This window comes from Hyperolius riggenbachi, chromosome 9 (assembly GCF_040937935.1).
Source record: "Hyperolius riggenbachi isolate aHypRig1 chromosome 9, aHypRig1.pri, whole genome shotgun sequence".
Classification (NCBI taxonomy): Eukaryota; Metazoa; Chordata; class Amphibia; order Anura; family Hyperoliidae; genus Hyperolius; species Hyperolius riggenbachi.
In genome coordinates, this window is record NC_090654.1 from 98,870,629 (window position 1) to 98,942,717 (window position 72,089).

The following is a 72,089-nucleotide window of genomic DNA, read 5'->3' on the forward strand; positions in this document are numbered from 1 at the left end:
CAGCTGCGGTCGGGTTCTTGTCATGAGGAACCTGGCAACTACTGGTGCTGCTGCCACTAGCTTCAAGTTCCTCAGAATGGTTAGAGGGTTCCTGATCGAAATATTCAACAACTCTGTTCGCCTGCTGCTCTGTCAAAATTTTCCTGCGTGCGAACACAGGGAAGACATCTCTGTTCAGGGCGGAATGCTTCCTGCTGCTGCTGCCACCCTCAACCTGATCAGGTACTTGACGTGATCCACCAACACCACTATCACTCCATTTTCTTTTAGGAGTGGCAGGAAGTTGCTGCTGCTCTCGTTCCATTGTTTTGTGGCAAAAAAAAGTTTATTGGGGAAGGGGTATGACAGAACCAAAGTAAAATAAATCCACGTAACTTGAACTAAAAAACAGATAAGAAAATAAGGGGGTGAAATAAAGAAAATAAATAAAAAACAAAATAAAGAAAACAAAAAACAAAACAAAAATAATGAACTTAGAAAACCAAAAAAAAAAAAAAACTTTCACTACACTCAACTAATCAATCACCTAAGCCTGCGGCCTGGCTGGCTCTCTCTAACCCTCTCCACACAGCAACTACTAGTACACTACACTACAATCTATCACTCAAACTAACAATCTACTGTCACTCTCTCACAAATACACCTACTACTGCTAATAGCTCACACTCAGTTTAATTCTCTCTCACAGTCTTTAAAAGGACTTTTGTTTTATATACAGTCTTTAAAAAGACTATTGTTTTATGTTGAAACAACTAATATGGATCTGTCTCTCCTCTCTCCAAAACACCAGACTGAAACCCACAAGCTTCGTGACTGTCACACCTCTCTTATATACAAAATGGGTGGGATAGCTGATGATAGGTAGCTAGGAGCTGGTTGCTAACGTAGGATTGGTTGGTTTTTGTTAAGACTCTAATTGGTGCTGAAATTCCTATTTTAATGCAGAAATCAGTGTGTTTTAAGCTTCTGTGATGGGTCTATCCCTTCGGATCCTTCTGATTGGCTTAAAAATTCTGCCTAACAGTAAATGCAGCTTTTACACGCTTCAAATTGGCTTTTTATTTCCGATGGCTCTAAATTCCAACGAAATTCCGCATAGAAATTCCGCTATTTACCGATTACCGCTATAGATGTTCCGATCCGGCTCACCGGAACGGAACTGTCAATTTCCGTCCAGAATCGTGTAAATCTCAATTCCGCGGAATCCGACGAGAAACCCTACACATCAGCTACGTGGAACCGCCCAGCTCTGGAGGCAGTCATGTGGTAGGACTGTTACCAGGCAGTAACTACCTTTTGGGTGGCTGATTAACTGCTTGGCCCCTAGGTAGGTAGAATTGAAGGATAAGTGAAAACATATTTATTGAAATTTGCCAGAGAAAATGGGGTTTATGTTTGGGTGGTGATGGGATGAGAGAGGCGTTTAAACAGCTTTCCCTCCAGTAAAAATACACCTCAAAAGAAAATGAAGATATAGGACTCATCCAGCTAGGTTATTGCAATAAATACAGACTTGCGAAGCTAAGCACGTCATTGCATGAAGTTTCTCATTATGGTTCTTGTGGCTTGATTCACTAAGACAAATAGCATTCCTTATCAGAGTTAACATGCCTTATCAGAGTTAACATGCCTTATCAAAGTTAACATGCCTTATAAGAGTAGCATAGTGAGCGCTATGAACTCATGCCTGCTAATTGGCAATGACGATAGCTCCACTCGTCCTGCCCTGAGCCCATGCGGGTCCAATCACTTTAAAGGACATTATCCCCGCACTTTGACTGGCCCAATAGACTGCCTGTCAAGTTTCCTGTTAAGTGATAGGCAGCCTATTGGGCCAATCAAAGTGCGGGGATAATGTCCTTTAAAGGGCAGGATGAGTGGAGCTGTCGTCATTGCCAATTAGCAGGCATAAGTTCATAGCGCTAGCTATGCTACTCTGATAAGGTGTGTTAACTCTCATAAGGCGTGTTAACTCTAAGCATGCTATTTGTCTTAGTGAGTCAAGCCCTTTGAGTTTTATCTCACAATGCAAAACAGACTAGGGGCCCTTTTCCACTTGCTGGGATCGGGTTTGGTAAACGGATCGCAGCCGTTTTGCTGATCGTAATAAGCACTGCGATAACATGTAAATTGCGGTACTCATTTCCCACTTGTGCGTGACGTTTTTTCCTAAATCGCAATTGTTGGGCTGCGCGATTCTCACCAGGATCGCTGCCCGTTTCTGGCCGCTTATTACACAATCGTGGGTAGTGTAAATTGTGGGTTGCGCAATCGCAACGCAGTGCGATTTTGGTTGCGATTGCGTTTTCCAGTGGAATAGGGCCCTAAGGGACTGGGCACGCTGTCTCGTTGCAGAGCTAATGTCAGGTATGAGTCTCAGTGTACGATATGCAAGGACGATACACAGCAGAAACATAGCACTGTCTGATGTACACACTTATGTTTTGAGCAACAGTGCAATTCAATGAACTGCTGCACGCAATTCTCTGCACAACACAGTACTGCCCTATTCTATGTAATTGAATGGGGCTAGATTTGAAAGTTTGCAGGTGCCGTGTTTTTGTATAACACATGGCTACCTACCTTATATAACAATGTAAGTGCATGCATAAGCCCTTAGAGTTATTTCACACTAGACAGCACGTGCATGAATGCGGTTTCGTGCAGGTGTTCCGAATGCATAGCATGCACATTTTAACTTTTAGCACAAACATTAGCAGCTCCAACATGCATCATGTTCCCAGGTGGGTTACATTGCAATGCATGTACCTCTTTCAGTATTATGAGCGATAACATTAAAGTCAATGGACTTTCACGTTACCAGCCGCGTGTTGCACACAATGGCTATCATTCATAAAGCATTTCCGCATGCGGAAATGCCAAAAACAGCTGACTTTACCGACCACTCGGCAAAGTCAGCATTCATAAAGGCTCTTTCCGCATAAAAAAATGACACTACCGAGCAGAGTGATAAATCACCGCCTTGTGCGGTGATTATCGGAACAAATGTAGCAAAATGTTTATTCGTAAAGATCACCGCAAGCGGTGAGAGGTCGGGAAGTACCGCTCCCTGTGATGTGGCGATACCAATGCAAGTGAATGGAGACACACAGACCTCCCAGGCAGCTGCAGCAGAGCGGAACACGGAGAAATGTATCAACTCGGCAGCTTCCGTGTCTCCGCCTGCCTACCGCCAGCCTACCGCCTGCCTAGTTCGGGGAATCTCCGCACTGCCACCGCACCTGGATGTTTTTTTATGAATGCCCACCCAGAAGTCTAAAACACCGGCAGCGGTGTTTTCCCGCACTGATTCCCTGTACCGACAGCTCCTTTATGAATGATAGCCAATGTGCAGTGCAACATAAGTGACAGCACTGCACATAGTGTGAAAGAGCCCTTAGCATGTAGGTGGTTAGTCATGCCTGGTGTTATAAGCAGGGCTGTGGGGTCAGTACAAAAATCCTCCGACTCCTCAGTTTATGAAATCACTGACTTCGACTCCAGGTACAAAAAAATTACTCCGACCCCACAGCCCTTGCCAAGCTATGGGTGGGTGGGTGCAGAAATCATCTGACTGCCAACTCCTAAGTTTAAATACTTCCCAACTTTTTGAGATGAGAAAGAGGGACACTTAAGCCACTCCCCTGCCACACCCCTAGTCATGCATACCATAAAGATTTCATAAGAAAAATGGGTTGTTTTATCATTCAAACTACACTGGTCCTTTCTATCCTGGTTCATTTTCCTTCATATTAACATTTTAAAATTAGGCGCAATATATCAATTTAAAGGATGGAAATAAAGTTTAGAGTCAATCAAGCACATTTTTACTAGAGAAATATATATATTTACATAGAAAGATGGACGGAAAGAAGAATAGGGATCCCAAAGAGGGACTGTCCCTCCAAAAGAGGAACAGTTGGGGGCTATGCGTTTATGTAACTACCGACTGCAGGTACCCAAAATTTCTCCAACTCTAACTCCTCAGCCCTGGTTATAAGCTATGGTAAATTCAATGTAAAAGTGTGTCTGTATAAAACAATTAATGCACCTATAGATTTGTTGCTGTTTCAGTAACTGGAATTTATATAGATTGTTTTTCTATATAAAACAAGAACCATATCAAGACTGAAGCTGGAAGCAGCACACTGTATGGCAGAGCAGGCTGCACAGTGTCAGTGAGGACACTACGCTGTCCTGATACTGTGTACAGCAGGAAATGCCGTACAGATAACAGAACGCGCATCTGCACTCTGATGCATCTCTCCCATGGCAACAGAATCCAGTCACGACCTCTTTGTGATTGGCTGCTCCTTTCACCCCGACCGCCTCCACACCTCGCCTCGCTCTGTCATTCCTCAGCCGTACTTCCGTCCTCTCCTCTCATTGGAGGAGCATGATGTCACCGCCTGAGCTGATTGGCGGGATCCCGCTACTCACGGCGGTGGAGGGGAGAGGGGGGCTCCCCTCTCTCAGCTGTGTGACGTCAGACACAGCGGCCGCCATTTTGAAGCGGAGAGAGCGAGAAGCGCGCCGTGCTGGAGAAGCCGCCGTTCTCGGTCCCTGAAGCGGCATCATGTCGGAAAAGTACGAGGGGGACATGACCTTGGAAGAGAGCGGCGAGGAGAAGCAGGTGATGGCTCTTTCCAGCAGGGGGCGCGCTGGGAGGCGGCGGGGCCCGCGGGCCCTTGGGAGCTATAGCACTGTCTGCATGACAGCTGTCATAGGGAGAACATCTGTCCTGCAATCACACCTGCCCGGGGCAGCTTGGGGGTGGCACCTCCCTGTGCTGCTCTCTTTCTACTGGTTGTTACTCACAGCTTTTCAGAGAGACAGTCCTCTGGGAATCCAATCCCTCTCTCTTCCTCATGTGTCCCTCTTTTAGGACTCTTGTATATGTAAATATATGGATTTTTCTACTGGCAAATGTCTTTCATAGCCTCCAAACTTTATTCTCATCCTTTAAATTGATATAATTTATTCTTTTCAAATGTGCACATGAAGGAAACCTAATGATGATAAAGAGGACCAGTGTGGTTTGAATTCTAAAACTACATCCTTTGCTCATTAATTTTTAGTGGTGGGTGTGTGATTAGAGGAATGGCAGGGTTGTGTCTATTTAAAATGTTCCTCTTTCTCATCTGAAATAAAATAGGAGGTATGGTTACTGGATGTCTGCAAACTTTTTCCATGCTAGGTTGTAACGTGCAAAAAATAAAATTAAATTGCCTAAACAAGTTGCCTCAAATACATCTGTACATATGCCCCAAATACAGGCCCGGATTTACACCACTGGAGCCTATAGGCATAGATGTCCTTGCGCCCTAGACTTCACCCTGCATGAACATAGCTGACACAACTACTTTACTACCCTTGCCCATCATAGGTAGCTACAGGTGTCCCTTAGCATTAGGTAGCCAGAGGTACCCGTAGTATTAAGTAGCTTGTGGTGCCTCCGACTGAAGGGAGATCTCGCCAGTGAATTGCTGAGAGCGAGATGAGTAACCTCTCATATATACTAAGCTTGGGACTCTGCATAGGGAAGGAGGGAGGCGCTTGGGGAGGCAGTGTTCTCCCCAGAAAATTTTTCCAGCCGGGTGGGGTGATATGACAGAATGCAGGGCCGGCGCTTCTCTGCTTACAGCAGAGGAGGAGATGAGCTGATGACAGCCGGGTGCTCACCAAAACTAGCCAGGTGGAGCACCCGGCTAAAAGAGCCTGGGGAGAACACTGGGGAGGGAAGTGAGCCGCCTTTTCATCATCAGACGCCTGTAGACACATGCCTACAGTGCCTTATGGTAAATCCAGGCCTGCCCAAATCTATATGTAAACCCATTTTTTTTTACCTGGTATGTGTGCCTTTGTTGAACTGTGCAGTTTCAACAGGGTTGCGAGAAGGTTTTTTTATTTTTTGGCTCAGTAACCAACTTATCTCAAACTGCAAAGAACACAAATTTACCATCTTAGATAAGATAAAGACACTATGACCAAAAGGTAATTGAATTTCGTGTAGTCTGCAATAATCCCAGGCAGGCGGAGCGTTACCCCATATACCCTGTGGGTGAGCGGAGCACTGGAGCGGACACTACACTATCTTATCCCCACGTGGACTGGCAGCAGGTAGGAACAGAGCCTGAATTAACACTGAGCTGATTTAAAAAAAAGAAAAGGGCAGAAGTCATGTCACGTTTGGCATCACAGAGAAACAGTAGAAATGGAAACCATACCAGAAATATTCTTTTCTTTTTTGGTACTTTACCGTTAGCCGGGCGCATCCACTAGGTGGCGATAAAACTCCACCAGAATTACATCTTTCTCTACTATCCATGGTGGCCTGGAGGGGGAATAGTAATTAACGCCACCTAGTGGATGCGCCCGGCTAACGGAAAAGTACCCTTTTTTCATATCATATTTCTCTTAAATCTGACAGTGAACACTAAAAACATCAGGTTAGGTAAGCTAAATCAATATTTATTGGATCATTTACTTAAATTTTTTCAGTTAATATGAAGATTCAAAGAAATGTAATGTGTATGTATAGTATATTATTTATTATGCATAGCTGTGTGCAAGACAAAGGGTGGTGCGTGTAAGCCTTAGGGACGGATGGCTGCCAGCATCCATCCCTGGCGCTTACTGGTACCACATTGTGTATTGAGATGAATGGGGGTGTTCACCTTACATCACCTGCTGTGGTTTATTCAAGCTGTGCGGTGAATCAAAATTTCCTGAACGCTACTTGCAGATTCTGGCCTTGGCGACCTTTGCGGTCACGGTATCCACCTAGGTTTCAGTCTGCAGCCAGCTAGGATTTTCAAGACCTGATGAATTATGCTTCCTACCAGGAATGCCAGCAGTCTACTGTATGGACTGAATAGGGTGCTATATTGATTGATACTTTCTGCACACTCCCTAGTTTATTTGAATTATCTAGCTGGTTAGTTAGGATCTGTATTGGGAATTATGGATGGTGCTTACCCATTTTTTGTTAAAACTGAATAGGGAACTAGTCTAATTTAGGAGACCCAGTAGGAAACGTCACAGGGAAATTCTGATAACCTGATTCGGTGAACAAGACCCTCTTGAAATTTTTGGTTTCAGATATTGATATTACAGATCGTAAACTATGCCCACAATATTCAGCAAATCACAATGCTTCATGCTGTAAAGCAGCCATTCTCAACTGGGGTTCCGCGGGACCCTGGGGCTCCGTGAGACCCCTTCAGGGGTTCCGTGGCATTTTTGCCACTTTCGCAGGACAAAATAGTCCCGCTTCCCCACTTTCGTGGGCCAAAAATGTCCCGCTGCTTTATTGATGCGCCGCGGATTAGATCAATCCGCCAGACTCATCTCCCAGCTCTCCTATTGGGCTGCTTAGGTTCCCATCATGCTTAGGTGCCCCTTTGAAGCATGATGGGCAACTAAAAACAACTACAGATGGCTCCCAAGATTTTAGAACGTTCAAGGTTTGTGTTAATGGAAGCTTGATACAGTAAAAGTGGCTATTTGTTGTATTACTAGAATGAATGACTTGTGTATTTTGAGGGATTTATGTTTAGTATGACCAACACATCCTTGGGGCAGTCCCATTTCCTATCATAAAAATGTGTCTGGGAGCCACCGCTCTTTGGGAGAACAGCCAAAAATAACCATAGGCCAGACCGTTTACAAATAACTTGAGCTGTCCTTCATGGGTGAGGTGGCTTTGCTTGGGACAGCTGAAACAGTAATAGATAATTAAAGTAGCAAAAGAGCACATGGACTTTGGGTAGAAGGAGCACTGTGGATATTTGCAGGAAGAACATACCTTACCAAAAGTTGAGATGTGTAAAATGTAACTAAAAATATAATCCGGTGATTTTTCAAATCATTTAAGCCAAATATGTATTTGAAAGTAATACACAAAACTATCAAATGTTATAACTGAGAAATGTTATTGTTTTATGAATCATGCACGCTTATTTTAAAGGGAACCTTAACTGAACGGGGGGGTAAAGAGTTTCACTTACCTGGGGCTATTACTAGCCCCCTGCAGCAGTCCTGTGCCCACGGAGCCGCTCTGGAATCCTCCGGTCCCCCGCTGTCACTTAGTTTCGTTTTTGACGACTCACCAGTCGGCCGGCCGCCATGCGTATTATTGGACGCATTCCCTACTGCAATTAGCGCTGTTGGCAACGCGTATCTTTGTACGTGCTGTGGTCCGCAACAGCGCTAATTGCAGTAGGGAATGCGTCCAATAATACTCATGGTGGGCGGCCGGCCGACTGGTGAGTCGTCAAAAATGAAACTAAGTGACAGCGGGGGACCGGAGGATTCCAGAGCGGCTCCAAGGGCACAGAAGTGCTGCAGGGGGCTGGTAATAGCCCCAGGTAATTGAAACTCTTTACCCCCCGTTCAGTAAAGGTTCCCTTTAAACTTGATGCTAGAGGTTTCAAAAAAGCTTGGACAGGAACAACAAAACCCTGAAAAAGTTGTGTAGTAACTCTTAGACCTTGTCACAACTAATAATGTTTATTGGCAAGAGGTATGAAACATGATTGGGTATTTAAAGAGAACCTTAACCAAACTAAAAAAAAAAAGGATTTACTTACCTGGGGCTTCTACCAGCCCCCCGCAGCCATCCTGGAACAATGCTCCAGTCCCCCGCAGCAGCGGCGTGAGCGAGGATGCGCGCCGGTGCAGTGGCTCGGCAACTTAACTGTTGCGGAGGACCAAAGTATCGCCCCAGGATGGCGCAGGCACAGGGCGGCTGCAGGGGGCTGGTAGATGCCCCAGGTAAGTAAAACTTTTTTAGTTAAGGTTCACTTAAAAAAAAAAAAAAAAAAAAAAGCATCACAGACAAATAGTTTCTCTCAGATGTAAAGTTAGGTAGGGGTGCACCACTACAGACTTATAGTGGAACAATTTTATAATGTTTATCATCACAAAATAAGGGTATTTCATTAACTTTAGTAAAACTAGTCAATGAGATGGAAATCCATGTTGATTCAGAATAATGCAAATGTTTACTGCAAATTTATATAGCTCCAAAACTGAGCAGCCCAAGCCAAAGTGGGACTTAACGGGTCCATTTTCAAGGTGCTTAAAGAGACTCCGTAACAAAAATTGCATCCTGTTTTTTATCATCCTACAAGTTCCAAAAGCTATTCTAATGTGTTCTAGCTTACTGCAGCACTTTCTACTATCACAGTCTCTGTAATAAATCAATGTATCTTTCCCCTGTCAGACTTGTCGGCCTGTGTCTGGAAGGCTGCCAAGTTCTTCAGTGTTGTGGTTCTGCTATGAACTCCCCCTTCCAGGCCCCTCTCTGCACACTGCCTGTGTATTATTTAGATTAGAGCAGCTTCTCTCTTCTCTCTTATCTTTTACAAGCTGGATAAATCGTCCTCTGAGCTGGCTGGGCTTTCACATACTGAAGAATTACAGACAAGGGCAAAGCTGTTTGCAGGAAGAAAAGAGCAGCCTGAAACTTCAGTGCATGAGAACAGAGGAAAAGAAACACACAAATGATCTGTTGAGATTCAAAAGGAAGGCTGTATACAGCCTGCTTGTGTATGGATGTATTTTCTATGTGTGGACATACTGTACATCAACCTACTTCCTGTTTTGGTGGCCATTTTGTTTGTTTATAAACACACTTTTTAAAACTGTTTTTAACCACTTTTAATGCGGCGAGGAGCGGCGAAATTGTGTCAGAGGGTAATAGGAGATGTCCCCTAACGCACTGGTATGTTTACTTTTGTGCAATTTTAACAATACAGATTCTCTTTAAAGGGGAACTGAAGAGAGAGGTATATGGAGGCTGCCATGTTTATTTCGTTTTAAGCAATACCAGTTGCCTGGCAGCCCTGCTGATCCACTGCCTCTAATACTATTAGCCATAGCCCCTGAACAAGCATGCAGTAGATCAGGCGTTTCAGACTTTAAAGTCAGATCTGACAAGACTAGCTGCATGCTTGCGTCTGGTGTTATTCAGATACTACTGCAGAGAAATAGACCAGCAGGGCTGCCAGGCAACTGGTATTGATTAAAAGGAAATAAATATGACCGCCTCCGTATACCTCTTACTTTAGTTATCCTTCAAAGTGAACCAGAGACGAAGCACCCTCATGTATTTTACCATATATATCAGTGGGAACATTAAAGAAAACACCTACCCTGCTCTTTGTTTCATTCTTCACTGCTCAGCCTGCTTGTTAACAGACCTGATAAAATCCCTGACTGAGCATTCAGTCTGGCTTTGCTCAGGAATCATTATAGCTGAGTCATTATAGCAGAGCCAGAAGGGGGCAGGCTTGGGCTTGAAAAGACATCAGAGAAGACAGACTCTGTTGTAGTTATTCCTGAGCAAAGCCAGACTGAATGCTCAGTCGAGGATTTTATCAGAGCTGATAACAGGCAAGCTGAACAGTGAAGAATGAAGCAGAGAGCAGGTTAGGTGTTTTCTTTAATGTTCCCACTGATATATATGTAAAATGCATGAGGGTGCTTCGTCTCTGGTTCACCTTAAATTTTCACAATTCTGCATCAATTCAAAATTACCAGTATTTGCACCTCATTGACCATCCATAATCTACACTAAATCATAAAATTAAAAAAGGAATTGAATGTTATGATTGACAGGCCAAAAGTCAATCTTGGATGGTCATGATTATCTGACTATCAGGCAGAACTGCATTGAACACATATGATTCTGTACTGTGCTCAGGAACACTTCCAAAAATCATTACCTATAAACAGTTTGTTGCTGTATGTGTTGTACAGGAACAAAAATGCATGTTACAGGGCCAGAGTTAGGACACCTATGTTTACCTGGGTACTTCTGCGCAGTATAGGTGACTAAGCATAAGAATGCATTCTTCTGTGAACTAAGACCCCGGCTTTTAACTTGGCTGTAGGGATAACAGTTGTGCCTGGATGAGTGAATCTGTGAATGCATTTGTTTGAACATTCGAGAGTGCGAAGGGTTAATAGATTTTTGCTGTTTTCTAGCCACACCCCCTTCAGCACCTCCCTTTCCTTAACTTATTTACTGTCCTAACTAGAGGCGATGTGCCTGGATATATGTATTTTTTTTCTTGTTACTGCCCCCTGTAGCTAGGGTCTAATTCAGTGCACTCCCTCCTTCCCCTGTATGTGTTTGTCAGCATGCACACAGCTTATGCTGGTGTATGTGCATGGTGCACATGGATACATTACGTTAGCTCCCTTGTGCGATTGGTAAGATGCACTATCTGTCCCATGAGAGGATGTCAGGATGTGTGCTCCTAATCCATTGATAGGTTTGATGCAATGAATGTGTTTGCATGTCTGCACTATGCATGTTACAGGGCCAGAGTTAGGACACCTATGTTTACCTGGGTACTTCTGCGCAGTATAGGTGACTAAGCATAAGAATGCATTCTTCTGTGAACTAAGACCCCGACTTTTAACTTGGCTGTAGGGATAACAGTTGTGCCTGGATGAGTGAATCTGTGAATGCATTTGTTTGAACATTTGCTTGCAAGAGTGCGAAGGGTTAATAGATTTTTGCTGATAAAATCCCTTACTGGAGCATTCAGTCTGGCTTTGCTCAGGAATCATTATAGCTGAGTCATTATAGCAGAGCCAGAAGGGGGCAGGCTTGGGCTTGAAAAGACATCAGAGAAGACAGACTCGGCTATAATGATTCCTGAGCAAAGCCAGACTAAATGCTCAGTCGAGGATTTTATCAGAGCTGATAACAGGCAAGCTGAACAGTGAAGAATGAAGCAGAGAGCAGGCAGGGTAGGTGTTTTCTCTAATGTTCCCACTGATATATATGTAAAATACATGAGGGTGCTTCGTCTCTGGTTCACCTTAAATTTTCACAATTCTGCATTAATTCAAAATTACCAGTATTTGCACCTCATTGACCATCCATAATCTACACTAAATCATAAAATTAAAAAAGGAATTGAATGTTATGATTGACAGGCCAAAAGTCAATCTTGGATGGTCATGATTATCTGACTATCAGGCAGAACTGCATTGAAAACATATGATTCTGTACTGTGCTCAGGAACACTTCCAAAAGTCATTACCTATAAACAGTTTGTTGCTGTATGTGTTGTACAGGAACAAAACTTACTGTATATGTAAACATGCCCCAAAAACACAGCTGCCTCCTCTGGGCCCCATGCTCCTTGTCTGTGGTCTGAGGATTCAAAAAATGATACTGTATTCACAAGCTTCAGAGAAACCTGCTACCATGCAAGAGATGTCTTCTTCAATGCAGGGTTGCTTAATTCATCAAGACCATGGCAAACTGCATCTTCATGTATTACAACATGCCTGTAGTAATAATCCTGGTGCTAAAACTGATCTGTTAGCTTGCCAGACCTCTCACCCATTAAGAAGTTAAGAATGCGTCACATGAGACCCTGAAATGTTGAGCAACTGAAATCCTAGATCAGGCAAGAATGAAACAACCTTTTCAGAACTACAGCAAGTAGTCACCTCTGTTTACAAATTGTTAAAACATGAGGTGATGAAATGTGGTGGTAAACATGCCCCATTCCCAGCCTCTCTGAAATGTTTTGCTGCTAACTAATTCAATATTGGGAAATGTTTTCTTCTAAAAAGGAATACAGGATTTATCAATTTTAATATTTTTCATGTAGTATTTCTACTATTTATAATGAAATGCAGGGTTTACGTGATTTGCAAATCCTTATATTCTGTGCTTACACTTTTTTCCCTAATGCAGATTTGTTGCTTGTGGATAGTAAAGCCCTGTCCCCACCTAGGAACATTGGCGCCGGATAGGGAGGCGTTACAGATGTGTTGCTAGCCTCTAGGGTAGCGGACATATTCTAATACTATGCAAGGGGAGGAGGGCTGACGGAGCAGCGCACGAGGAGTTGGTAGGGTGAGTGAGGAGAACAGCATCATTGGCCGGTGCTCCGCTGAGTTGATCCACCAATCCGTTGATCCGTTCAATCTTGCATATATACAAGGCTTTAGTGATCTATGAGGGACAATGAGAGCAATGTCACACTGACAAGTTGCTAACGTTCAGTTAATAATAATCATTATCAACTAATCACTGCTGCATCACAATTCCATTAAGGCCACACTCACAGTGGTACATTACTGAGCGGTTGTTATGTCGCACTGCAACGCGGCTCTCCAGTCTGCAGTGCACCACCTATGCAACGTTCACAGTGTGGCAGGTGTGTTGCAGTACAACTGAGTGCGGCATGGTAACACACTGCATGCGTTACCCATGGCCACCCACTGGATATATGCTCAGTAACGTGGCTCACCGCATTGCAAAGCACCACCTATGCAACATTTATAGTGTGGCAAATGTGTGGGCTTAACAGTGCAATGTGACATTCTATAGTTCCTACATTCAGATTTAGTACAATCCTGCAGCATCAAAGGGAGAAGAACCATCATCTCAGTTGTGCTGACATGACGTGCGTATACGTTCTATGCTTGTATATCAAGACATTGCTTGCTTATCAAGTCAAAATGTGTCTTGCAAAGCGCTCTTAAAGTGATATTGTCATAAAAAAAAGTTTTACACCAAAACATTAAACACAGTAAAAATGAATATGAATCGCTATGAGACTGCTTTGATGTCTTTTGATTGCACACTTGCACCTCGCTGATGCTGACTGATATCCTTGCCGCTGCAGGGCAAATTAGCAGATACTGTATACTCCCAGAGAACTAAGAGTAAGGTGTCTGCATGTGTGATGTCACACATGCACCCATGTGTACGCTGGAGTCAGCAGCAGACACGGACAGGTAAAGTATACTACATCGTGCAGAACATTTTACATTAGTGGGGCAGCGCATGCAGCGTCACAAGGCGCATTCCCAATCGATTTCAGCATGAAATGGATCAGGAATTGACCTGCGGTGTATGGGCAGCCAACAGATCTCTCTCTTATCAGATTTGTTCAGAGAGATCTGTGGCTTGGTTGAGCTGCCCATACATCTTCTGATGTGTTGGCAACTTAATGCCGGAACATACCATGCAATATCCCGTCAGATAGATGGGTTGAATTGATTATTCCTGACTGGTCCGATTTGATTTCTGTTTTCTGATCGCTTCTATATAAAATTGATCAAAAATCGGATCGGACCTGTTGGAAGTAATCGATTTGACCCGTCTATCTGTTGGGAAATTGCATGGTGTGTACTAGGCATTAAGCATGAGTTTTAACCATTGAAAACAAATCAGATTGCTTTAGCTGTTATTAATGCTTTAGACCAGGGGTGCCTAGACCAATAGGGCACTCCTGGTCATGATTGCGATCTACCGGTAGATTGTGACCGCCTGCTCAATAGATTGTGACCACGTCCTGCAACCCCCCCCCCCACCAAGTCCCACAGTACTTCGGCGACTTGGCCGACTCGGACACCATCTTGTGAGTTCCTGGAGAGGAGACAGAACAGAGGCTGCAGGTGAGTATATTTCTTTCCCTTTCCAGATGGGCACATATTTTTGGTGGTAGTGGGTCCGAAGGGGAGTTCCCATGACTCTATTTTTTGTGCTGGTGGACGGGAGAGGGGTTGGGAAATAGATTGAGGAGGATTCTGTGACTCCATCCATGACAATGTGTGTGCAAATGTTGTGGTGCAATTCATATTGCTGAGTCCAAGACACCTACCAACATTTAAAATGCTAAACTTAGCATTTATAATGTTGGTATATTACTAAATATAAGACAAGTTTACTATACTGTACTTGTCTTTAGATAGTAATATACCAACATTATACAAGCTAAGTTTAGCATTTGAAATGTTGGGTAGAGCTCTTGGACTTTGTAACTTTCAAAGAAGCTTGTGAGCAGAAAAAGTGTGGGCACTCCTGCTTTAGACTATAGATGAAGTTTTTTTGCAACGCTACTTTAAACCAAGTTACTTGCAATCCAAGGTTTTACTGTATTTTAAACTACTTGGCTAGATCACTTCATGTTTACTATAAATAATTCTACTGTAATCTAAATAGCATAAGTAGACACTTGCATTCAAAGCAGGTCTGTGAAACAAGGGGACGGACTCTCACAAATGTGCCTATCCTGCATTCACTGTATAATTGCTGCTTCCACAACTTGGAATTGTTTGCATAATGATTGTTTGTGTTTTGGGCATAGCTCACATCCGTTTGATAGACACCACATCGTTTTGTTAAATGAATCGTTTTTTAGAGCTTAATTGCATTGAGCACTGAATAAAAATAACATTTTACTTAATTTTTTTTTTTTTTTTTTTTTTTGTACATACATTTTTAAGAATTAAACTATCACCTTCAATCATTTTAAATCTTCCTTCAGACCGCACTACTGGTAATAAGGTAATTGTGGTAGGACATGTTTAAAATGTGGCAATTACCTTTCCTGAAATGTAGAAACCAGTTTTAATGAGCTCTTCAGTAGGACAGGTGCTGCATGATCAGTGCGCTGTTGCTTTCTGGTAGGAGGTGTGGCCTCTGCTTGTTACTTTCTGCTCAACTTTATACTACTACCACCATATATACTCTAAGTCGACCTCGCGTATAAGTCGACCCCAATATTCAACACTCTAAAGCTGGAATTTTTTTTATTGACTTAAGTATAAGTCCACCCAGCAAAGTTAATGGCTGCACTTGTGATCCAGAAGGGGGTTAATGATTGCACTGCATACAATATTGCAGCCATTAACCACTGCTGTCCCTTAAAGTGGACCCAAATTAAAAATACAAGATTTCAGAAATAAAATCTATTTTCTAAATTATAATGATAAATAGCAGCCTTTTTTCAGCTGCATGACGACAAATATAAAATATTTTACATTTATTGGAGGAATCCCTCCCTTCCTTTCATATTGCTGGGACAGAATCCGGCAAACTGGTGGAGTAGGTGGTGTCCGGCAAAGGAGGAATTGCTAATGGCTGCCACCTGTATAAACCTAGTAATGAAAAAGAGAATGGTGAAAAGCATGGAGTGAAATGCTCATAGGCTTGAAGGAGTGTTTATTTATCTTTGTATATGTCAGAGTGGTGCAACTAAATCTTTTGAATAAAAAAAAATGTTTGGTTTGGGTCCGCTTTAAGTGCAGCCAATACCTCCTCCAGGCCCCCAAGTGCTGCAATTATTCACTCCCTTTCATGCAGCCCAGTATTTCCCCCCTGCCCCTTTCCTTGTTAATTGTTGTGGCCAGGACTTTCAGACCTGTTTTCTTGGCATTTCCTTTCCTCAAAGTATAACTTACCACTGGGTAAATAGCTGCAAATTGGAATGTCGCTATTAGTACACACATTGCTCAGTGTTGCCCGTGACTTGTGTATAAGTCCACCTCTATACTTTTATGAAGTCAATCAGACCTAAATTTCTAGACTTATACTCAAGTCTATACACATACATTTTTGCAGGGCTGTGGAGTTGGTACAAAAATTATCCGACTCTTGAGTCCTCAGTTTATAAATTCACCTCCAGATACCAAAAATTGCTCCGACTCCTTGACTCCAAATCCTTAGCCTAATACTAACCAGGACTGCAGAGTTGGTACAAAAACAAACTCCAAATGCTCAGTTTATGAAACCACTGACTCTGACTCCAGGTACCCAAAGATTGCTTCGACTCTGACTCCACAGAGTCAGAAAACTACAGTGAGAAGCAAAGGCAGGGGGTGGGGGAGGGATGGGCAGTTAATTAGGCAGTTAATCACTGGTATGTTTTAAGCATGACAAAGTAATTCAGCTGGTACCACTTGCCTAAATCCATGTACCCCAGAGATGTAAACACTCCTGACTGCCCTATGAAAGTTTTAAAAATGAGCACATATGTCCAGGCTCAGACCTAATCATTGTCCCAGCAGTATACAGGCGGTGGGGCCTGTTACACACAGTCAGAAAATAGTTCAACAGATGACAAGATTTCTAGTAGATGTCTAGGTTGGTACTTGTCGCCTCAATCTGCCTAGGCATCTCTTGGAGTTCTGTAAATCCTTGCACAGGATTTCTAAAATGCCTGATGATCTGTTCCAAATAGTACAATAGACGGATCTGTTGGGAGGATGTTGCTCATCGTTGCTCAATCTTTTAAAGCAGTTTACAATCAAAAAAAATACTTTACTTACTTAACTTAGGGCCCATTCACACTGGTGTGGATGGAAAACTGATCCGTGGAATGGATCAGTTTTTAAAGGCATAAGTTTTGCGTAATGGACTGAACAGGTCCATTCAAAGGGAGCAATGTGAACGTAATTAACATAGTATCTGTTCACCTACGATAGGGTACGTTCTGTTACGGTAATGAAAGTGAATGAAAATTTTCATGTGATGTGCTCATTTATGCTGCAAGATGTAAGTTTTTTTTTTTTTTTATTTTGATCATGCTAAAACACAATTTTGCAATTTTTAAAGTGCACTCGATGAAGAATTCCGACAAGGGCTTGTTGAAAAGGAAGATCGGCGCCACGCTCCACTTCAGAGGCAAGAGCGGCCGTACTTGTGCAGGCACAAGTACAACCTCACCTGCGCAGTAATTGAACCTGAAGTGGTCAAAAAGGAGGTGCCACGTGGCAGTGCAGCTGGCATTATTAGATGCTGGCTGTAGCTGCAGTTGACTTGCATATACTGGCTGAGAAAACCAGCATATGCACACATCCAGGAAGTGGTTCAGCAGCTGACAACAGTAATGTTAGGAGGACATTGATCCTTTATAAGTGGCTAGTCTCCACCTTCAATTCTTTCGTTTTTCTGCAAGTTCGGGTTTACTGTAACAGTTGAGGTTGCTAGCCTATGATTGCTTGTTGGCATTTGCTCTATAAAGGCCTTTTTAAATTACAATGTCAGGTGAGGAGCTCTACTTGGCCTTTTGCGGTTGTGCTGGAGACCCCTCTGTGCCCCTACGTATGTATGCTCCTTGCAGGAGCTCTTACAGTGTGGCGTATTGCTGTTATTCAATTTTATCTCGTCTAGATCTGCAGATCTTAGTCATAACCTATAATTTATGCCCCCATACAGAAAGGATACCGTATTTAAATGCAATTCTTGAATCCTTTATTTAAGCTGTCAGTGCCTTGAGAAATTGCAGAGTAATAGTCATGGGACACAGTGCTGACCATCACACACTGGCAAGGTCAGATAAGAGGAAAGCCGTTGTATGTTGGTCGGCTTTAGTCTCTGGTGGAGTCTTATCGGTAAATCTTGGGAGTCATGAGCATGACTGCAGTATTTGTGTTTTGTTTTTCAGCATAATCTTGTTGACTTTTCACATTATTTCTGCGGTCACAGGTTATCCAAAGGTTCTAATTTTCTCTTCCCAGCCTCCATTTTCTTACCTCTGTAGTTCCATTTTATTGTAAGATAGAATTATTATTATTTTATGAGCAAAGGTGTGATATCTGATTCCACTATACTTTAATCTTATCTACTTTCGGACCCTGATAATTGAAATCTGTGCCTTGTTTTGATGGTTACCTGGCTGCCAGGGCATAGATTTAAATTAACCACCGCTGCGTGCATCCGCCATTTTCACCGATCTCGCCGTTGAATCCCCGCCGTCTCCCGTCGCATCTCACTCGCTCTGCCTGTCTCTGACGGCAGAGCTCTGTGAGCGGGTCAGGAGCCGATTTCATTGGCTCCTGGCCCTGTCTTTCAATGTCCAATGGCCAGCTCACAGGGCTCTGCCGTCATAGACGCCAGAGTGGGTGGCCCATGTTCCCGACGTACGGCGGTTGTGGCGGGTATGTGCGACGATTCATCGAGATTCCGCCGTTTCTGTACCAGCGGTCTCTGGTCCTTAAAAGGGCAGAGACTGTTGGTACTTAAGTGGTTAAACAAGATATGTGAATATATTTGGATAGAGTTTCTTTTCTTGGCCCTTCAGACCGCTCCACGCCGATTGATGTGAACTGCTTTCAATGGGGCTAGCAGGAGATCGTGGGCACCGGTGTGCGCGCATCTCCGCTTGGAAGGCAAAGTGGAGCTCCGCCTTCAGTCTCCCAGCAACGATCGCTGCTTGGAGACTCTTGGACGGCTTAATCGCCGTCTATTAACATATAACACAGCTGTCCCCCAGGGACACAGGAGAGCGATCGGCTCTCATAGGCTGAAGCCTATGAACCCCGATTGCAGTGATTGGCTGGCTGGGGGGAGGGAGGGATTTAAGAAAAAATAAATAGAATGCATTTTTTTTTAAAAGAGCATAAATATATATAAAAAAAATTAAACACTGGGGGAGCAATCAGACCCCACCAACAGAAAGCTCTATTGGTGGGGACAAACCGGGGGGGGGTTAGTGAGACAAAAAAAAAAACACATGATATAATGAATTGTATGCGTAGTATGGATAAAGAATAGAAAATGAGTAGTAAAGAAGTGTTATCTTTTTATTTTACTTTCAGTTATAATGCGTTTGCTTTATTTATTTATTTTTTATTTATTTTTTTTGCATCATACTGTCATACTGTAACAGTTGCAGTTTAGAAACCGCACTCTGCCTTTTAATCTAGAAACAAAGCAGAAATACTAACCCACTTTGACTACCCACTTTCCTGCAGTAAAACCTTATCTCATGCCGTCTCTCACCGTTTCTTGGCTGTTTTAAGTGCTTCCGAAAAAGGACTGTATTCGACCCAAGTTGGGTGGAATAGCTCAAAGAAGGTCTTTTGCATAGATAACTGAAGTTTTTTCGTAACGCTTCCTGTACTGGAAAACCATATACTTTTTTCTTTGCTCCTAATGTTCTATTTCTTACCTGTACTACACATACAATTAATTATCTAATAAGTTTATTTTCACTTCAGGTTTGCTTTAAAGAGAATCTGTATTGTTAAAATCGCACAAAAGTAAACACACCAGTGCGTTAGGGGACATCTCCTATTACCCTCTGTCACAATTTCGCTGCTCCCCGCCGCATTAAAAGTGGTTAAAAACAGTTTTAAAAAGTTTGTTTATAAACAAACAAAATGGCCACCAAAACAGGAAGTAAGTTGATGTACAGTAAGTTCCACACATAGAAAATACATCCATACACAAGCAGGCTGTATACAGCCTTCCTTTTTAATCTCAAGAGATCATTTGTGTGTTTCTTTCCCCCTGCAGCTATCTTCCACTGAAGTGTGAGGCTGTTTCTTCCTGCAGAGTGCAGACAGCTGTGCCTGTATGTAATTCCTCAGTATGTGAAAGCCCAGCCAGCTCAAAGGAGGATTTATCCAGCTTGTAAAAGATAAGAGAGCAGAGAGAAGCTGCTCTAATCCTAAATAACACACAGGCAGTGTGCAGAGAGGGGCCTGGAGGGGGGAGATGCATCACAGAACCACAACACTGAAGAACTTGGCAGCCTTCCAGACACAGGCTGACAAGTCTGACAAGAGAGAGATAAGTTGATTTATTACAGAGATGGTGATAGTAGAACGTGCTGCAGTAAGCCAGAGCACATTAGAATAGATTTTGGAACTTGTAGGATGGAAGAAAACCGGATGAAATTTTTGTTACGGAGTCTCTTTAAGCCACCTTACCTGTTGATATGTTCGGCTTATCTAATGATTAATGTGCCAGGTGAGTCTGCCAGTGTGTGGCACAGACACCGAGTGCAGATAAGGAGAATGTTGTTAGTACTAGCGTTACACAACCAGTAGCACACTAGATCACTGTTGTCTGTTAGTGATCGTGGATGACCACTTTAGGAATGATCACTGTACAGCTGAGACACATGTTCTGTGCTTAGGGAAAGGGGGATGAAGAACAAGTGGTGCTTAGTGGCAGGAAAAACAAAACAACAGTGCAATTTTTTCTTTTTTCTTTCTTTTTTTTATAATTTTTTGTGATTTCATTTGCTGTGTCCTCGCACAACATTATGATGGGACTGCTGTACTGTAGCTAGAATACTTGCATCTCCTCAGTCTTCACTACTGTACTGAGCTATGATGGATGGATGGAAGAATTTCAAGAATAGGGAGGATTTCAGCATTGAAAGAATCCAGTTTAGATTCTGCATTCTTTTTGCCGTATAAAGCACTATAATGTTCTTGCAACTACTTGTGTGTTTTGAATACAGTACTTGGTTCAGAATACCTTCTTCACCCCAGGGTCATTGGAAGCATGCAGAGCAAGCTCCTCGCTCAGCCCCAAGTGTATATGCAGCCTTGTTTATTTTTAACAGAGAAGTATAGAGAAAGGTAGATGCTTTGTAGCTTTCAGGACCTAAGCAAGGAAGCTTTTGCCTTCATTGGTGGCAAAGAATTTCAGTGTAATTTAAAGTACTGTAAATCTGTCAATAAAGAACTATGGTCTACTCATATCTAACCCTAACCGAGGGACGAACTTGGCTATGGCAAAACTGGCTTCATGGTTCTTCTATTTGTTTTATATTTTTTCTTTTATTATTTTTCTTTCCTTTGTTCCTTTTTTTCCTTTTCTTTTTTTTTTCTTTTTCCTCATTCCTGATTGCTTATCTTTAGTGTTTCACGACCTTTGCACTGTCCTAATAAAATCAGGAGACATCTCATACCCCTTGATGGGGGGCAGCTGTCTCCTCAGGTATTCTGGATATATTGTCACAGAAGTTGTAATAATTGTTATCTTATGCTGTCACCATTGCATATTGGACATTGCTTTGTTCCTGGTCTCTGTTAATGTTTAAAAATTAATAAAAACAAAGTTAAAAAAAAAATAAAGAACTATGGTAGTAGCCATTGCAGATTTCCTTTAAAGGGAACCTGAAGTGAGAAAGATATGGAGGCTGCCAGAAGTATTTCCTTTTCAACCACGCCAGTTGCCTGGCAGTCGTGCTGATCCTCTGCCCCTTATAGTTTTAGCCGCAGCCCCTGAACAAGCATGCAGATCACGTTTCTGACAAAAATGACTAGATTAGCTGCATGCTTGTTTCAGTTGTGTGATTCAGACACTACTGATGTCAAATATCAGCAGGACTGCCAGGCAACTAGTATTATTTAACAGGAAATAAATATGGCACCTACCATATCTCTCTCACTTGTCCTTTAAAAATGCTTGCGTTGCCTGCAAAGCTAATCCTTGGCTTACATTTTCAGAGTCACTCACCTGCAGTAGCTACATACATTGTGGACAATATTGCCTGAAAATGTGATCTGCTGCTCATCAATAGTTAGTAATTTGGAAGGAACTGAAGCCAGAAAACAATTTTTTAGATTATTAATGGCCATGTCTATCAGGACAGGTGTACCTTGGCTACCTACACCTGGGGATTATTTAACCTTCAGAAACCTAGTAGTACAATCCTTGTTACATATCTGAAATTAGATTCTCTGGGAAAGAGCTGAAAATCAAACCACTGTGATTGTCACAGCATGGCCAGGCAATTGGCAGTGGTGTTCAATCCTTCTTATCAGCTCTGTGTTGCCTACTGCCTGCTCATTGGGTATTGAACCAGCGTTATGTTCTCTGTCCACTGAGCATGAGTTGTTATACATGTGACCAGCATGGCATATCTACATGGCAGCTACATATTGACTTCTTGACTGGAAGGTAACGCGTTTAACTACAATAAGACAAGCTAGATGCATTAATTGTATAGAATCACTAGAATGTTCAAATTTTTATAGAATCACTAGACGGTGGTAGCTTATTTAGCACAGCCTGTGTCATTGTTGCATTTATTTTATTGTATTGTTTTGTGTTTATTTTTCCAGGATTCCCAAGAGAAGGAAGCAGTAACCCCAGAAAAAGCTGAAGAGCAAAAACTGAAGGCCAAATACCCCAATCTAGGGCAGAAGCCAGGTGGTTCAGATTTCCTGATGAAACGACTTCAAAAAGGGGTAGGTACAAAGTTTAGAAGAAACTATATGGGCCCATGTTTATATCATCTTGTAGGCCAGTGCTGTCCAACTGGCGGCCCGACAGGCCTCCTGCTGCGGCCCGCCTGCTCCATGCTGTGGCAGCGCTACAAAGTCCCCTGAGTCCCCAGAGCTGAGAGAACCTTTTTTTTTTTTTTTTTAAGCCCCTTTCTCCCATGCTGTGGCTGTTGAAATGTAAATATTTACACCCCCTCCCCTCATTCTCCCCCGTGCTGCCGCTTCTAACGCATCTCAGATCGGCGGCGAGCAGGAGATCAAAACCAGCCAGACCGGCGCATAGCAGCCACACGGTGGACTTAAGTGCTGGATGTGACCAATGATGTCACTTCCTGCATTTAAATTCACCGTGTGGCTGCTATGCGCCGGTCTGGATGGTTCCGATCTCCTGCTTGCCGCCGATCTGAGGTGTGTTAGAGGCGGCAGCATGGGATTGAGAACGAGGGGAGGTGAGGGGGTGTAAATATTTACATTCCAGCAGCCGCAGCGTGGGGGAAAGGGATTATGGTGAAATCTGCGTCGCAAAACGCGTCATGCGGACGCGCTTTACGACGGGGAATGCGGAAGAAGAGGACGCTTTTCCCGAGGACGACTGGCAGTCGGCCGAAAACGAAACTTAGCCGCGGAGGGAGACCGGAGGGCACCGAAGGACCGGCGCAGGCACAGGACGGCTGCAGGAGGCTTGGGAAAACCCCCAGGTAAGTGAATTTTTTTCCCCCACCAGTTAAGGTTCCCTTTAAGGACACTGCACAATAAAGATTATGTGATTTAAATTTACAAACTTGGTCGGTGTGGTGCTGCCCCGGGGCACTTTATTTTTTTTTTTCTTTGATCTGGATATACTGTCATTCAGACCCTTAGCAACTCTGTACCTGTGATAGTTATTAATTATCCATTATATGGTGCTGGTCCAACTTTGAATGATCTTTAACTATGCATGCAGCATACACATAACGGGATTTGTGTACTACTGGAAAAACATTCAGAGTGCTCCCACGTGTGAAACCTTCACCATGTGTGAGGGCTATATGCCCTTAGAACTCAGTCCTGGTGAACTTCCTTCCATTACTCTCAGTAATGTGTCTTATGCCATTCTCATGAATACATTATAGCAGAGTGATGTCTGTGTTGGTTGTTTAGGAATACTGATGATCTGCTGTTGGAGGTGTGGATGTGAATCCATAAAGGACAAATGGAGAGACCTCACACTACCCCAAAACCCCATACAAAACGTGCCAGACTCAGAAGCCTGGTACACGCTTTCAATTATGATTGGCGTATCGCTGACCAGTTCTACCACCGCCATGTATGAGAGTCAACCGATATCGAATACTATGAGCAGATTGTGTAGGTTAACCCTCATACCCTATTCATTGTCCAGCGCTGCGTATTATGTTGGCGCTTTATAAATACAATAATAATAATAATACTGCATTGAAGTAGTACAATTGGTCAGTGGTTGGCTAGTCATAATTGAAAGTATGTACCAGGATTGAAGAGACAGTGAAGTGAAGTGAAAAAAAAAATTATGATGATTTGTATGTGTAGTACAGCTAAGAAATAAAACATTAGGAGCAGAGACATAAGTCTAATGTTTCCAGTACAGGAAGAGTTAAGAAACTCCAGTTGTTATCTGTGCAAAAGAGCCATTGAGCTCCACGACTTTCAGTCTCAGAGAGCTCTGTCTTCTGAAGCTTGTTATCTCAACTGTCAGTCCACTGTATTTTCTTTTTCTCTGTCTGAGGACAGTTCAAAAGTTCACTGGCCTGCTCTGTAAAATCATTTAGAATGCTGAGTAGTGTGTAAACTGCAAATATTAGAGAATGATGTAATGTTATAAAAAACACTATTGCTGAAAATAAAAATATGAGAATATTTTATTTTTGCTACTAATGTTCTAGTAATTATCCGTACTACACAACCAATTTTTTTTTCGCTTCAGAGTCTCTTTAAGGTTGCCAAACCGAAGTGTAGGTCCACCGCGATTTATCATAAAAACTTGAATTTTATTGAAATTGACAGCAAACAGCTCACGTGTTTTTGGGGATAGCTAAGCCCTCAGTCATGGCATATTTTACATACCAGGAGCACACACAAATAACAAATTAGATTAAAATCTTGATAAATTATGAAATGAAGGGGAATATCATACAGTAAAGCAAGGTCCCACTTGGCATTGACACCTTCAAACAAAAGAGACAAAATATTGCAAACAAGTGTTTTGTTTTTTTTGTGTTTGTTTTTTTTTCTACAGCTGAAAAGTTTAAAGGTTCATTACTTCTGATTGTTTTGCAGCTGAATGAAACAGATTTCACAGCAGACTGGCTGCTGTTATCCAATCTTAATAGGATTTGCTGAACGACAGTTTATGGACGATTCTATGTATGAATAATCGGAAATGATAGTTTGAGACCGCTAATGGCCAAAAATCTCCTAACCAATCTAATCAGATTAATGAAATTAATTCACTTTTGGTATCGACCCAGTCAATCTGGTTGGATTGGCTCGATTTTTGCCCATTAGTGGTCCCAAACTTTCATTTCCTATCGTTCATGCAAAGAATGGTTCGTAAACAATTGTGCATTCCTCACTTTATTTTCAGTTCAGGTTTGCTTTAAGCTTGTTTCCTAGTAGTCCCTCGATATGATGTCTTTTTCCAGTGCTGAGTGTATTGGTTGCTATGATGCAGCACATCTCTCTGGTAAAGGAGTCTCAGATACAATATAATTGCAGTTCTCTTTGTGTGAATCAATAGATAAATAACTCATACTGGCTCTGTATGTATTGTTGGACGTTCCTATTGTACTGTGTTACTTCTTGTTAGCCACCATTATCGATGCTGACCTCTCTGCAGCGCTGTGGAAGATGATGGTGCTGTCATTGCTGTGTACAAGATTAATAATGCTTGGCTTTCTCTGAAATCTGTGCTGTATGCAGTGCTTTATAATTCATTGTCTGCCTCTCCTTCCTCTGCCAGTGATTTTGCTTGATACAATCATGGTAATTCAGTCAGCTCGAGGTTCATTATTGCATCATATTTATAGCTGTAATTGTTCAGCACCTGAACAGCTTTAGATATCATTGTGTCTCACCTTAAAGGGGAATTGCCATAATGTGTAATTTCAATAAAAACATTTTTTTTTTATTATTATGAATGTTTTTTGAGAGAGTCGGGGAGGGACAGATTGTTTTTCAGTCAGGTTTTTATTTCATGCTGTGTTCCTATTCAGAAGATTTGTCTACATACTGTGTCCCCATCCCTGGTCCTGTATTTGCCTCCAAATAGTGGTTCTTTTGATGTGTCTCTGCGTTTCCGTTTATTTCATGTCATCCAATCCTTTCACGGTGCCAAGAAATTAAGACTGTCCCCAACATAAATCAACACACCACAAGATACCTGAATTTTTATCAACCATGCACACAATTTAGTTTAAGGCAGCCGAACGAAACTCACACAAGTAATAAAGCCTGCTACACACTTTCAACTATGATTGACCAATTTTACCACCTCCATGTGGTTTGAGGGTTTACCTATAAAATCTGTGCATAGTATTCAATATCTCTTGACCCTCATACTACATGGGGGTGGTAAAATTGGTGAGTCGTTGGCCAATCATAATTGAAAGGGTGTACCAGCCATATGTGTGGAGATCCACTGCAAATCTCTCCACAAAGAAATCTTGCATGCCAATACTGCCATCCAAAAGCAGTCTGAGGATATGTTCCTAGATCTAACGGAGGACTCTAGCCAAAAGTGTATTTGTTCAGGATGTAATGGGGAAGGGTAGAGCTAGAATTCCCAGGATATCTGTTTTCGCCACAGTTTCCAGACATAAATATCAGACATTGAAATATAAAAAGAACTTTTGAACAGAGAAGCCAAAATAGTGAAAAAACGTTTTAAAATCCATTTAAAAAAGGGCGGTAGTGGTGGGCTTACCTCCCGAGCAAATAAACGCACACTGTGTTGATTTAAGTTCAACAATAATACCATTTATTTAAGTACTCCGCAATGCAACCCATTTTGCTGGTCTTATCCAGCTTCATCAGGCAATCAAGGGAGCAAAAACTAGTACAGGTCTGGATCAAAGCTAAGTGCCTCTGTGTAAGTATTAGACGATCATTTATTGTAGTTGATGAAAACAGCAGTCACACAAGCTGCCCACTTCTCTGAGTGCTGAGCACACAATTGGGCTTTATTGAGTTACATTCACCAGTTTTGCCTCGCTATAGATCTTGTGACCTCAAAAGGCATCAGTTACAGCACGATATCCTCTGCATCTCTACTCATGGGGTTGTGATTCCAAAGACCCCTCTGAAATAACAGGGAATACTACGATCCCGCAGCATGTTTCCATGGACAACCATAGAAATACTTCAAAAAGAGTGGTGCCAGATGCTGTCCTCCCTTCCATGATTAGTTTCACCTTGTTACAGACCGCATTCATGTTGTGTAACTATGAAGGAGGTTTCCTGATCTTTGCAATGGAGCTCTTGGATGCAGTATTATCTACGCAGCTTTGATAACACATTAGTTAAACATTTATTATAAGCTGAAGTAAACAAAAGCCTCCACTATTTTTATATGCAGTGTCATAAAGTACAAATGATAAGGTGCATATTTGGACACAAATATTGCTGACCTGCAGGCACTCAATCCCTCTGGCAACATTTTAGGGCCAAGTGTACAGATGTATCCCATAGCTATAGCTTTGTTACTCTTTTTGCTACTATTGGGGGGGAACTTCACACCTTACAGCAGTGGGGGTAAGGAAGGGAATAATGAACTTGGCTGAGACAAACTGGTACTCTGTATCTCCAGCAGAGACTCCCCTATTGGTCACCCTGGCCAAGAACACTCTAGCATGTGTACAGGCTTTCATTTGCCGTTTAAAGCAAACCTGAAAGGTTAAAAAATTTACATACTGATGTCAGTATGGGGAAGCCTCTGGGCCTATTTCCACTACACGGATTCTGGATGCAGAAAACTGACTCCAATGTATGCCTATGGGAAATCTGCATCAGAAAAATCGCGTTTAGTGGAAATAGGCCCATAGGCGTTCATTGGAGTCAGTTTTCTGCATCCAGAATCCACGTGTAGTGGAAACAGGCCTTCAGGGTGCTCTTCGCGGCCACGCACACAACTGGCACCTAGTTTGTGCCTGCGCAGTAGCACAGAGATGCTTGTGCATGAAGAAGCCGTGCACAAGCAACACCTGGTTACTGCGGGGCTATCCGTGTGCAGCGTGGCCGTGAGCAACATTCCACTTTAATGTTGCATATTTGTTAGATGGTCCCAGCAGAGGAACACAGGGGTGAAGGAAGACCAGGGAAGCCTCAGGACTATCCAGAGGCTTCCCATTAGGGCTCGTTCACACTAGGTCCGGAAACTTATCCGTGGCTCCGTTTTTCATGCCGGATCAAAACCGGAGCCATGGATACCAGTGTTTTAGATAGCAACTGTCTTCACCCATAAAAATAACTGATCCGTTTGCGGGGACCTGTTTTCAAAACCTGAACTGAAGGTCCGGATCTGCTGCATTTTCACGTAACTGATCTGGATCCTGATACATGCAGGGATAGTGGCAGACAATAGAAAAACGATCCCCCTCTACACAGGCAGATTTGGACACAGAAACTGATCAGTTTCTGTGTCGCAGCCTGGGGGGAGACGGGGCCGCCATGCTGGAGGGGTATAGCAGGCGGGATATCAGCGGGGCGGGGGATGTCCCCCCTCCCTCCCGCACCTGGGTCCCCTGTCCCCACTACCCCCTCCAGCTACATGCCGCAAAACTTGTTAAAATGTATAGCAGAGGGAGCTTACCTTCTCCTACTTCCTCCATTCGTCGCATCACTGCCTGCAATGCTGCCTTTTGAAGTATAGAGGGCGGCATTGCAGACAGTGATGCGGCGAGCGGAGGAAGTTGAGAGAAGGTAAGCTCGCCACCGCTATGCGTTGTAACAAGTTTTGTGGCATGTAGCTGGAGGGATAGCGGGGACGGGGGACCCAGGTGAGGGAGGACAGCTGCCACCCCCATCCTGCCTGCTATACCCCTCCAGCATGGTGGCTGCCTCTCCCCCCCACGGCTAGGCATACGTTTCCACGGACTGGAAATGTATGCTACAAAAATGCATTTCTGGATAAAAACGTGGCGAGAAAAAAAAATGTTTAGAAAAATGTATCTGTTCGAAACGGATCCGAACCAGAACGGACCAGTGTGGACCTATCCTTACTGAGGTGAGTATGTAACTTTTTTTCTTTTTAATCTGACTTTAGGCTTGCTTTAAGCCTAAATTAATGCAGAGACAAAACTTCAGATAGGAACAGTGAATCTGTTACCATCATTGTAAAAATGTTCCCACTACAGCACTACAAATAAAAGTTCTCATTAAACATTCCCCTTTCTACAAGAACATCGATTTACTGACCCCACTTCCTGGATCGCACACATTTAAAAGGGAATAGTCACAAAACATCAATATAAAACAAAATGTATACAAGCGCTCACAAAGTAGTGAAATATAAAATTGATAAAATGAACACAAGACTGAAAAACACCAGTCCAAATCGGTGGAGCGCTCCCAGGCTATTTGTGATTAGCTTAGGAAGTAATTTGTGATGTCGGGTAAGCGCTCAGAATCAGTCTATGCACAAATGTTCACAAGCAATAGGCAATCCACAGCAGAAATCGACAGGGCAATAATAGCTCCGCCTACAGCAGAAAGACTCACCAGATGGTATGGCCAGATTGGGCCCGACTTCGCTTTTGGTGATTATAGGCCACCCCAAAACATCAATAAGCGGAATGACCTGCGTAAAGTTTTACCGCACAACGAGTTGAGCCCATTGCATGTCACTTATTGCATTACGCTATACTCATCATAGTCTTTACGCACCTTATTCTGCTTAGATCAGTTTAATGAATATACCCCTTTATCACATGCCAGGCTACAACTCCCAGTCCTGGCATGCAGGAGGTGATTAAGACATACATTGGTATCTATGTTATTCCAGCTAGCCAATCACAGAAGAGTTTGTAAGTAACTAAGCCAAATTTTACACCTGAGCTTTATTCTTAAAAACCAAAACAAGACTAGGGGAAAGTTCTATTAAGAATTGCACTTGCACATATAATTGTTAATCGCATCAGTTTGTTTTTAAAGACAACTGAAACAAGAGGGATATGGAGGCTGCCATATTTATTCCCTTTTAAGTAATACCAGTTGCCTGCTGATTCTCTGCCCCTAATACTTTTAGCTATAGACCCTGAACAAGCATATGCCAATCAGGCATTTCTGACAAGTTTGTTCTGGTGTGATTCAGACACTACTGCAGCCAAAGAGATCAGCAGCACCTCCAGGCAACTGGTATTGTGTAAAATAAAATGAATATGGCAGCCTCCATATTCTTCTCACTTCAGTTGTCCTTTCAATTTTGCCGTGTCTGTTATTTCAGGGAAGAGAAATTGCTGTGCCCAGCATTTCCTATTTTATTTTTTTCCGTGCCACCTTTTTTTCTGAGAAAAGTCTATATTGTCTCATTACACTATGAGTTGCTGACAAATTGCTTTGTGCAACTGCCAACATACGGTATTCACTTCTTCAGTCACACAGTAAGTTTTACATTTTCATATGATTTTTTTTTTTTTATTTTGAACAGCGTAACCTTTTGATATCATTTTGTGTGTGTGTGTGTGTATTAATTCCACACTAGAGTCCGCTATACCAGCTGTATTTTAGTGTTTTTATGACAGTAGTGGACAGTTATGTTGATACAAATCCCTTTTGCTTTGCTTAGGAATGAACGTTTTAGACCTCGTTTCACAGTATGTGCAACGCTGTCAGTTATGACACACTGCATATGGGGTGCGATCTGTATGGTAACTTGAAAGTCCGTTGCCCTAAAATATACTTAAAGCTGACAACAACAACAAAAATGTTCTGATAGCAATAAATGTAGATGTTTTCATTGAAATGTACTCTGGTGCTCCCAAGTGGATTGTTTTCCGACCTCTCTGCGGTCACTCTCTGTTTCTGCTGCCTGGATGCTGGAGCAGCTGGTTGTCATAGCAGCAGCAGTGGAAGAGGAAGCCTCGGCGTAAGCCTGGGATTCAGTGCTCGCACATCAGCTTCCTCTTGCACTGTTCTGTTTACAGATTGCTTGCCAGCTTTTGCTCTGGTGCCCAGACCTCAGTGAGTGCAAACAGAACAGTCCAACAAGGGTGAAAAATGCTAAACTTGGAGGACATTTTAAAGCAAGCACATTAATGCAAGAGAGGCAGTAAACCTTGTGGTGTTTAGCACAGATGTCTGTGGGCAGCCTGTTGGCATCTCTTGAATTAGAGTTGAGTGCTGGAGGGGAATGGGGGTTGTATTTGGCAGCATGTGACTCTGGGAAGACTCGGGCATGTCTTGGGTAGAGTTGGAATATCACAAGCTGTTACAGGGATAGTAGTTTAGTTTTGCTTATGTAGAAAAATAAGTAGTTGTGGCAGAATCTCATGGGAACAAGAGCTGACAATACAGAAAAATGAATACAAGTTGGTCCATTATTGCAGCTTGTTTTATAAATAACACTTTTTAAAAAGGACTTGAGCTTAAAGTGAACCTCAACCCTTATAATAAAAACAAAGTTTCACTTACCCGGGGCTTCCCCAAGCCCCCCTGCAGCCGTCTTGTGACCTTGCCAGTCCTCTACTATCCTCCGATGCCCCGGCGCAGGTTAGTTTTGCTTTTGGATGGCCCCTGTCCACGCGTCTCTTTGTATGTGTTACCGTCATCAAGTCGAGAAATCTTGTGCTGCGCCTGCTCAGAAAGCTCTTGACAACTGGAACGCGTACAAGGAGGCACATGGACAGGGGCTGACTCTCTCAGTTGGCCAAAAACTAAACTAACCCGCTTCAGGACAACGGAGGATAGTCAAGGACCAGTGAGGGCACAGAATGGCTGTAGGAGCTCTTTTATATATCAGGGTTAAGGTTCCCTTTTAAGGGAACCTTAAAGGGGAACTGAAGTAAGAGGTATACGGAGGCTGCCATATTTATTTCCTTTTAATCAATACCAGTTGCCTGGCAGCCCTGCTGGTCTATTTCTCTGCAGTAGTATCTGAATAACACCAGAAACAAGCATGCAGCTAGTCTTGTCAAATCTGACTTTAAAGTCTGAAACACCTGATCTGCTGCATGCTTGTTCAGGGGCTATGGCTAATAGTATTAGAGGCAGAGGATCAGCAGGGCTACCAGGCAACTAGTATTGCTTAAAAGGAAATGAACATGGCAGCCTCCATATACATCTCTCTTCAGTTCCCCTTTAACTGTGGCTTAAAAAAAAAAGTTTCACTTACCTGGGGCTTCTACTGAGCCCCTGCAGACGTCCTGTGCTCGTATGTAGATGTAGTTTTACCATTTGGCTAAAAGACGGCAACAGTGAGATGTTTTTTTTTTTTTTTTTTTTAAGTCCTGGAAGCGAGAACTCTCTTCCGGGAAGCACTAGGAGGACGGGAAATTTTTTTACATTTTTTTTCCAGAAACACCGCGGCCCCTGACAAGCTGTCGGTTTTTCTGGCGGGGACTTAAATCAATGATTGGGAACTATATTCCCATAAATTGATCTCCGAGCTAACGGGGGCGCGTGCGAAGCAGCGTGCAGCAGCTGCCGCCTGGACGTGGCAATCCCCTCCAGGCATCAGGAATGGTTAAAGTAAACCTCAGGTGATAGTGATATGGAGGCTGCCATATTTATTTCCTTTAAAGCAATACCAGTTGCCTGGCTGCCCTGACGATCCTCTGCCTCTAATACTTTCAGCCATAGACCCTGAACAAGCATGCAGATCATTTGTCTCTGACAATTAGCTACACGCTTTTTTTTCTGGTGTATTTCAGACACTACTGCAGCCAAATAGATCAGGCAACTAGTATTGTTTAAAAGGAAATACATATGGCAGCCTCCATATCCGTTTCACCTCTGGTTCACTTTTAAGTGGAATTACATAAAAAGAAAACCCTGTTCTCTTAATCTTTTTATTACCCGTATAGTTGTCCTACCTGGCTTTGTCCCAAAGTAATGTTGTCTGTGTGAAAATCACAAGTTGTGCCCAGATCAGAGCACTAGGGCATTGTATGGATGTGTTTTATTTTAGTTCATTAAAAAATCCCTTCAGCTAGAAAAAATAGTCCTCTTCTATTTCTAGGCTAAGAAATTTGCACACAGAACTCTCTGCTGCCTTTGCTTCAGGCCTATTTTTTTCAATTGGTGATCATAGAGCAACCAGGTTCTGTTAAGTGAATAGTAAATCTAGAAACCTTTTGAGACATTGTTTCTGAACAAACATTTGCCTCTTAAAATGTTGCCTAAAATTCTGTGTTAAGACCCCTAGAGCCTAAGGCCACGCTCATACCAAATACAGATGCAACGCGTACGAACGCACACCATCTGCGTTTGCATGCAGGGAAAAAAATGCGTGCAGCATGCGTTTGTGGACAGCACTGGTCCGGAAGGCATGCAGTATGAACATCAGACAGTGCAATCTATGCACTTTCTGATGTCGTGCGTGTCTGCCTCCTGCAAGCGTTCCAGAAATCCGGACGGCAACGTGTGCAATGTAAACGGGGCCTGAGTAGTTTCCTACTCGCCCATGTGCAGCATGGACTCATATGCTCCGTATGCAAACTGCTGCTATTTCATATATATCATCCCCTTTTCTCACCTCTCATATGCTGCTACCCTATCTGTATGCACTACCTGACTTGCATTCTGGGAACTTAAAGAGAAACCGTGACCAAGAATTGAACTTCATCCCAATCAGTAGCGGATACCCCCTTTCCCATGAGAAATCTATTCCTTTTCATAAACGGATCATCAGGGGGCTCTGTATGGCTGATATTGTGGTGAAACCCCTCCCACAGGAAACTGAGGACCATGGTCCTGGCAGTTTCCTGTCTGTGAACCTCGTTGCATTGTGGGAAATAGCTGTTTACAGCTGTTTCCAACTGCCCAAAAAAAAGCAAGCAGCACTATGTGATAAATGCCAGAATGTAAATCAGGAATTAAACATTTTTTACAATGGACTAAATAATTTATACATAATTATTGCAAAAATGACACACTTTTTTTTACATTATTTTCACTGGAGTTCCTCTTTAAATGCATTGATAGCTACTTTTGTATAAGAGTCGAGAAAGATGTGGTTAACTGAAAGATGTTAAGCCCCATCTACACCATACAATTTTTTTTTTTTTTGTGTGATTTGTTTCATCGATTCGATTCAATCCAACCTGTCCGATCGGGATTCGATTTGCCATTGCAAAACAATAGTGAATCGCATCCCAATCAGACATGTCAGATTGAATCGGATTGATGAATCGAATTGCACAAATAATTGTATGGTGTAGATTGCACGTTTTTGTTGCTTTTCACCTGGTCTGATTTCTATAATTTAGGCTGGCTCCACACTTGCCTATCCATTTCTGTGTCCGTTTTTTTGCATGAATTTTCTGACAGTTTTGCATTGCTGCCAATTGTTTTTCTGCATGTGAAAAACCCGTTCAAGTGTGAACTAGCCCATTGATCAGCATTAGTTCTCAGTTTTCCGGTGAATAAAATGCACAGAAAAAGAGTGCACCCAGCTTTACTTGATTTTTTTTTTATGAAAAGTAAAATGTCACCCCCTCCTCTTTTGTATTCTTATAAATATTAGTGTTCTTATGTCAGTACTTTGCTGTGGTAGTAAGCCAAAGAAGATGTTTCCATTAACTGCAATAGAGGATTATTTGTATATTTCTATACAAATACTATTCTATCTTTAAACCTATTTTTATGTTTGTTTTTACAGCAAAAATACTTTGATTCGGGAGACTACAACATGGCAAAAGCCAAGATGAAGAACAAGCAGTTGCCATGTGCTGGACCGGATAAGAACCTTGTCACTGGCGATCACATCCCCACACCGCAGGACCTCCCACAAAGGAAGTCTTCACTCGTCACTAGCAAGCTAGCCGGGTAGCCCGCCTCACAGAACTGAACTTGTCCGCAGTTAACTGTACCATAGAGCTGGGATGGCTGGATTCTTCCATCAACATGTCACCTTGTCAGCGCTGGAAGGGCCGGTGCCTCATTGTCCTGCAATGCTACACTGGTCATTCCTTCCATGACTAAGAATAAGCTTCTGATCGCTTTCCAATTCAAACCAGCAAGACCGCCTGACTAGAATCTTGTATTACCCAATGGACAAAGAGTGAGGAGTTCTTGGTGCAGACATATTGGATAAGACTATAAACTGACTCTTGTTTTATAGTGTAAGATATATCTATAGGTTTTGCATTCCTTTGTGTGTGTGACACAGGCATGCCAGAGACTTGTCACGTTGGAGATACTGCCACCCGTGAAAAACAATGAAATAAGTGGATGGATTATCTCCAGAGGGTAGGCCTGTGACCTCCTCATGAAGGCCTTGGCTGGATTAGAAAGACCTGGAACGTTATGAAACCTTTTGGTGGTGTAAGATAATGGAGTGCGTGAAATCTCCTCTGTGTCTGTTAGCTACTGTGGAAGCCAAGGGATGTCATGAAATCGTAATTAGGCTTTGTCTGTCTCTTGTGCAAATGGTACATTGTGATGAGCCTGTATCTTTGCTCCCCCCGGTTTATTACGCCACGTGGATTTACAAAGTAAAAACTGACACACTCACCGTTTTAAAATGTAATATGTGTGTTGGGCCTATGCTTTAAGTAAACACTCTTATAAAGTTTTTTTTTTTTTCTCTTTTAAGAGGTGATGTACAGAATATAAAGAGAACCTGTTACTTATGCATGGCAGAAGCAGCCATTTTGTGCACTGAGTCCATATTGTGAAGAATGTTGCCACAGAGATCCTGCATATTTCAAGCAAACCGTAGGCTGAATATTTTTCAGCTCATTAAATGGCTGCCTTTAGTCTGCATAGTTTAAAGAAAAGAGCTCTGATCTAGGCAGAAACTTTTCTATAGGCAGAGCTATTTAAATCTCTAAATAAATCCTATTAACGATTTTGTCTCCTTTTGTGCTTTAAAGTTAGCTAAGCTCCTAAACCAGTCACTTTTAGTTTTGCAATGCATGCTTACCCTGCTAATTATACAGATCTGAATCACAGCTTCTGGTGCCCCTCCCTGTTACCTGCGGACCTGCCCACAATTTCCAAATCATAGAAGCACAGCGTAGTGATGTTCACTACGAGTATCTAGCTACTCGTAGTCGAAATTTAAACTAGCGCTGCGGGCGCGGGATTGGTTAACTTGCCCATGCCACCTCCTTAGGGACTATTTCCACTGGATGCAGATAAACTGACTCCAATGAATGCTTATGGGAAAATCTGCATAAAAAAAATTTGCGTTTAGTGGAAACAGGTCCATAGACATTCATTGGAGTCATTTTTCTGCATCCAATCTGCATGTAGTGTAAATAGGCCCTTTAAGTCGATGTGCTCCACTTATGTTCCACGTCACTCCTATGCTTCCTCCTTCAACCCAGAAGATGGAAGAATAGGAGTAATGTAGCATGCGAGTGGAGCCCATTGGCTTAGGTAGCGGCATGGGTAAGTTACACCTCTCCCCGCTGCGGGCAGCTCTGTCTAATTTACATTTTGATTACGAATAGCTTCATACACATTACATCACTAGTACCGCAATTTTCTCTGCGTTTCCTGGAACAATCAAGAAAAGGTCCTCAGTGCCTTGTATAGCAATCACTCTCGGGTCAGCCAAAATGCTACAGTAGTGCTTGAACCCCATAGGTTTCCATTGGTGCAGCTCTTTGGCGATCAGCAAGCAATGCAAAAGTGCCGCTCGTGGGATTTTAGCCCTTAGAGAAATTAAAGGAGAGGCGCATGAACTGTGCTGCGGTGTTTACGATGCACTGGAGTTGAAACAATTTGTTTCACAAGTAGGTACAGATTGCCCAGCAAGCTCATGGTGAACCAGAACTTCTAGGAGTATGTAAAGAGTTGAAAGAGACCAAAAAGTTTGCCTTCTTAACCTCCCTGGCGGTATGGACGAGCTGAGTTCGTCTAGCAAAAACTTGCAAAAAAAGTTAATGACGAGCTGAGCTCGTCCATGCCGACAGGGAGATTTCCTGTTTCTCTACCCCGCCGGTTGCATTTTTTTCTCATCAGAGGGATTCCCCAGGATGGCTGGATGCCTGACTGCACGCTGTGGGTAGCGATCTGTGCTACCCACAGCGTGCAGAACAAGCATCCAGCCACCCTAGGGAATCCCTGGGCAGCCAGCGGGGCAGAGAATGTGTGTGGGTTCCCCCTTGTATGTGGAGGCTGTGCTGGCGGGGGATCCCCCTCTGTGCGGGCGGGGGAACCCCTTTCTATGGTGGCTGTGCGGGTGGGGGGATCCCCCTTGTATTGTGGCTGTGTGGGCGAGGGATCCCACTCTGTGCGGGTGGGGGGATCCCCCTTCTATTATGGCTGCGCGGGTGGCCTATCCCTCTCCTCCCTCCCGATCTCTTCCCCCCCCCCCCCGCCCCCCCTAAGCCCGTTGAGTAAATAGATGTACTCACCCGAGGGCTTTCTCCAGCGACGGCAGCAGCACTTCCTCCTCCATCTCCGAAGTCTCGTTCTCTGTACAGTTACATTACGAGGCTTGGTGATGTCACCAAGCCTCGTAACGTAACTGTACAGAGAACGAGACTTCTGAGATGGAGGAGGAAGTGCTGCTGCCGTCGCTGGAGAAAGCCCTTGGGTGAGTACATCTATTTACTCAACGGGCTTAGAGGGGGGGGGGGGGAGAGGAGGGGGATAGGCCACCCGCACAGCCACAATAGAAGGGGGGCCCCCCCACCCCCACAGAGGGGGAACCCCCACCAGCACAGCCTCCACATACAAAGGGGAACCCCCCACATTCTCTGCCCCGCTGGCTGCCCAGGGATTCCCTAGTGTGTTCTTGTTCTGCACGCTGTGGGTAGCACAGATAGCTACCCACAGCGTGCTAGGAGGGGGGGGGGAGGATTGGGAGGGGGACATCTGGCTACCTATAAATCTGGCTAAACACCTGGCTCACTATATACATGGCTACACACCTGGCTCACTATATACCTGGCTAAACACCTGGCTAACTATATCTGGCTAACGATACATCTGGCTAACTATACCTGGCTGCACATCTTCTACTTATACATCTGGGTCTTATACTCACCATTGGCATGCTGATGCCTCGTCGTGTACCTCTGATAGCTTCCCTAGTGTCTTCTTCCATGTCCCTTGGCGGATTTTGCTTCTCCCTCGGCGATCACATGTCCCCCGTTGATCAGCGTTGATGACACCAGGGTCACACAGCGTCATCAACATCTTGCAGAAAACACTTTTTTTTTTTTTTAAATTGAATTCAATACAATAACCTGTATTGAATTCAATATAAAAAAAAAAATTGGTTGCAAAAAAAAATGGTTGCAAATTATTGGAAATTAATTGAAACACTTTTTGCACGGAAATCCTGGGGAAACTGAACGCCAGGGTGGTTAAAACAGAAGGTATTTGATTTTTTTTTTATTTTTTTTTATTTTTTTTTCTTTCGCCCAGGTTGGAGTGAGCTCTGAGGTGTCCCACAATGCATGACTGCTGAATATGAAAATAAATCTTTTACGGATAGGATGCAACATATCATCGGGTACTACAAAGAGATCATTTGCATTTTCAGCAGTGATGGACAGTGGGGCACCTCAGAGCTCACTCCAATCTCAATAATTATAAATACCTTCTGTTTTAGGAAGGCAAACTTCTGTTTTTCACAGGTAGGTCACATAGAATGAATGTTGGAGTATTCTGGTCAGGATATTATGCAACCATACAAAAGCAGATAAGGAATAAGCAGGAGATCTATTTCAGGTATACATGACATAAGGTGTGACCATGTGAGGTTTGAAGAGCGCTCAATCAAATATTGCATCTACACACACGGGGTATGAGTTATTAGTGTGTTATTGTTTCCAGGCAAGAGAGTAACTGCTAAGTCTTGAGGTGAAGAAAGGACGATTAATGTTTTATCCACATGGAGTGCAAGGCTAGGGTTCACATGGACAATAAAAACTGTCTGCTTTTCGGATCGGAAGGCAGCAGGAAATACATGCATCCTATGTCAAGCATGGGATCCGTTCAGACGTGTGTTGCCAGTGGATCCGTACCGATGAAGCGACCTCAAGGCTGATTTTCTGGACAGTGGCAGTCATACATGCTATGCATAACCTGTCTGATGAGATGAATGGACACACTGTGAACAAGTTCCTGTGCTGTGCATGGTGACAGTGCATCCGCAGTACTTTGCATGGTAGGGATCCATGCTACTATGAACTTAGCCACAGAAGGGAAATGGCATGAAGGCAGTTGGGGACAGAAGATCATTAATGAAGCAAAAAGATAAGCTAAGCAATACTATAAGTGTAGATGGAGGAGAGAAGGTAGTCTGAAGATGAGCTGGCGAATCAACAAGTGCTGCAGAGGCACTCCTAGTGAGTCCCAGCCCTAAAGGTGCCCATACATCTGGTTGATGTATGGGCTGATTGACCATGAGACAGATCTCTCTCTGATCTGTTGCCTGCCCACACCCCGCAGACCGAATTCTAATAGATTTTAGCATGAAAAAAAGATGTCTTTCACATGCCTTGGCTTTATAAAATCTCACCTGTTTATCAGCAGTTCCTAGCCTTCTCCGGTGTCAGATGTCACCATCGTGTCCATCTTTACTGTGAGTGCCTGTACCATGTGGCAGCAGGCCGAAGCATGTGTGTTGTGATGAGTGCCAGCCTGGTACCACATGGTACAGAACAACAAATGGCAAAAATCCACCCCAACCTCTCCCACCAAATAAGGCCCCTTGTTGTCTGTTATAAGGGTTACTGCCCTGTGAAGGAAGCCTGAGGCAGAAATACATTTCTTCAATTAAACTTGCCCCTGAAAGCTTGTTAAAAATGACTTTAAATTGCCATATTTCTATTGTTTGAAATAGTATTGCTTTACCAGGAGCCTACTGTAAACTGCAGGGAAGAAGTTTGGATGTGCCTTAGAAGCCAAATGCTGCTCCTCCCATCCCTGTCCACATGCTCAGAGAGACTGGGATAGTGGTTGGGGAGTTGTGCCGCTATCTGGAGCTTCATGTTTTTCCCCTTTTCACGAAAGAACTACCTAAGTTAGCTTTTAAAGGTGTGTAACGATCTGATTGTTTAACGAACGATCCGAAACAACGTCACATACTGTTCCTGGAAGTGACATCATAGCAAGTTCCGCCCGCACGTAACGAATGGTTCAAACCGTACGTTACACTGTAAAACTAACGTTACGTATACATTACAGTACAAGATTTCATACTGTAAGTATGTAGGTAGAGCATTTACTTAATAAAGCGTTGACAAAACATACAAAAATACACTCTGTCCTGTTAAAATGACAATTATGGTATAATCATGTAGCAATTAACGTGTCACAGGACACATTCATAGAGCCATACTCTACACAGTCTATTCTATGGAGCTGCACTCCCCATCAGATAAAATCTTTGCAAGATGCTGCACACAAAGATGCCCGTACACACTCAAAAGATCATTATCTGCAAAAGATCTGTTCCTGCAAAAAATCCATTCCTGCAAAATGCATTAATAGTCTATGAGATCTGCAGATCCTCATTGAGGGCTGGAACCCACAGGAGCGCTTTTGGCAGCACTGCGATACGCTAGCAGTTTGCCAAAACGCTGGGCTAATGTTCATGGATGGGGCAACTTCTGGGAGCGTTAGCGCTTCAATGTAAAGTATTGAAACGCTAGCAGAAACGCTCAGCAAAACCTAAACTGAGCGGTTTTGCTAGCGTTTTGCGGTTCAGCACACTGTAACAAAATGAAAAATAATTCACAGGACCAATTAGGATAAAAACGCAAAACGCTACGCACCCGCTGGGCAAAAAAATACAATGTTGCAAAACACAACCAAAAACGCGCATGAATCCGCTTGCAAACCGCTCAGACAAAACGCTAGCGGTTGCGTTTTGCGTTTGCTGATTTCAGTGGGTTCCAGGCCACACACCTGGTTAAACAGACTTCATCTGCATATCTGGCAATCATCTGCAGATCTGAAAATCCATCCTGGTGGATCTGATCTGCAGATGATTGTCTGTTAAACCATGTGTGAATGAGGATCTTCAGATCTCATAGACTATGAATGCATTTTGCAGGAATGGATCTATTGCAGGAACAGATCTTTTGCAGATAATGATCTTTTGAGTGTGTACGGGCATCTTTGTGTGCAGCATTTTATCTGATGGGGAGTGCAGCTCCATAGAATACACTGTGTAGAGTATGGCTCTCATGCTACATGGAAGGGGGTAAAATTGGTCTGTGATCTTTCATTTTCCAAAGACTTTTATCTCAAGTGTGTATGAAGCATTAGTCTGTGTGCTAGTCACTAGGCAGCTACTAAGCAAGGGAACAGTGCTGCAAGAAAGCAGTCTGAACAACACAAATCTGATGTAAACTTTGTGTTCCTTACCTGCCCTATTGTTAAACGGCAATCCCTGATTTCAAGCACAGCTGGTTACGGTTTGGTAACAGCTGAACATAGGATTCTCAATAATAAGCAACAAATCCATGTATAATTGTTATTCAGTGTGCCTTATCCAGTTTTACATCTGGGGGAATACTACTGCCACCTACAGCAAACCAGCAACTATGTTATGATCACCTGCTAAATCCGCATCGCTTTATACCTGCCCAGGCATGCACCCTTGTTGATAGGCAGAGAGAAGGTTTAAATTACAAAAAGATTTAACAAAACCAGCGGATGGAAACCTGGTGCAGAAATGGAGCAGATATCCAGATCAAGGATTCTGATTGGTCGCTGTGAACAACTTCCCCACTTCTACTCCTGCGTTGTGCCAGATTTGTTCCAGTTTCTCTTGCACTGGTTCTGATAAATCTAACCCTGTGATCTCTATAAAAATGACTTGATTGCAAACAAAAAGAAAATGAATGTAGCTGGGATTTCTTTAACCAGTTCCATGGTGATATGGATTTCAGAATGCGTCGCATGGTCTGGCTATCTGAGCTTCGTGAAAAATAATCAGGATCTGAGATAACACACTCTTGTTGCACTGAGGGCCTATTTCCATTGGGTGCCGCATCTAAACAGGGCGGGACATCTGTGCTGCTGCTGCATGCGTGCTACAGAAAACTGCTGCATGCTGTCCAGAATAGCACTGGCATGTGATTCGGATGACAAGCTGTTGTCTAAATAGGGATACCCTGTCTGGCTCACATATGGGAAACGCTGTGTATTCAGACTAATTGGAAAGTATCCTGAGTTAGGCCTCTTTTCCACGAACTGTTTACAGGCAGTGAAATGCCTCTCAGACTCTCACAACTGCTTGCTGCTGCCTGGTAACTGTACTGCTGCCTGGCAACTGCTTGCTGAGCACACAGCTCAACAGTTCGTGGAAAAGAGGCCTTAGACAGGTGAAGCCAATGAAAAGGAAAGCATTGAAGTGAAGTTGAATAATTATTCCTTCTTAACCCCTTCCGGACCTTGATGATGACATTGAAATCTACACCCTGTTTATGTCCAGTTATTCCTGCCAGGGCGTAGATTTCAATCATCCCTGCCGCGCGGCCTCGTCACTGCATCCGCTCACTCTGCTGTTACGCTGACAGTCAAGCTTCGGCATATCGGTCAGCAGCCGATTTCATTGGCTCCTGACCCTGCGATTGCTGTGAGCCAATAACAATACTAAAAAGGGCACAGACAGCTCTGGCCTTAAAGTGGCCGGAGCCACCCAGTCCGTAAATAGTTAATCCTATCTACTGATATAATCAGGCAAAAGTAGGAATGGACAGCACTTCCTGTATATAGCTTCAGTGATGTGCCACGGTCAGAGAGTCAGGCAGCACTCCTGGCTCTCAAGTCAAAGTAGTGGTGTAGAGACCGGCACCATCGATTAGTAATTATGCTCTTAATTGATTAAAAAGGCACATAGACATGAAGCACGACGTGCTTCCAGTCTTATGTCATGTGTTGTCCGTATATTGTGCTTATATTGATATTTATTTTCGGCTCCCTCATATGCTTGTACTATCTGGCAGCGTGCGCTGTGACGGGGGCGGCGCTGGCGGCGATTCCTCCAGTGTAACAATCACGTGGGTAGTTTGTTTACATCTCACCCACGTGTTGTTATGACGTTCTTGGCCTTAGGGGCGTGCCGTTAGCCGCCCCGAGCCGACACTCTCCCGTCTGGTCCGCCTCGCTGTGTAGGCGGTACCAGTATGACGCCATCTGAGACTGTCGGCTGATTAGTCGGCGTCTTGGCACTGTGGGGTTGAACTGTGGGCGCCGCCGTCCCTTGCTGTACCTTTTGGGTAATCCACGTCAGCACACATTAGAATATTATGAATTAGGTTCCCCATCAGGTCCACTCTGAGTAGCAGACAGGGGATTGGTCGCCATAGGCGTACTCTAATGTGATTCCTTTATACTCCATGTTGATGTACTATTTAAGTGTGTATCCGTTGTGTTTTTATTTAGACACAGACATCCACTTGAGAAAGGAGGACATCCCTCCAAAACGTCGTGCTTCATGTCTATGTGTCTTTTTAATCAATAAAGAGCATAATTACTAATCGATGGTGCCGGTCTCTACACCACTACTGATATAATCAGTTAATAGTTTGCATACCTGTAATGCCTCTAAAGAGATCTCAGGAAATCCTGTAAAACCAAGACAGGGTATTGTTAATCGCACTACCAATGCTCTACTTATTGGGAGCTGGCGCCCAAACTAACCATGAAAAATTGTGCCGTAACCCTCCAGTTACCGAAGTGTTGCTTCAGTAAATGCATCACTGGCTGTCTCTGAGTTAGTGGGGAGCAGAGACTACTAGAGAGAACTGGAAGTATTGGGGGACATAGTATATATAATTACTGAAAGTAGGGTTAAAAAAAAATTCTGAAAACAGTGTTCAAATGGAAAGGGAGGATTAATGCTACTTGTGTTAGTGGGCTGTTGTAAGTTTGCGTTCCGACGTCGCCTGGGACATGTGTGAATGATCCTGTAGTTAACATAAGATCTTTCAACATGTCGATTGCGGAAAAATGAACATTTTGTTTGAACTGAGCCTAAAGCAGCGCCACGGAGTATGTTATAAAGTTATGTACACACTTAAGCTCAACACACACCATACAATCTTGGTTGTACAGATTTACCAAATCTATGTAGTGTAAGGGCCAACAGATTGAAAATACTTTGAATGATTGATTGGATAAGCTCTTATACTACATGAAAGTGGTAAGATTGAACAACCAAGATTGTATGGTGTGTGTTGAGCCTTAAAAATATATTTGTTTGAAACAGCTCTGAAAAGATCAAACATCAGATTAACATGCACAAAACTTTCACAAGCGATCATTCAAACTAATAATGAACAACTGGCGCCGATGGAAAACGTGGAATCATCAAGATGGATCTAATTGAACGATGATCTTTTATTTCTAACAGTGTGTATGGATATCGATAGATAATGATCGCTGTGCGCATGCGCAGAATCCATCACTCAACAAACTCTGTATGCAAGCGCAATATTCACTACTGATCGGTCATTTGAACATATAGCCACTCCTTATATGTTGCGTGAGCTCGATCAATTAAGAGATCAGCATTCCAGTCAGCGAACACTCGTTCATCGGCTAATTATCTGTTCCAAACTATAGCAATATAAAGTGTGTACATAGCATAAAGAGGAACTCCAGTGAAAATAATGTAGTAAAAAAAAGTGCTTCTTTGGCTAATTATGGCATTTTTTACCATAATTATGTATAAATGATTTAGTCAGTGTTTGCTCATTGTAAAATCTTTCCTCTCCCCGATTTACATTCTGACATTTATTACATGGTGACATTTTTACTGTGGGCAGGTTATGTAGCTGCTACTAGCTGTTTTGGCTGTTACAGACAGCTGTAAACAATTAATTCCTGTCTGTGAACATTGTTACATTGTGGCAGTTTGCCCAGAGTACCGCGGTCCCAGAGCTTCTTGTGGGAGGGGTTTCAGCACAAAATCAGTCATACAGCGCCCCCTGATGGTCTAAAAGGGGGTATCAGCTACTGATTGGGATAAAGTTCAATTCTAGGTTGGAGTTTCTCTTTAACTCATTAGTGGCTTCAATAGAGTTATCGTGTTTGAGATAAGTGCACTGTGTGTGACCTCAGTTGGCAGAACTCTTTGTGCTGTAAATTCTTGTAATGCTTTGATCTCACTCAGCTAGCAGAAAATATACAAACTGAAAGCAGAAGCCCTCTGTTGTTCTCACACTGCCCCCTAGTGACAAGTGGCCATACATACACATTACAGCAGTACTAATTAGAAACAAGGAAATGTAACAAATAAGAAATAACAAAAAATGTGCTAAAATAAATTGGCCTGGAGCACTTGCAAGCCTCTAAATAAATTGGCTGCTAAGGGGTTAAAGGTGCGTACACACACACCCTTTTTATAGCCATCTCCATGTGGTATGAGAGATTAGCATTCAAAATCTGTGTGCCCTCATACTACATGGTATGGTATGGTGTGGTATGGTACAAGTAGTAAAATCAGCCAATCAAAATTGGATATGTGTATGTATCCTTGCGATAATTATTGTTAGAAATAACAGATTAACCAGTTCTGTACCAGCTGTCTCTGGCCCCTTAACCTCCTGGGGGACACAATTATATCGCCCAGGAGGTGGCGCAGCACTATTTTTTATTTTTTTTTATTTTTTAAATCATGTAGCGAGCCCAGGGCTTGCTACATGATAGCCGCTGTGCAGCGGCATTCCCCCACCCCCTCCGATCGCCTCCGGCAATCAAAGCAAACAGGAAATCCCGTTCAGAACAGGATTTCCTGTTTGGCTTCCCCCGTCGCCATGGCGACGATCGGGATGACGTCATCGACGTCATCGACGTCAACGATGTCGTGACGTCAGAGGGAGTCCCGATCCACCCCTCAGCGCTGCCTGGCACTGATTGGCCAGGCTGCGCACGGGGTCTTGGGGGGGGGGGGGGAGTGGCGCGGCACGGCGGGTAGCGGCGATCGGTATATACACACAGCTAGCAAAGTGCTAGCTGCGTGCAACGAAAAAAAATTATGCAAATCGTCCCACCAGGGCCTGAGAAATCCTCTGTGGCGGCTTACCCCGAGCTCAGCTCGGGATTATCCCCCAGAGGGTTAAGCACCACAGACTGCTGGGTACAGGAAAGTGTCATAGAGACGGCAGGGCAAGTGTATTGAGGCGGGTAGAGAACAGTGCGATCGGCGTGACTGCGCGGCGACGATTGTTGAAATCTGCGTCCTGTCAGATCCACGCTGCCACATGCAGGACGTAGATTTCAACTGCATCGGTCCGGAAATGGTTAACAGATCGGAATGCTTATCTCCTAAATAAATGACCACATATAATGACTGGCTTTAAGGTAAAGCAAACTGTCACCACCTTTCAACCAAAAATATGGCTGCCCCCATGAAATCACAAACAAGATTATATTACCTATCTATTTTATTTAACATAACTAATATAACTTAATGACAGTATGTTTGTTTAGGCTGAAGTTCCCCTTTAAATAGCAGCAAAGCCTGGAATTATAACAGAGCCAGACTTGGACTATAAACACAGAGATTAACTAAAAAAGGTGGGGGTGGGACAAAGAACTGGTGGTAACGTGAAATTTGAGAAAATGTAGAGGAGAGATACAGGGGAATAAAAAGTAGTGCATTTTACAAACAAAGGGGTCAAATATTTATAGTAAATGATTTGTGATTACATTGTTCATGCAGTTGCTTTGGGGACGGTACGTGCCGGATGTGTCTTGTTCCGTAGCCTGAAGTTGAAGTGGATTCTCTCTCCAGGAACTCACCCGTAACGTCAGATATTGAGTGTTGCTGTTCATGGAAGAGCAGCCAACCACAATACACTTGACTTTCCTTTTAGATTCATGTTTTTTTTTCTTGGAAGTTTTTTGATGACAAAGCAATATAGCCATATGAAAACATCTGCAGTTGTGTAAAGACAGGCCTGGCCCACATGAGCAAGACCTCAAGGACGTTTAGCCCCTTTCACATGGGCAACAGGCGGTGAATTCCTTGCCTGTCAGCTGCTCTCCTGCACCGGCCGAGCACTTGCTGTGGCCGTGCTCAGACTCAACATGTCCTCTGCTGCCCTCTAACACTACCGCGTATCTGAGCTTTACACTCGTGGTGTTACCACCGCTGCAAATTGACTGCATTTAATTTGCACTGGTGGGCGGCAGATGGGAGACTGAACTGCTCAGCAAGCACACAGTTGAGCCTCCCGTCTGAAAGAGACATAAAAAATGTTAACAGCACTGGAAAAGTTGCATGTGGAGAAGCTACAAATCACTGGTTGATGGCTGATAAAATCATACATGAGTTGGGTACGAATATACAGTAATTAAAGTCATAACTGTATTCTTATCTGGTAATATTCAAGGGCAAAATGTAGTAAACATCGTGCCAAGGTGGAGCAAAAAATCTGATTTTTATTATGGTGAAAGGTTTTTTTTTTCCAAGGCAGATTTTATTGAGCATTTTCAATTTTACAACAAAGCCAAACCAATGGGTTGGCACAGCATAAACTTAATACAGTAACCAGGGGTGTAACTAGAAATCACTGGGCCCCCCTGCAAAACTTTGGATTCCCCCCCCCCCCCCCACCCTCAGCTGTCATTGCTAGAGGTAGGAGCGCTGGTGGTAGCCCGAGGTGAGGGAGGGCGGAAGTCGGGCCCCCCTCCCCGCTGCTCTTTGAGCCCGCTTCTCCCCCTTCCTGCACTGTGCCCCCTCCTGCCCCTAAAAATGTCCCTGGAGGGCCCAAGAGCCAGGGGCCCCCCTCAGGCTTCTCCCCCTAAGGGCCCCCTTGCGACTGCATCCCTTGCAGGGCCTATTGTTACACCCTGACAGTAACAAAGCCAAAATGGTGAACATGCCACCAACACAGACCCCCTAGCTAATACTGTATATTGCTGTTAATGTAAGGGTCATAGGCAAACTCAATGAAATAAGATCAGAACCCTCAATCCAAGTTAATTCCCTGAGCTTCTAGCAAATAGTGAAAGATTTATGATAAAATTAATTTGAGTCATACTGGCTACTTTATCTACAGTAGATGTAAGCTAACCTTCTGGTACTTTCACATATTACACTATTGTCTCATGGTTTTGTTCCCTTTGTGTTTTTGCAGTCCTTGGATTATCCGGGTCCCCCCTCCTCCGCATATGGGAGAGGTAATACTTTAGAAACACATTACAATTGCACCAACCAGACCTCATAGAAAGCATCTGAAAGCCAAATCAAGCCTACTTCTAGAAGCAGATGTTTCATTAATGTGTGCCGTTATTTCTCATTTCTCTTCAAGCACATGACAGTTCTTGTATATTTGTTTTATCTCAGTATACATTTGTCTGCTAGGAACTGACCTTTCATTGGAATGTACGATGTGTGGTGGTGGTGGTACAGTAGGGCACGTTGTGCAGCATCCAAGCTGCATCAGCATCTTTCTAGAAATTTATTTCAGGCGTTGGCATTGCCAGCGTATTGCACGGTTTTACTGGAGTCATTCCCAATTTCCAATTGATTTCATATTACGGCTTGCTTGTTTGCTGGAGCTGAGAGCGTCTTTCTAGGATTGCTTTGTAATGCTTTGTCTTCACTGCATTATACATTTATCTCTTGCCAAGAGGGTTTAACAAGTTGAATATTGTATTGAGAGTGCTCAGAAGCAGCCTTGGCTTTATTACAACAGAAGCAGTTTAAGTGACGCCAACGTGGGCAAAGGATGAAGTCTCTGTAGACAGACAGTCTGTGTTTAATGCTCCTGACACAAAATAAAGTGCCCCATAACTTATGTTAGTGTCCTCAACTGACTTCCATATACAGCATTAGGGAGCAGAGAGAACTAGATATGCACAAAGGAAATCTGTCCTGAGAGACATATGGAGATGTCATTGCTAATTGCCTTTTCAAAACACTGGTTACCCTGGTTAATTCCAGTATCAGGACATTCACTCATTTTCAAAGCAGCAGCGCCCATTCTATATACCTCAACGGAATGGATAATGCTTGGCAGCACGAGAGCATAGTGAACTGCACTCTTGCCTTGTAGTGCTGGGTCCCAGGTTAGAATCCCAGCCGGGGCACTATCGGCATGGATTTTGTATGTACTCTCTATGGTAGGGACTAGATTGTGAGCCCCTCTGAGGGACAGTTAAGTGACAAGACAATATACTCTGTACAGCGCTGCAGAATATGCCAACACTATATAAATACTAAAGAATAATGATAATGTTCCTGAAATGTAAATGTCCTTTGTGTGCAAGTAGTCAATTCATACAGTATCTCAGTGCAAATAATCCTTCAACACCCTAGTGTTCAAGACATAGAAGTGCATTTAATACCATAAGCAATAAAGGAGAGGCTTACCAGCAGCTGATGATTGTGAAACCGGTCGGGATGGAGACAAGGGGCACCTGATCTTATTCATTGCAATAAAGGGGAGGCTTACCAGCCACTGATGATGTTAGATTGTGAAACCGGTCGGGATGGAGACAAGCGGGACCTGATCTTATCCATCTCAGTAAACGGGAGGCTTACCTGCTGCTAATGATGTTAAATTGTGAAATCGGTCGGGATGGAGACAAGCAGCACCTGATCTTATTCATTGAACTCTTCTAGTGGGGTACCCTGTAATATGGGATCCTGAATGTAAGTGATCTTTTTGATGCCGTTTTGAGAAATTGTGTTGTTTTTATCTACAATAAAACAGTCTGCAATTAGAATATACTGCTGGTTACCTGCTCATCTATGCTGCTCTGCCTGGCTTTGTACTTGTATCGCTGATGCTGCTTTAAGGATGGATTTGGAACTGGGCTTTTGCAATTGAATACTTGAGGTGTAGCAGAGACTCTGCATGTTACTTATGCTGCATGCAGTAACCATTGGCTGAGCTGCGCTATATAACAACTTTCCAGTGAATGTGTGAAATTACTACCTTTAAAGCCAAGTACTAAGGACCCTCAATTTGGTGGCCTGTGTGGGTGGTGCACCTGGTGTGTTGTAGTAGGTTGTTGTGGATGGTGGCGTGGCCATCCCATGCATTTTTAAATTGCTGGTTTTAAATATTACATTAATAAAACTTTGTTATTTGATTGGATCATTTTTGAGTTTATTGAGTAACTATTTTCACACTAGCCAGTTTCTTATATACCACTTCCTGCTTTGTTTGGGTCTAAAGAATATACTTACTTATTTAATCATTTCAACAAATGGAATTCTGTTACCTATTGTGGAAGAGCAAGCTGAAGTGTAACTAATTCGGAGGTGGATCATCTGACTGATATGAGATACACCTCAGATCCAAACTCACTCAAACCACATAATGCTCCTTTTCTATTATTACTAGGAAGGATGTGCCCATCTGTTCTGTAAAAACTGTTATATAATTTACTAGACCTTAAGCCCATTACAATAATGGGCACTAGGCCTTGGCTGCTGTGGCCCTCACAACCCCCTCCGCCCTGTCGCCTCTGCCAACGCTGCCGCAACTTCGCCCTGTTGCAACATTGTATACCCGGCCGCTATGCATACACGCCCGCACAACACACCAACCGCAATGTGCACGCATGCTGCAACGCGCACACATGCCCACCCTCTGCACCCGTCCTCCTGTGCTGTCTAAAGTCCACCCACGTGCCATGCATGCATGCTGGCCTAAACTAACTGACACAAGAACACAGGAGGACCCAGGGACACAGGCTGATTATTATATAGGGCATATTAGAATACAAACAATTATACCGTTTTTTAAATAAGCAAGGTCATAATTTAGGGCAGGGTTTCTCAAACCTGTCCTCATGAAAGTGCATGATTTGCAGGCAACCTCACCTATACACAGGTGGGGTAATTAGTGTCTCAGCTACATGGAATCCACCTGGCTGAGACACTAATTAACAGACCTGTGCATAGGTGAGGTTGCCTGCAAAACATGCACCATTGGGGAGTCACGAGGACAGGTTTGAGAAACACTGATTAAGGGCCTGTTCAGACTATATGCGTTCCTAGCCGTTTTCAGGGAACGCGTACTGGTACCAAAAACGCATAGAAACGGCTCCTAATGCTTTTGAATGGGCTAGTTCACATGTATGCGTATGAGACGCATACGTTTCTCATCCGCATTGCTGCACGCAGTTCTGTGCGATACGCATAGAAACGGACGCAATGAAAGTCTATGGACGCGTATCAAAAACGCGTACTATTGCGTTTTTAGCGTCCGTTTTCCTCTGCGGTTCCCATAATTCTTTTTTTTCCCCTGGGTCACATGTTTGTGCAAAACGCAATAGAAAACGCATTCAAACGCAAGAAAAACGCATGCATTTTTCAACTTGCGTTTCTTTGAATTTATACGCGTTCTACAAACGCAGCAAGTATGAACAGGCCCTTAGGGACTGGACGTAATATTTAGCAACACGTAACAACTGTATTAGTTGTTACATTTACTTATATAAACCTGTACATAGAACCAAAAGAAGGAAGTTGGAGGAAGTAAAAAAGACAGGAGGATTTGCTTTCCCCCAAAAGACTGTTATAAGCCCTGTAATCAAATGTGCAATAATAAATATGGGGAAAGGGCCGGTTTACACTTGCTTGAAAAACATAACTGTTCAGGACTTTTTTTTAAGCTCCATTTAGCGCAGGAATTGGATCCTAATGTTAAAAATAGGATCTGCCTCCACTTGTTAAAAAAGATCTGCTTGCCATGTTGCTCTAAGCAGAATGCAGAGTCCGAACTTGGCACATTTTCCCAGACCAGACGGTAAAATGTATGCAATGAAAGCCTATGAAAACGGACTCTGTCCATGTGCATTCTCACTAGGCTAATTGCTGCAGCCCGTTTCGATTGCCACCGTGATATAATACTCACGTGTCCCACTGACCCTCTGCACTCATCCCGGTGGCCAGTAAAAGCATGGGGATCTCCATTGGGCTGCAAAAGATCAATGGGAATCCTATGTAACAGGGAGAATTTTCATTGGTTCATGGTGGACCAAGGAAAATTGTCCCTGTTGCTAGAGGAAATTGACCGAATGCAGCCTATGGGGAGAGCCCCATGCTCCTGCCGGCCTCTGGGATGAATATAGATGTGCCGAGCAGCGAATCGTATGGGCGGATGTGATTGACGCAGGACACGAGATCGAGGTGGATGGGTGGACGTGGAGCAGACAGTGATTGTTGCAAGCGAATGCAAAACGGACGGATCTTACCGTGTCCATTTTGCATCCGCTCTGTAGATTTCCTCACAGCTTCGTCCGATGTTAGGAAAGTTCTAGTGACCTTTCTGCTTTCTTTATCTGTGCATTATTGAATACCCTTTATATAACAATGACCAAGCAGCCTCTAAAATGAACCTGATTGTTCTCTTTTGGTTTGGTGGTGACAATTACATGTTTCTATCCTGAGACCCGTGTGTGCTAAACACAACCACGAAACAGGCCACTGGTTAAACAATGTGACTGGCAATCTGCCATTCATTGTTAATTGTTGGAAGTGGAGTCCTTCATTATTACTTTATTTAATTAGCAACTCTTAGACAAACATTACGCCATCTGCCAGGTGTCAGTTAAGATGAACGAGAAACAGGCAAGTTACCCCAGTGTCATTTTGCTGGGAGAAAGTACTAGTAAAGGATCAACAAAACCTGCCTTCTCCAGGTATAGGATGAATGCATTTTTTTTACAAATATAGCGCTGTCCAATTAAGCACTGCAACGGAGAGCAACACTAGGGTCGCACATTGATATATAAACGCACAACAATTATGTATAAATGCATAACAGCCTGCATTTCAGAAGGTGAATGAGGCCTTAAAGTGGGATAAAACTGACACAACTTTCAATGAAATGTATTTTCCTACATTTATGACCCATAGAGTTACCATATTTGCTTTTGTGCACAAGTAATATTGTCTGTTTACAACTTTTAACTTCTCAAAGGAAATGCCAGGCAAAATAATCTCTCCACTCCCCGCTCTTAAGGTCGTCCTCTACTGCGCATGTGCGAGTGCCGCTGTCAATCAAATCCACTTTGTCCAAAGTGTACTGCGCAGGCGCAGTAGTGCCATTGCATTTTATTGCATAACTGCTGTATTTACATATTAAAATCTATCTAGTGATAATTTCTCAGCTTTCTCGGCTTCTACTACTGTGTGCAGCTCAGTTTCAACACTGCTGCTGTTAACTATTGTACCTTAAAAAGGAATGTAAACAAAAGATAATGTTATCACCTCTTTGGATCCGGCAACAAGCTTTCCACTGAAAAAGAAAGTGCGGTGTTTAACTGTTAAAATGCTGTTCTTTGACCAATTTTTTTGTGGTTGTAGGTTGAAGGCTGTAGAATTATTATTTTTTTGATCAAAGAAGAAATGTTGAATTTTATACCACTTTCATTTGCATTCATTAGTGTAATGATCCGCTCAGCTGGCTGCACAGGCAGACAGCTGTTTGACCATTCCTCTAGTCTGTGGGCTGCAGGTCTCTGGAAGAGAGACCTGTCTTTCCTTTGCAAGTTTCTGATCTGCTCTGCTGCTGAGAAATTTGCATACATTGGTTATGCAAATCACCTAGCTGCCTCCTTTGTAGGCTGGCAGTATAAAAAGCTATGTTTTACCAGAGTCCTTTGCTGGTCATTCCTTCAGGGTTTGTTGAAACACTCCTAAGGCTTGATTCACAAAGCGGTGCTAACCTACTTAGCATGTCTAAAGTCTTTAGACGTGCTAACCAGGGTGCTAAGTAGGTTAGCACCGGATTTCTCAATCAGATCGCGCGCTAACTTTGCGCGCGCAAAGTTTTATGCGCGCTAAGTCCCATAGGCTTTAATGGGCACTTCGCGCGGAGCGCCCTGCGCTCTATGCCATGCGCGCGTAAAGTTTTACGCGCGAAAGGCTCGTTTAGACGTGCTAAGGGGGTTTTCACAGGCATGCTAACAGTTAGCACCGCTTTGTGAATCAAGCCCCTAGAGTGTCAGCCGTGCTATTTCTTGTCAAAGTTATCTTAGAGTAATTCTTGGGACTGCACTAGGCAGTTTCCCTAGTGCAGTTAGATTGTTATCTGTTTTGTCTGTTTTGTCTCTCTGCTGCGATTGTCCTGTCGCCAACGCTGGGCGTCAGGAAATCGTTCTGTCTGTCTGGGGGTGCTAACTAGAGCAGCGGTTGCTACTGGTAGCCCCTTCTGTTCATCTTGCTTGGATCGCACTAGCCCCTAGCGGTAGCGGCTGTGGATCCTTCTGATCTGCTTTCTTGGAATATAGCTGGAGCAGCGGTTGCTACCAGCTATCTCATCTGTCTGTCTTGCTTGGATCGCACTAGCCTCTAGCGGTAGCGGCTGTGGATCCTTCTGATCTGCAATCTTATTTCTGTACCTGGATCGCACTCGCTCTGGCGGAAAGAGCAGTGGATCTTCCCTTTCTTGTTCCTGAACCCAGATTGCACTCGCTCTGACGGAAAGAGCAGTGGATCTCTCCTTTTTTATTCCTGTTTTCCATTTGTCTGTTTTGTCTGATACGAAAGCTTGCTGTAGGCTCGGTGAGGTAACCGTTAAGCAAGCACTCACGTCCTCTGTTTCGTGTTTGTCTGTCGGGGGTTAGTTAGGCGTGCTTGTCTCTGTTGCGCTTAACGTGCGGAGATCGCGCTGTAAATGCGTTTGCTGTTGCGAATGAGTGCGGTGTTCGCGTTTAGTTAGCGTTTGTTGTTTTCGTTGTTTTCTCATTGTTGTTTGCTGTGCCTTTGCTCCTCTCGTGTTCTGTTCTGATCTGTCTTGTGTCACTTTTGGTGATCGCCTTTCTCGCGATCGCGTTCTTGCTTTTGTTTCTGCTGATGTGTGTTCACCGTCGCAGGGTCGCGACTAGATTGGTGAACACACATTCATCCTGTATCTGTGCTCCTTCTCTTTAAGGGCTGTTCAGCCCCGCATTGTCTTAGTTCTGTACAATTCTCATCTGGTTTTTGTGGCTGTGCAGAGGCTGTGCTCGTCTGCACTCCACAGCGCCATCTGCCGGTGGGAATTGCCCTCTGCTGGTGCATTGCACCTAGCCTGGGTTCACTTAATTATACGCTTGTGGAAGGTTTTCGTTGTGTCAGTGTGCATCTCGTGCGCTGACCGCGAAAACGATTCCGCGAACGTTACAATTAGTAATACACACACTTTTGTTCATTACACGTTTTGAGAAAAAAGTACAAGGAGGTATTGAAAAGCTCTAAGCTCAACCATGTTCCCAAAATCGTATGAAAGTGTCCATGTTTTGAAGATGAGCCTGAATTCTGTTTCTCTTTTAAAATTGTATGAAAAACTAACATTGGTAGACAATAAGCCTACAATAACTCTTAAAGTTAAAAGCTTTATGCATTCCTTAGCTTAAAGTGTACCTGGGCCAAAACACAGGTACAAAAACAGATACCTACCTAAAGAGAGGGAAGCCTCTGGATCATAATGAGGCTTCTCTTGTTGTCCTCCGGTCCCCCGTCGCCAAGCACGGACCCCCAGAAAAGCCCTTGTCAGCAATCACATCGGGCCGTGCTCCTCTTCGATCACAAGTACGGCCGCACCTGCGCAGTAAACCTGCACAATCTTAGCCGATTAGGTTGATGAGGAACAATAGAGAGGGGAAGTGAGAAGAATGAGGGAGTGGTGTACCACTGTGAGAACATGAAAGGAAGTTCCTGCTACATTACTAGCCAATGAGTGAGAATAATTAGAATGATCCGTCCCACTAGAGTAATGACTTGTTCAGCTAAGTCAGGGGTGTCCAAACTTTTTAGGCCAATGCCCATATCTCCATTCTTGAGAGTGCTAGGGGGTGGCACTAGCAAAATGAAATGCAATTTTTGCTGATTGCCGTTAGGTACACTATGCTTGTGACATTTTGTCAAATCAAACATTTCCACTGAAAATAACCCACAGACCATGCTCAGTTAGCACAGTGGCAGCTGCTAATCAGTGGCTGTGGCGAACAAAGGGGGAGGTGACACAAGGTCTGCGGGCCACATGGAATTAACAACTGTAAAGAATCTTGGGGGCCACCAGAAAAGGCTCGGTAGGCCGCCTTTGGCCTCTAGGCCTGGGTTTGGACATGCCTGAGCTAAGATGATCACAAATGATTGTTTTGGACAAGAAATATATATTTTTTTTATGAGTACAGTAGCTTTACAATTTACTGTAATTCATGTGCTAACAATCTTGACCAAGACCAATTGCTGCTCAATGTAAAGAACCTGCATGTGGACTGGGAAATACTTTGGATAGAACCTGATTGAGTTCCCTGTGGCACATCATTACCACTGCACTGTTTCTGATTGTCTACAGACATCACCTCAACAAACATAAGTGTACAAATGAGACCTGTTAGACTAGTGCATTACTCAATACATCAAGTGGTTGGGATTTTGTTTTTACTACTGTTCTTTGTTGATTGCCAAGTAGGGAGATGTTATTGCCCAGCATGTGCAACTTCTTTTCATGCCTTCTCTGCCTGGATGGAGCTTCCAGATGGGTTCCTTAGTAAGGTGTGCCTACCCAAGTGGTATCAAATCTTGTCACAGCATTCTTGGTAATAGGAGACCTGCAGGGTGGGGTTGGGGTGTTCTGCTGCTACCATCAGTGAGTCTCATCAGTCCACCACTATGGTGTAGTTGCCATATTCTGGCTAAATCAAATCAAACAATAAAGGCTAATATTGCATATATTGATGCCTTAAGTAATATGTCATACATAATATTGATGTCTTCTTATATATTGATATGTATGCTGGGTTCACACTGCCACTGAAATCGTTCTGTTTATTTGATTAGAAGTGAGCGGATCAACAGGCATGTTGTTATTATTCATTTATATAGCGCCAGTATCTTCTGTGGCGCTGTACAACAGCATACAGGTAGTGTTGGGCGAACACCTGGATGTTCGGGTTCGGGAACGTTCGCTGAACATGGCCGCGATGTTCGGCATGTTCGGGCCGAACCCCGAACTCCCCGAACATCCCGCTTTTGGGGGCCCTATGGGGTTGCAGGCATAAGGGGGGAGCATGCCCCGATCGCGGGGGGGTCGGAGATTCCCCCCACCCCCTCCGCTAGCGCTCCCCCCTCTGCCCGCTTCCCCATACAAAAGTTTAAGGAAAGTAAAATAGTACCGGTGGTAGTGGCTGGCAGTGGCACTGTGAAGTGAGTGAGGAGGAGGAGTCCGGAGAGTGACGCGTACCCTCGTATGCAGAGGACGTGAGGTCAGAGAAAGGGCGGAAGTACCACAAGGGTACTACCGCTGAACCGCCCGCTGCCCGGCCTCCCTCAACGCGTCACTCTCCGGACTCCTCCTCCTCACTCACTTCACAGTGCCACTGCCAGCCACTACCACCGGTACTATTTTACTTTCCTTAAACTTTTGTATGGGGAAGTGGGCAGAGGGGGGAGTGCTAGCGGAGGGGGTGGGGGGAATTTCCGACCCCCCCCCCAGCGATCGGGGCATGCTCCCCCCTTATGCCTGCGACCCCATAGGGGGGCCGTATTCGGCCGAACAGGGCCCTGTTCGGCCGAACAGGGGCCCTGTTCGGCCAGGCATTGAGCCGTTCGGGCGAACCCGAACAGTTTGGCCGAACACCACCAGGTGTTCGGCCGAACTCGAACATCACCCGAACAGGGTGATGTTCTGCAGAACCCGAACAGTGGCGAACACTGTTCGCCCAACACTACATACAGGGTATAACAATACAAAATAAACAATATACAACAGTTAATACAAGACAAGGCTGGATTACAGCTGCTGCAGTGAACAAATCAACTACATATTTTTTCACAGGGGTGGAGGTATGTATACCCATTACACAGCATTGGGAGACAAAAGGGGAAGAAAGCCCTGGCCAAAAGGGCTTACAGTCTAAAGGGTTAAGGGATAGGACAGTAGGTAAAGGGAAGCTGTGTATGGAGTGGTAGAAATGGTGGTCAGTGTCAGTGGGCAAAGTGTCCTAGGTAGGAGACTATACTTGCCTGAAGAGGTGAGTTTTCAGATTGCACCTAAATGGATTAAGGCTCGGTTCACATTAGCTTTTGCCAACGGCCGGTTCCGTTGTCCGTTACGCTGAACGGACAAAAAAATGCAGCAGGACCCAATTTTCCGGACCACTTCACTCCGTGGAACTGAAACGGAAGGTTTTGGTGCACAATAGGAACCTATGAAAAAACTGACGTTTTACAGCACACTGTCTATAAAAAACGGACCGTTTTCCAGGATCCAGATGGCTAGATCCGTACGGCAGGCTCTGCAATAAAACGCAGATGTAAACCGGGCCTAAGTGTGGGTGAGTGCAGATGTGTTGAGGGAGAGTGTTCCAGAGGAGGGGAGAGGCCCCTACAGTCCCTCCGCTGCAGACGCCAACCTTGCCAGGTTAACATCTACTGCGTCTGCACGAAGGCCGCTCGCGGTCGCACTGACGTCATCTGGAGGGTTCTGCACAGGCACAGAACTACTGCGCCTGTGCAGAACACGCCAGATGACATCAGCCTAACCGCGAGCAGCTCTCGCCCAGGCGCAGTAGATGCTGACCTGGCGAGGTCGGCATCTGCACCAGAGGGGACCCCGGGCCTCCGGCTGGATGCAGAGCTGTGGCGAGAGCACAGGACAACTGTCTGGGGCTGGAGGAATCCCCGGGTAAGTAGATTTTTTTATTTTGAATTAGCTCTGAACTTCCCTTTAAAGGACACACGAGGCAAGTAGAAAAAATATTTATACTTACCTGGGGCTTCTTCCAGCCCCTACAAGTCATATCTGTCCCTCACCACAGCTGCTGGCTTTACCTGTCTCCCACAGGCAGCCTCTAAATGCATCTTCTTCTTTTGCGCATGCTCGGGCTTAGGACCACGCCGTGCATGCCCACATCACCAGAAACATACTGCGCAGACGCAGTACGCTTCCGATGATGCAGGAACATTTGTGCGCGGCACACGCATGCGCAGAAAATGCAGACCCATCCAGGGTTGGCAATCTCAAGAGGCTACTGACAGGAGACGGGAGAAGACGGGAGCTGCCCAAGGGACAGACAAGGGACAGGTAAGTAAAGATATTTTTTTTTTACTCACCTTCTGAGTTCTCAAATGCAAAGAAACATCTGCACTTTCGTTAGTCTGCTTTAGGGGACCCAGCGGTAAACCCCATAGACTGGTGGCTGGATAGTGTACTGGTTCAGGGCTCTGCCTTTGACATGCGAGACCAGGGTTCAAATCCTGGCTAGGTCAAGTACCTATTCAGTAAGGAGTTCAAGGCAATACTCCCTAACACTGCAGGGTGGCCTCTTGAGCGCGCCCCAGTGGCTGCAGCTCTTGAGTGCTATGAGTCCAACAGGAGAAAAGCGCTATACAAATGTTCGGATTATTATAGACTAGCGCCATATACATATTTTTGGAACAAATTGATTTTTGGAATAAGTTGGCTAATGAAATCTGTAAAAAGAAAATAAAAAAAATTCCTAATACTTACCGAGAACGAAGACCGGCAATGCAGTAAGTCCCTCGGAGGTGGCCATCTACCCTCGGCCCACTGAGTCATTCCTGGCTGCTGATTGGTTGATTTCTTGGTGAGGAAAAAAAGCCTTGTAACAGAACTTGCACCAGCACTCCACCTAGTGATGGAAAAATATAAAACAAGGATATAACATTGAATTATTATTAATTTTAACTATATATATAAATATATATATATATATATATATATATATATATATATATACATATATATATACATATATATATATATAAAATTAAAATGACTTGCTCTACTGGAATCAGTCCCCTTGCCCGCTCAAGCATGACAAATTTGGGCACTAGCTATGGCGCCCACTATTTAGCGGTAAGGATAGGTGGAGAGGTTAACTTAAGGTTTAAGGCTTAGGAATTAAGAAGGTGGAGGGGTTAAGGGGGAGATTAAGGGTTAGGTGGAGGAGGGGGGAGTTAAGGTTTTGGGGTTAAGGAGAAGGGTTAATGTTTAGGGTTAGGGTTAAGATTTAGGGGTTAAAGAGGAACTCCAGCCTAAACAAACATACTGTCATTAAGTTACATTAGTTATGTTAATTAAAATAGATAGGTAATATAATCCCTTACCCACACTGTTTTAAAAGAACAGGCAAATGTTTGATTTCATGATGGCAGCCATCTTTTTGGTTGAAAGGAGGTGACAGGGAGCATGAGACACAGTTCCAACTGTCCTGTGTCCTGAGCACATCTCCCAGTTGCTAGGCAACATGAATAACAAGATAGGAAATCCCATCATGTTCTGCACAGCATCAGGGAAAAAAGCCCAGGCTTTTTTTCTTTGATGGGTGGAGCTTAGCTAAAAATACAGCTAAAAAGATACTTTGGTAAGAAAAACAAAGTTCTGATGCTGTGAAACTGTTAAAGAAACACCAAGCCTTTTCAGTTCTGCTGAGTAGATTTTTAGTCCGGAGGTTCACTTTAAGGTTATGTGGCCACTATTTCTGACATGTCTGATCAGCTCAAGATCGATAACGGGATCAATTTTGTGCAATGGTGAAGGGAAAATCGATCCCGTTATCGGTCGAGAGCTGATAGGACATGTCGGAAATCATTGTATTGACCTGTCGTGTGGATCTCCCGAGAAATTGAATTTTCCTTCCAACGTAACTTGTGTAACTCAAGCTTTTTGCCTCATTTGGGTACTAATTGATAAGCTTGATTGCAAAGCTAATTGATAAGCACCCCACTCCTGTTTCCTCCCTATTCATTTAGATTGGAAGCTTGCAAGGGCAGGACTCTCTCATCCTTTTGTGTCTTGAAATGTGTCATACATTTTATTCATTAATTCTGTATTATGTACCAATTCTGTATTGTGTATATTGGTGTATACCACTGCATTATTATGTATCCCATGTTTGTTTCTTACTTTGTAAAGCGCCACAGAATATATTATTATCAATAATAAATATAAGCTTGCCTCTTTCAACCAGCATTATCAGATTGTTTTGGAAGTGTTACTAACTGTGTAAACAAGGTAGAAAGGTTCCTGCTGTATCCAGGGGGTAAGCAGATAACTTTTGCTCCTTTATTAGCTCAATAATTACTTTATTAGAAGTCAATCTGATCATTTGTCCTGCAGCTTGTAATGATGTGAGTTGGCTCTAGTGAGGTGTTAATATGCATTGAAATGACATCAGAGTAGTCTTATAGTGTTTCACATTCATTTCTTTTTTACTGTTTAATGCATTAGAGCAAAAATGTAGTTTTGATTGTAATCCCACCTTAAGCTGGCTATACACTATATAATCACAAATGGTCAATTTTACCACTTACATGAACCATTTTGTCCGTTTTGCGTCCATCACTATTTACAAGCTTATAAGTTAAAAAAATGTTCGTAGTATACCCCCTTCACATGCATATTTAAAAAGTTCAGACCCTTAGGTCTGAATTTTTTTTTTTTATTTGGGTAATATTTTGGTGTGGGAAATAAACAGTTAATTTTTAATGTTATTATATGTGTAAATTTTAATGTAAAATGTATGTCAGTGTAGTTTTACTATTTGGCCACAAGATGGCCACCTTGAGTTTATTTTTTCTCCTTGTGCTTCCAGTCCTTGTGCTTCTCGATCACCGGAAGCACAAGGAGGACGGGGGAACATTTTTTTGCAGAAAGACTGAAGCCTCTAGTAAGAGCACTTCGGTTTTTCTGCTGGGGACACGGATCGGTGATCGGGTACCATGTTTCTGTTCAATGATCCCAGAGCTACCAGGGGACAGCACGGGGGCACAGGGGTGCGCCCACGATCGCGCACGGGAGTGCGCTGAAGCGCGGCACCGTAGCAGAGCAGCCGCCTGGACGTGAGGATCACGTCTGGGTCGCTGAAATGTTTACCTACACAACCTTTATAAAACCTTCTCAATCCTTATACTACATAGATGTGGGATCTTGTGCTATTAAGATTTTATGGCACATGACCAATTTTAGGGAAACAGACTGGATAAAAATGTAATGCTGTTGGAAGGAAGCTGAAATGTAGGGAACATGTAGCAAGCAACAGTGAGGAGTGGAGAATTGCAAAGCAAATAGAAGAGTAGTGTTTAGTGTATTTCCTTTTCTGGTTCTTGAAAACGTGTTCACTGGACTGGAAGGAATATTAATTTTGGCCTCAGTTAGTTTCACAAATCATGCTTGCAGTATAACATTTCACCACAAGATGTCACTGTAGACTTGATTATCACTCTAAGTAGACAGCTGCTATCTACCAAACTGGTTCTTTCTGTGTGACTTCCTGCTACACATGTCCAAACCATTTATTCTCTGCTACTGCTTTTACTCCTTGGGCATGGCTCCTTAATACTGCAGGGTGGCCTACTGTGTGTGCCCTGATTTGAGTCTGATAACATTTAAACATTTATGCACAGAAATGAAAAAAAAAAGGATTTGCATACATCTGTGAGCAGTCAAAAAAAGATTATGGCAGTGTTTGTCAAACCTGTCCTCGTAACTCCCCAACGGTGCATGTTTTGCAGGCAACCTCACCTATGCACAGGTGGTGTAATAAGTGCCTCAGCCAGGTGGATTCCATGTAGCTGAGATGCTAATTACCCCACCTGTGCTTAGGTGAGTTTGTCTGCAAATCATGCACTGTTGGGGAGTCACAAGGACAGGTTTAAAAAACACTGGATTATGGAAAAAAGAGGAAGAGGTTCTAGCACTTGAGGATGATACAGTTGCTGTATAATGAGTGTTGGTGGGTGGGAAATGCTGATGATGCAGCCCTGCATCACTTATTTATGTGGTTAGGCACAGGGCCAGCGCTTCCATTAAGGCAAGGAAGGCAACTGCCCCAGGGACTCCGAGTGCTGCCGGACCCCCGATCTCCCGCTTAACTCTTATGTGCTCCCCGGGGCCCCTGCACAATAGCAGCATTGTATCTCACTTCCCTGGCGGGCGGCATGCTGTTACGTCTGTTCTTACTCCCCGTCTTTATCCCGCTGCCTGCCACTTGTGACCGGTGCATGTTTTTACGCTTACGCATTACATGCGCCGGATCGCAAGAGGCAGGCAGCGGGAAGATGACGGAGCAGCGTGCCGGCTGCCGGGACAGGTGAGATACAATGCTGCTTTGGTGAACGAGCTCCAAGAAAAACATGAGAGTTAACGTGGAAGATCGGGGGGGGGGGGGGGGGTCTGCACCAGGGGCAATGGGGCTGAATTTGCTGGGAGGGGAGGGGGCAGATAATCTTTGCCCTGGGGCCCCATCGGAGGTTGAACCAGCCCTGGCTAGGCATTGGTGAGGGACACGGACATGTGTGCCTTCCGTCCGTATGATAATGAAAGATGTAGAGATTGTGTTAAAAGAGGATTGGACACATGGGTGCACCAACCTGTATGTTCCATGTAAAGTGAACATAGCCACCCACCTGCCTGGGTGTCCCCAATCCTGCACTGACACTGGTATGTGAACTGTTTGCTTTACATGGAAATACTGTAAATAATAAACATATAGAACAGGTTGGTGCACCCGTCTGTTCTATCCTCCATCAACACAAAAAAGCCAATCTGCAATTTGCTTTTCTTGATTTGTGCACTGTATTTTGTTTGGAAAGAGCACAACATAACAACATAAGCTGCGCTATGGCATATATGAAAAAAGGGCGCCCACATTTATGGAAATAGCCGAAAGTAGAATATCGGTGTGATGATTTGCTCAGCTGCCTGTGCAGGCAGGCAGCTTTTTGACCATTGTTTTGATTTGCATGCTGCAGGACTCTGGAAAGAAAAGCTTCTGTCAGTTTTGCAGCTTGTGTTGCTGAGGAATTTGCATACATTAGTCATGCAAATCCCTTACCTGCCTTCTTTTGATGACTGGCACTATAAAAGCATTCTGCTCCCAGAATGCTTTGCTGGACATTTCCTTTCCATGGTCTGTTCCTGATGGACACTGCTGGAGTGTCAGCCATTGCTATCTAGTATAGTTAATTCCTGGGGGTTGCTTTAGGCTCCCCTTCTAGCCCAGTCAGGTTGTATTATCTGTATTGCCTGTTCTGTCTTGTCTTGCCTGTTGCCATTGTCCTGCCCCTATGGTGGTCGACAGGAAATGGTTCTGATCTCTGTTCTTGGAGTATAGCTGGTGCAGCGGTTGCTACCAGCTATCTCTTCTGTTCTGTTTCCTGGGATCGTGCTAGCTACTTTTCGCTAGCGCTGGGGATCCTTCTGTTCTGCTACTCTGTACCTGGATCACGCTAGCCACTTTTCGCTAGTGCTGTGGATCCTATCTCTCGTTTGTCCCTGTTTTCGTGTGTCTGTCTTGTCCGCTGCGCTTGCTGCAGGCTCGGTGAGGTAACCGTTAAGCAAGCGCTCGCGTCCTCTGTTTCATGTTTGTCTGTTAATGGTTAGTTAGGCGTGCTTGTCTCTATTGTGCTTATCACGTGGAGATCGCGCATAACCGCGTGCACTGTTGCGAATGAGTGCGGTGTTCGCGGTTAGCTAGCGTTTGTTATTTTCCGTATCTCCTTATTGTATTTGCTGTGCCTTTGCTACCCTCGTATTCTATTCTGATCTGCCTTGTGTCACGTCTGGCGATCGCACCTCTCGCGATCGCGTTCCTATTTCGTATCTGCTGTTGTGTGTGCGCGGTCGCGGGGTGGCGACTGGATTGGCGCACACACATACAACCTATCCCTTTGCTCAATCTCATTCGCAATCGCCTCTCTTGCGATTGCGTTCTGCGCTTCGTACAATTCCTGTCTGGCACTTGTGGAGGTACAGAGGATTGGTTCCTCTGCACTCCCCAGCGCCATCTGCCGACAGGAATTTCCCTCTACAGGTGCGTAGCACCTTTTGCTGGGTTCCTGCAAATTATACGCTTGTGGAGGATTTCCGCCGTGTCAGCGCACGCGTTGTGCGCTGATCACGGGGAAAGTTCCACATTCGTTACAATCGGTAAATCTACTGATATTCTACTCTTGCAGTGCTAATTACGATAGCAAAATATCGGTAATTTACACAGATATTTTACTAATGCTAAACCTAACCCTGTTCTCACACAGAGCCCTCCCTCTACTGATGCCTAACCTTAACCACCTCCCTCCCCCAATGCCTAACATTAACCACCCCCTGTGCACACCTAACCTTATCCACCCTACCATGCCTAACCTTAACCCTCGATGCTTAACCTTAACTGTCCCCCCCCCACGCCCAACCTTAGCCCCCCTCATGCCTATCACTTAACTCCCCCCCCCTTCCGCTGCTAATTTGCTGAAAAACAACCCAACATTTTTGGGCACTGCCATACGCCATTAATTTCCACCTCATAGGCACTATTTATATAGGCACCTAGGGCGGTGCCCGAACTTCTGTGGCTCGCGGGCACCCAAATTTCCTGTTTCCATGTTAAGTTGGTCAGAGATAGCCGCTAGCCAGGCATACACTGGCTGGAATGCATGCAGGGCTGTGGCGTTGTACTTAGCAGCTCTTTGTAGTCTATGGCTGTCACTGTAGGGAAGACTTCCTTGTGCTGAGAAGTGTGTTTGCAAAAAGCACCTCTGTATATATCATCATAATAATAATGCATGAATGCAATTGTCAGTCTGTCAGAGCATTTCCCTCTATGCTAAACCATTTCCTGTTCTGTCATCAATCCCCAGATATACATCTTGTCACATTTACATACATCTGGTTTTTGTTATTTCCCCTTCAGAGCAGCCTGCAAACTGTTAACACAGTTATAGATAAGTGTAAGGAGGGACTCTGGGAAAATGAAAAAAGAGATGTATTGAACTACAGCCCGTCAGCTGTCCTGCGCCCTCGCCACAGCTCTGCTTCCCGCCGTTGCCACGGGGTCCCTTCCAGGGCCGGATTTGTACTTTTTACCACCCAAGGCCCACTATCACCAGCTGTCCCCGGACCGACAGCATCCTAACCCCCCCCCCCCCCCCCCCCCCAACATGGCAGAGATTAGATTGTAGGCTCCTCTGAGGACAGTTAGTGACATGGGGCTCGATTCACAAAGCGGTGCTAACCCAGTTAGAGACTTTAGGCGCGATAACCATTGCACCACGCTGGTGAAAAGCCAGTTTAGGCGTGATAAGTTTAGGCGTGATAAGTTTAGATCGCGCGCAAAGTCCCGCACGCAAAGCAGCGCCATTAAACTCTATGCGAAGTGCACCAGACTTTGCTAGCGCAAAACTTTTGATCAGCTGTGCACTGCAGTGCTAACCCAGTTAGTGATATAGTTATCACGCCTAAACTTATCACACCTAAACTTACCACACCTAAACTTATCACGCCTAAACTGAGTTTAGGCGTGATAAAGGGCTTTTCACCAGCGTGCTAACTGTTAGCACCACTTTGTCAATCAAGTCCATGATGACAGGGATTAGATTGTAAACTCCTTGGTGAGTGACAGGCAGCTCAGAGATAACTATCAGTGCCCATTTACTGCCCCTTAATCCCCCGAGTGGCAGATTCAACTGTTGGTAGCCGCCCACTGCTAGGATCAAATGCGGTGTACAGTAATAGGACGAATGTTATGCAGGTGCTATTGTCACCTTGCTGCCCACAGCCCGCCCTCTGCTTTCCTGGTGGCCTAGGCCTTGGCCTTTGTGGCCTTGCCTAAAATCCAGCCATGGTCCCCTCCTGGGCAAGATGCCGACCTCGGCAGGTCAGCATCCATTGCGCCTGCGCGAGAGCCGCTCGCGGTGGCGCTGACGTCATCTGGAGTGTACTGCACAAGTGCAGTAGTTTTACGCTTGCGCAGTACAATCCAGTTGACGTCAGCACCATGGCAAGCAGCTCTCCAAACCACTTGTGCCCCGCATGCAGCAGAGCTTTTCGAGCCCGCATCGGACTGATCAGCCACAGTCGGACACATCGTATTCAGTGACCCTCCTTTGTATGATATACTTGGCCATTATTGACAATTACGGTCAAATATATATATATATATATATATATATATATATATATATATATATATATACTGTATATACCCATGATATAAAATACAAACACAGGCCTATGATAAAACAGAAAGTCCGGAACCACTATAGCATTCCATGGCAAGACTTTATTCACAAATCAATAAAAAAAACGAGGGCAGCCCACAAATTCTCCCTCACCTTTATCTGAACCACCTGGGGGTCCCTGCAGAGGCAGCGCAGCATATGACCGGCCATGGGGAAAAGGTGGCCCAGCGGAGGCACACCTTCATGCTTGGACAACACCTCCTCATCCTCTTCCTCCTGCTGATGCTGCTGACTCTCTCCCAACCCCGGACTGCTGCCGCTGCATTTGGATGCTCCCCCCTCCACAGCAAGGTCAGGCCCCTCCACCACATACTCTCCCCCTGCAACCCCAAATCCAAAACATAACATACATATCATCAAATAAAGTGGGGTTGTCAGAGGGGATCCTCCGTCCTTCCTTGCCGTTCTGTTGCCAAAGTACCTTTCAATACCTGGGCTAAGTATCTGATCTCTTTACACTCCTAGGGCCATATGCAATTCGATTTTTCACCTGAGTTTTCTCCTAGGAGAAACATTTTCATCTTTGATTTAAAATAACTTTTTAACACTCTGCAATAGAAAAAAGTATTATTAAGTAAGTAAAAGTACTATCAAAATTATTTTGAGTAATTTTTTGCTTGCTGGCAATTTAAAATGCATTTTACAGATACGTTTTAAAATATCACCTAGGAGAAAACTCAGGTGAAAAAGTGAATTGCATATGGTCCCTCCTGTGGGCTGCTTCACTATAGGCTTTATATTACATGCTACTGGGTCTGTTTTTCAGGATTGTATATATGATATTGCACTAATCGAGCACTTTATTTGATGATATGTATGTTATGTTTTGGATTTGGCACCAGATATATTGTCACTAGGATCAAGTTATTAGCACCTTATTTGTAATTACTGAACCCAGGTTCATACAGCCTCGGGGGCACTTTTCTGAGCCCCTGGTGCCGATAGCAGCATATTATTTTGTATGCATATATCTTGATTGCAACAGCTATTTCTGGCAAGGAATTTTATGGGATTTCTGTTTTAAATGGTTTTAATTTTTTGGACTATCCATTGTGCATAATACTTACCTTTTTATTGATCATGCTATAATAAAGATAAGTGTAATTTTTTGAAACTTCAACCTATTGAGTGGTGCTTGTTCCAGGGCCTCTTTTCCCGTCCTTTACCCACATTACCTGGGTAATGCTTGCACTAAATGTACATTGTGCGCTTTATAGTCTGTGTAAGTAGCAGTAAATTGTTGTTTGCTGCCTATGCACTCAATACTCAGGTTGGTTTCACACTAGAAACCAACATTAGCGATGCGGAACACCGCGCTATTGCCGCCGGCCAAGCACCAAATGACGCGTGTTTGATGCACGCTTGCCGTCACTTCCTGCTTCGGGTATGCCGAAGTGCACGGAAGTGTATTTTTAAAATACGTTTCCGTGAATGTTCACCGCGATGTCGTGTCTGATTCTTTTTTAAATGTACGCGTCGCCATAGACGAACATGACTTCCAGGCCGACACAGATCGCCGCAACTCGACGCATTGCCAGAGGCATATCTAGAGGGGTACAGGCATGGCTCGTGCTATGGGCTCCATAGCACCATGGGTGCCATGCCTGGCCCTGAGCTGCGCCAGATGCCTGCCCCTGTGCTGCACCATATTTCCCCAATGCCTCCCCATCACTCAGACCTCAGATCAGATTAATTCTGTTATCTGTAGAACATGGCTACTAAATTTATGTATGCAGAGATACTTCCAAAAAAGTAACTTCAGCAATATCCCGATCTGAAAAATGCAGGCAACCATAACACATGTACACAATGGGGCTCTGACTTGGGGGGCACAATTTCAGTGTTTGCCATAGGCTCTTTATTACCCAGATACGCCCCTGTGCATTGTGGCAGCGTTAATGTAGTTTTGGACCTGCGTTGGGGATGCGTCAGAAACATCACTTCTGTTGCGTCGTGCCGTCTCCATAGACTTTCATTGCCCAGCGGTGGGGTGCGGTAAAAATACCGCACCGCTCGGTGTGAAAGGACCCTCTGCCTCTAGGCACTGTTTTTGCCTTTGACAAGAGGAAGCGGGAAACGCCCGCAAAACCCATTACTGAAGCCTCTGAGAAGTAATAGGTGATACGGGTGTGGTTCAGTTCAGGGAGTGTTAAAGGTTATGACCAGCAGAAACCTCTGAAGTGCAGACAACTTTATCAGCCATACACAGTACAGAATGTACTAATCTGGTTGTAAAGAAAGGTTCTCAATGAGTTGAACCATGTCTAGCTTTTCATGTTGCTTAGCACTGAATGCAGGGTTATTGTTTAGCAAACAATTTGACTTTCTTAAAAGCAGTCACAGATTACCAGTTGTAGAGTATGTCCTGAAAGCTAGGTCATAATGCATTCCTTTAGAACAGGGGGCACAGACAGGCAGGTCATTCCTAATAGCAGCCTTGCACCACAAAAACATGCTAGTTTTACCAGCAAGGTCAGACAGGACCAACAAAAGGAAAAACATAATAAGACGTCAACGCTGTACTTTGCTGTTGTCAGGGTCACCTCTCTGGTGTCCGGAGTCCGGTGTTCATCTTATGAGTGAAGCCAAATACAACTTTATGTTTTTGTCTAAAAACAAATGGCATCACATGTTATGCACGCATGTGCTGTAATCCACGAACATGCACAAATCCGCAAGCGTGCGAGAATCTCCAAAAGCTCATGCGAGTAATACGAATTTTGGTGTCAATTAATCAGTATCTGCCTATAAAAGGCTGGTGAGTCAGTTGGCCTGTGCTGTTTGTTCTGACAGCTTGGGCTAGCCTATACCTTGGTGCACCCCTGCTCTTGAACTATTATTGTCTTCCTGTTGTGACCAGGCCTGTCTTCTTTGCTCTGCTTTGTTTGCCCTCTGCCTCGACCTTTGCCTGTGACCTCGATAATGCCTGTCTGCCGCATGCCTTGAACTTTTGCTTGTGACCTGGATTACACCAGTCCGCTACCTGCCCTGACCTTTGGCCTGACATCTGCACTGATTGGCTCCAGATTGCAGTTCCTCCTGTTCCCTTCAGTCACTGGTGGGGCAATCCTGGGGTCATGACCTGGTGGCCACAATGCAGCAAAGTAGTCCATTGCCCACTAGCAATGATGGACCATTAACCCCTGCGGAGTGTTCTGCTAAAGACCTGTGGCCACTTAGACTCAGAGATGGATGAAGATATAACAGGGCCCTAAGCAAGGAAGTAGATTAAGCACCCCTTGTGGTCCTTTCGGTAATCTGAAATGGAGCGTGGTCAAAGAAGGTGGCAGCTGGGCCCCTAGACACCTGCAAGGCCCCTGGCACCTGCCTAGGTTGCCTAGGGGATGATCCTGCTTTGACTCCGCGCCCTGGGGGGACCCATGCCAAGCCCTGCTACTGGGTCAACAGGTGTTGCCTGACTGTCAGCCGTAACGTCAATAGTAAACCTGGCCTTGACTACTCTGCCCTGCTTGTGTCGAGATCAGCTTACTGCAAAAATCTGACCATTTATTAAACTGCCTCCATTTCCCTTGTACCAGTTAAAGAGAAACTCTGACCAAGAAATGAACTTTATCCCAATCAGTAGCTGATACCCCCTTTTACATGAGAAATCTATTCCTTTTCACAAACGGACCATCAGGGGGCGCTGTATGGCTGATATTGTGGTGAAACCCCTCCCACAAAGAAATTCTGAGTAGTACTCTTGGCAGTTTCCTGTCTGTGAACCTTGTTGCATTGTGGGAAATAGCTGTTTACAGCTGTTTCCAACTGCCAAAACAGCAAGCAGCAGCTACATCACTTGCCAGCAGTAAAAATGTCACCGTGTGATAAATGTCAGAATATAAATCAGGGATTTAAAATATTTTACAATGGGCAAACACTGACTAAATCATTTATACATAATTATTGTAAAAATGAAGCACTTTTTTTTATTACATTATTTTCACTGGAGTTCCTCTTTAACACCTTGTGAACATCGATCTTTCATGGCTCTTAACCTCGTCCTTTCCAGAAAAACCACCTCTGCAGCATTAATGTCTCTCTGAATGTACTGTACCTAATAGGCTTATTGATAAATCCAACCATGTTCCAGTACTGTGGCTCATGAAAAAAAGGCCCGGCTGCCTGACATGAGCAGGAGTATACAGGCAGGCGCATGGGTAATGTCAGCTTTCTTTAGGGGATCCCAAAGTGGACCTTAATGATGAGACTGTGGATCCAAATCCAAATATTTATCTAACATGGCAACAGAAACCAAAGTGCTTACAGGTACAGTACAGTGTAAAACAACAAAATGTCTTAACCCCAAGCTCCCCACATGGGCACATAGATGTTTTAGGTTACACGTCCAATCAGTGGATAGCTTTAAAATGCGTACACATCTTTTGACTTATGTCGTCCATCAGGGATCGGGACCTGATTCCTTTAGGGCAACATCGTTGGCCTGCTTGTACAGACAGATGTCAGCTATGTAGCTGATGATGAGTTCTGTTGCAGAGGGACAACAGAGTGGTGCATAGGTGACATCACATAAATTATATATGCTCAGCGGCCAGCGCAGAGTCCAAAAACAAAAGACGAGTCTTCAACAAAGGATAAAAGCAGGTAAATCTCCACCACAATAAATATTGGGTTCACGGCACAGCTCTGCAATCATGGATACCCAAAAAAGGAAAGAGGCTTACCAGCTGGTCACAACCCACATTATAAGGTTGTATCAACGCTTTGGTAGGACATCAGGAAGCAACAGTCTGTCCAGGATCCACCAATTCAGCAATGATTCCTCTCACGAATGGATATCAGTAAACATCATAAAAAACAAACAAACGGCAACTCTAAGTGTAAACTGTTTAATATAGAGTTTTCATAGTAAAAACAGCTTAAAAATAGCATAAAAATGGCATAAAAACAAAACTTACATACGGGGCCCATGCAATGGGAACCCCGAGAAAGTAGCACGCGTGTATGGGTCAGCAGTAAAGGACAGTATGAAGGTGCCGCCTGTCTCCTTCCCTATGCTATTTTTAAGCTGTTTTTACTATGAAAACTCTATATTAAACGGTTTACACTTAGAGTTGCCGTTTGTTTGTTTTTTATGATGTTTACTGATATCCATTCGTGAGAGGAATCATTGCTGAATTGGTGGATCCTGGACAGACTGTTTCTTCCTGATGTCCTACCAAAGCGTTGATACAACCTTATAATGTGGGTT

The 72,089-nt window shown here is 44.0% G+C and overlaps 1 protein-coding gene across 1 annotated transcript; it reads left to right on the forward strand.

The window, feature by feature from the left end:
* The first annotated feature begins 4,423 nt into the window (after positions 1–4,423).
* ENSA (endosulfine alpha) lies at positions 4,424–35,815 on the forward strand. Its single transcript, XM_068251633.1, has 3 exons — positions 4,424–4,633; positions 22,633–22,758; positions 34,625–35,815. Exons 1-3 carry the CDS (start codon positions 4,577–4,579, stop codon positions 34,793–34,795), a joined length of 354 nt encoding a protein of 117 aa, XP_068107734.1. The 5' UTR covers positions 4,424–4,576; the 3' UTR covers positions 34,796–35,815.
* Positions 35,816–72,089: the final 36,274 nt, after the last annotated feature.

Bases quoted from the DNA above. Each gene is read 5' to 3' on its own strand.
- ENSA (XM_068251633.1), top strand. From the start codon at position 4,577: ATGTCGGAAAAGTACGAGGGGGACATGACCTTGGAAGAGAGCGGCGAG. The intron at 4,634-22,632 runs GTGATGGCTCTT...TTATTTTTCCAG, and splicing joins AGAGCGGCGAGGAGAAGCAG to GATTCCCAAGAGAAGGAAGC. The intron at 22,759-34,624 runs GTAGGTACAAAG...TTGTTTTTACAG, and splicing joins TGAAACGACTTCAAAAAGGG to CAAAAATACTTTGATTCGGG.